General features: G+C 42.3%; 2 protein-coding genes across 2 annotated transcripts; both read left to right on the top strand.

Moving 5' to 3' along the window:
• Window positions 1-21,914: 21,914 nt before the first annotated feature.
• FGF6 (fibroblast growth factor 6) lies at window positions 21,915-30,278 on the top strand. Its single transcript, XM_061476418.1, has 3 exons — window positions 21,915-22,757; window positions 23,635-23,738; window positions 25,925-30,278. The coding sequence occupies exons 1-3, from the start codon at window positions 22,409-22,411 to the stop codon at window positions 26,099-26,101; spliced, it is 630 nt and encodes a 209-aa protein (XP_061332402.1). The 5' UTR covers window positions 21,915-22,408; the 3' UTR covers window positions 26,102-30,278.
• A 15,454-nt stretch (window positions 30,279-45,732) lies between these two features.
• Window positions 45,733-49,987, top strand: FGF23 (fibroblast growth factor 23). Its single transcript, XM_061476407.1, has 3 exons — window positions 45,733-46,541; window positions 48,157-48,260; window positions 48,762-49,987. The coding sequence occupies exons 1-3, from the start codon at window positions 46,331-46,333 to the stop codon at window positions 49,197-49,199; spliced, it is 753 nt and encodes a 250-aa protein (XP_061332391.1). The 5' UTR covers window positions 45,733-46,330; the 3' UTR covers window positions 49,200-49,987.
• The last annotated feature ends 4,930 nt before the right edge of the window (window positions 49,988-54,917 follow it).

The raw sequence follows: 54,917 nt of genomic DNA, 5'->3' as shown, positions 1-54,917 counted from the left end.
ACTCCTTAGAATAACTTTGACATAATTTGTCACCATTGTCTTTCCAGCATCAGTGACCACAAAATAGAATCTATTACAGCCTTATTTCACTGTTACAAAATGTAAGACATGAAACAAGTATTTAACCTGTAGTTTGTAAATCACAGAAGTGTTCTTTTGAAAAAATTCAAAATAATACACCTGTGACAATAATTAGATTTTTAAATTATTTCTTCCCTTTTTTAGTATGTTAACATTTTGCTTCGCATTGACAAGCTTGTTTCATCAACAACTTAATAGGAGCACTACTGTGTTCTAGACTCCTGTGCTGGGAGGCTGAAAGCAATCCTGCAGTGCAGAGGTTGGGCATCCAGAAAGCCCTGTCTGAAATTAAGTCAGGCTCACTGTTAAGCACCTAGGGTGTGAAGGTCCCAGGTAGCTTTCTGAAGTCCATAGTTCTGTTAGACAGGAAGCACAGGGATCCTCTCAGAGCTGGCTTTGAATCTGAAATCTCTTTCCATGTATTGCTGAAATTCCCTTGAAAACTGGAGATCCAGGAAGCCAACTAAAAAGCTAATTATTTTCTTGGGCCACAACACCCCCATGCAACGCTCCAGGCTTGGGGAAGAGTGGCTAGAACGTTGCTTGGTGGATAAAGGACCTGGGTGCTGATGGGCAGAGCCAGCTTGTGCCCAGGCAGCCAAGAAGGCTGATGGCATTCTGGCCTGTATCAGCGCCTGTGCGGCAGCAGGGCCAGTGCAGTGCATGCCCTGGTACTCGTCACTGGTGAGGCCACACTGAATCCTATGTTCAGTTCTGGGCCCCTCACTGCAAGAGAGACATTGAGGTGGTGGATTAGGTCCAAAGAAGGGCAATGAATCTGGTGAAGGGCCTGGAGCACAAGTGTGATGAGGAACAGCTGAGGGAACTGGGGTTGTTTTGTCTGGAGAAGAGAAGGCTCAGGGGAATCTTACCGCTCTCTACAACTGCCTGAAAGGAGGATGTAGTGAGGTGGGGGCAGTCTCTTCTACCAGGTTGCAAGTGATAGGACAAGAGGTAATGGCCTCAAGCTGTGCCAGGGAGGTTAGGTTGGATATTAGGAACAATTTCTTCACCAAAAGGGTCGTCAGGCATTGGAACAGGTTGCCCAGGGGAGTGGTGGAATCACCATCCCTGGAAGTGTTCAAAAACCATGTAGATGAGGCCCTCAGTGATATCATTTAGTGGTGGACTTGGCAGTCCTGGGGTGATGGTTGGACTTGATGGTCTTAAAGTTCTTTTCCAACCTAGCTGATTCTATGGTTCTGTGATTCTATTATATCTTCATTGCAACACCCCCCATTCCCCCCCTCCCCCCCAGTTCTCATTATAATTTAGTTTGATAAATGTGAAAATGGCAAAGGTCTGCTCTGGTGAAGCTGCATGACTTAAAATTCTCACAGAGGATCAAAGGAATATAAATCAGTTTATGGTGTTTATGAAGTCACTGTGTAATGAGCAAACTCTTAGTATTTTTATCGAGTCCTGCATGATGTACAGAAGCCATGTAAGTGACCCAGCAAACATCCATTGCTGGACTGTCACATGCTTTTTTTTTCTTCTGCCAGCAACTTCTAAAGAAGAATCATGCAAGTAATGTGGTCTAATTTGGTGTTCTAGAAAAGAAGGATGTAAATTAATCTAGAAGGAGCTTGATTAATCCCGCTAGAGCTCATTTTACATTGGTTGCCTTAAGCTAAAATCGAACTCTGGTATGAGAAAAGCAAGTTCTCTAACCACTATTCTGTTTGTGAAAGGTGTGGTAGCAGAAGTGTTCCTTTTTATAAGTTGTAAGACTTATCTGTGTTAGGGAAAAGGTCTGTGTTACATATTTGGTACTTTCAGTCCTTCAGTCAGTCCATCTACCAACAAGTAGCCTGTGGAACACCAGAAGTTCTTGAACAGATCATCTTGCTTATACAGGCTCTTTGTTGATAAATATTATGACCAGATTCTCTTACTTTGCCAAAACAAAGACTCCATGTCATTTAGTACCAGTTCTGTAAAACTGACACTGAGTTCTAAGAAAATAACTGAACTTTTTACTTTTCATTTTTTGAATCTGTATGTCTTCAGTGGATTACATACAAACTTTTCAGTGTAATAACCAATTGGTCTTTGATTCTAAAATGGACAAGCAAGCTCTAGTGGTGAGGTTTTGAGAAATCAGTGGTAGGAATGGTACTGGAAAACTATTAGTTCTACTTAAAATTGTACTGAAGCCTGACCCTTGTAAATGCTGAATTGGACAGCCAAAATGAATCTTTGTCTAAAGAGTTCTTGATACAACATCTTTTATTTCCATTTTTCTTATCTGTTCAGAAGGAAGTAGTGCTAAAAAACAGACTGTAGAGATGGGATGACCTAAAGTGTACTTTCTGTTTGATCTCTACCTGGCAACCATACAGAACAGTAGCATGCAGACTGCAATTTATGGGGTAAAGCCACGTGAGAAATCCTGTTTGGGTCATGAGAAGCTATTTGAGATTAAGAGGAAAATGACTCAAGAGGCATGAGGTTTTCTATTTGTATACGCAGTGTAGCATTCCTTGGAAGGATGACAATATTTAATGCCTTGAAAATGTTGCATAAAATTGTATAAATGGCTCTTGCCCCCAAGAGAGATGAGGAGCAAATAACATTGTTTAACTTCTTTAACCTTCTCATGGTGATCAGTATAAACTGCAGTTGCCCTTTACAGAGTCCAAACTGAGGTTATTACAAGAAAAAAAAACATTTTAGAGAGTCTGAATTTGTCAAGGCCATCAGTAAGTGACCTTCAATCTTCAGCTATAGGATCTGTGTCCATTTGCTTACATGGTGACTGATGACAAACAGGAGGGGAAGAATGCAGACAGCTGAAAACTAGGTTTACAGACCTTGTCCTGACCAGACTGCTTTTATCCTGTTGCAATTCCAGAAATTTCACTTTTAGTAGATGTCACTGCCTGGAGAAGAAAGAATTGCATCTGAGCTCTTTCCTTTGCAATAGCTCAGCCTGGATTCTAAGTTAATGAAGCACAGCTGAAAGATGTTATTTTATAATTTCCCACTGTATGAGATAAGTGAAGCTACGGAAGGTGATTATGAAGTGGGGATATAATTTAAAGGAGGAAATCATGAATAAGTTTGTGTTCTAACCCAGTTCTGTTATTTCTGTGAGCTTAAAAGTTTATCTTTTTTTCATCTGTACTTCATTTTCCCCTCATTAGAGCAAAGTTTTGTTTATGCTTGTGTAATATTTTGGGCATTAATCTTACATGCCACATTTACTCTTCTTTTTTGCCTGTACTATATCCAAAAGTACAGTACCATTCCCTGGTATTCACACCAGGTCAGAAGGATAGAGAGATGCTTATGCTCTATTTGTATCTTTGCCTTGTTGAGGTATCAGGTCAGTGCTGCATAAAAATAAATTTATTACTTCATACTTGTATACTGGATGTGGTAAAAGCCAGTAGTAACCACGGAATTGGGGACCACAGAATTAGAATAATGTAGTATTATGCACAAGTATAAACAACCTTATTTCTGGTTTTGTAAGTTGAAGGGCTTGACTTTATGCTATAATCACATTTAAACACTAAGTTGTAATCTTACCCCAACATTTAGAAGCGAGTGGAACAAAGCAACCAAGAGTGTTGCTACAGAGGAATAGAAGAATACAGCAGATGTGACCCACCCATCAGCTCAGACAGATATATTGGTGCACCCTGGTAAGGAAAAAGATACTGAGTGCGTTGCCTGTGTCCCACTGAATAAGTATGAGGAAGGGCTGCTCTCTGGAGGAGGAGAGAACCTCTACCAGCCTCCTGGGAGACAGTCCCTGTCACTAGGCCCATATCAAGGCTGGGAAAGTGGATAACCTGCAGAGGTAATGGCAATTTGTACAGTGACAGGCATCATACCTGAAATAGCTGGGCTGAGTGGACAAGAAATGGAGGGCACCCACAAATCCTATCTATTACTGGTATTAAGGAGAAAAGCATAAGGAAATGGAAGAGTGCAGTGTAAAACAGCCCAGAGAAACTTGTCAGTGAACAGCTAGCTCTTCTTTTGCTAAGTTTAATAATGCCTTTCAAGGAAAAACATTGTCTGCATTAACAGTCTTTAATGTGGCTGTGACAGAAGAGTTATAATACAAGGAAGTCAGCTGGAACGGCAACAGTTTAGACAAGGCCAAAGGACATGGCTAGGAAATAACTGATGTAATTTTGCAGATTGTGAAACATTCATTCGATGTTCAGTAGATTGTGGCAGAATGAACTGAGCAGGCCACAGAAAGACTTCAGAGGTGGTAGAAGATAGTGTAAAGTGAGGTGGCAAGCACAGCTTGGGGAAAATAGCTTTGGTAAGCAAAGCTTTTTGGGGGCTCTTTCTTCCCACATGAAGTTTTATTCATTGGAAAATGCACTATAGACTTAAGCATATGGTACATAGCTCTTGTCTCACTGACCAGTTTCTCTGCTTTCAGAACTGACATGGGACAGTGCTTTCAACCAGCCCTACTCAGGGCCAGGAAGAGGCAGAGACATTTTCTCAGGTGGAGTCACAGAACAAAACAATGTTGTTGTGTCATGTTTTTCACAGACATAAAAATATGAAGTATGTAGTAGCAAATATTCTATACAGCACATTAAAAAAAAAAAAAAACCAACAAAATCTAGCAGTGTTAAATCATGAAAGAATTCAGCACAAAGTGCTCTACCTGCATTTCTCAGAAGAGCCATGGTAGATACTGACATCTTTCAGGTGGCTGTTACGGTTCAGAATGTATTGTAAATTTTCAGTCACTGTGAATGCAGCAAAAGATACCCTGATAGAAAATCCACCAACCCTGTGCGGTCCAGGGCCTGCAGGGTGTGATGTTAGTTTTGATTGTCTTCCTAGTTTTAGTTGGCATTCATTTTTATTTAAGAGTCACCTTTTGATCTACATTTTGCTGGTGTAAATTCAAGTCTACTGAAGTTCACTTACTCCAAAATTACACAGATGTAACTGAGAGCATAATTTGGCCTCGAGTGCCCTTCCAAGGGTGCTAAGTTTGAAGACATATACAGCAACACTGGGTAAGTGACAACTGAAGGGGAATATGAAAACCATCTGTAAATATTTAAAGAGTGCAAAGATTGAAGAGGAGGCGGGTTTGTACTGCATGTTTTCCAAGAAGGTTTTCAACTTAACTAACATGGATAAAGGTAAGTGAAGAAAAATATGTAAGAATTAGAGAAGCAGTATTTCTAAATTTTAGAAATCCTATCATAATGTACAAAAATTTCTCTGAGAATGGAGAGATATCCACTGCGTAACTTACAAAATGACAGGAGGATACAACTATGCCTGTGTGTTATAAAGTACTCTTAAACTGCCTGGGAGATGTTAAGATAGGGCTTACCTTGGGAAGTGTCTGCCTTCCCAATTGCCCAGCTGAAACGGATTGATTTCTCTTTCCTGTTCCAGCTTTGGGAAGCACATGCATGACCATCTGGGTTCAGACAGACATGGTTTGTCCCTGGCTGACTTAATATGTTGACCGGTTTTAAATCTGCACACAGGAGCAGAGAGAAAAGCTCTCTGTTTCTTCAAGACGTACTTTCTGTGAAAGACAAAACCTTGGGGGAAGAAGTCCTTAAGTTGAATTAATTCAGGTTTGGATAAGGGGTATAAGATAGTCATATGCTACATGGCACTGCCAGTGTTTCCTAATGGGTTTTGGTTCATTGGTAACAGTGCCAAATACCAGAGCATCTTTGAGACCTAGTGGTTTCAATAAGAGTTCAAAGCCCTTGGCCCTGTGTAGTAAGAAACCCTGTCCATACAAATTTAGGAGTGTCTTGAACTGGGAAGTTACCAGAGTTGAGGCTGGTTTGATTGTGTCCCAAAAGTCTTATTTTAAGCTGCTTTAAGATGAACCATAACAGCTCCTGCCCGGCATAAATTATAATCCTCCAAACTGCTCTGTACTCACTCATGCAAGTCATTTATAGTCACTTTTCAACTTTGTTCCAAACAACCCTTTTAAATCCCAGCAGAAATAGCATCGCTCCACAAACAGGGGCCTGCTTCCTTCCGCCACTCCTTGTGTGCAGCATCCACGTTATCAGTCTTGCGTGTGCCTATTTCTGCAGCGGAAATCCAACCAGCACAAGGCAGCCAAGCCTCCTTTTTTGAGAAATGAATCTTTGCTTGCTCACCAATAAAAAGTGGAAATTGCAGTGGGCCCATGACAGGAGCTTGGCCTCAAGTTTGACCAGCTACACAAGAGGATGCGAGTGCTTCTGTTGAGTAGTTGTTTGGAAACCGCGGCCTGACCACCAGTTGTTATCTTGGATATGTTTTTAGCCATTTTGGAAAATTCTTCCTGCCCATGGAAGTGGTTCTTTCTTTCAAGCAGTACATAAATTATGGACAAGTCTTACAAGCTACATGCGAAATGGTACACACCACCCTTGTGTTGATAGCTAGTGCCTCTCAGCTCTTTTTATGGAGTCTTCCTGTTGAGAAATATGAACTCCAGATAAAAATACATCATTGGCATCTTTCTGAGATTTGCCTGATTTCTAAACCTACAGAATAATTCAGGGAACCTGCCTGACTGTGAGGGATATTGTGCTTTCCTTGGCGCAGATGTTTTTACTAGCACCAGTTCCTGCCATTTCAGTAGATGGAATTGGTTGTGCAGATTCACTGCTTCTTCAGTTCTGCCTTTGTTAATGGATGTGCTCTGCAGTCCTCAGGGAAGGCAGAGTTTTCCCATAACACGTTTTCTACTTGTGTTTCTGAATCACATGGTATCTGACAGTTCTCATGGAGCCCAACAGAGGTGACTGTAGAGGCAAAGCTAAGTGATGGATGCAGCATTCAACATCAGTAGCATAAAAACTCTGGACATCCAGTCCGTGGCACGCGGAGCATGGCAAAGCTTTACATTCCGGTTATCATAGCCTTAATGGGAATTAGCTGCTTCACTGTGAAGTACCCAATACCCAGCAAAGTCAAACTCTGCATGTTTCAAACTATATAGTCCTTTTAAATTGCCTGCCATTGCATCAAACAATTTTTTCTACTAAGTTGATTTAAAACTGGAAAGACTCAAATAGTTGAATGATATATAGCTGACAGTTGCACAGAAGATGGGCAGCAAACTTGAAGAATTTTTGTTGTTAGCACTGAAAAGAGACTTTATTGCTCTCTACAGCTACCTGAAAGGAGGTTGTAACATGGCTGGTGTCAGTTTCTTCTCCCAGGTAACAAGTGATAGGGCAAGAGGAAATGGCCTCAAGCTGCGCCAGGGGAGATTTGGACTGGATATTGGGAACAATTTCCTCACCAGAAGGGCTGTCAAGCATCAGAACAGGCTGCCCCGGGAAATGGTGGAGTCACCATAGAATCATAGAATCATGGAATAGTTAAGGCTGGAAAGGACCTTCAGATCATGTAGTTCCAAACCCCTGCCATGAGCAGGGGTGCTTCACACTAGACCATGTTGCCCAAGGCTCTGTCCAGCCTGACCTTGAACACTGCCAGGGGCCCTTGAAGGTCTTTAAAAGAAATGTAGGTGTAGCAGCTAGGGACATAGTTTAGTGGTGGACTTGGCTGTGGTAGTTTAACAGTTGGACTGAATGAACTTAGAAGTCTTTTCTAACCTAAATGATTCTGATTCTCTATTCTATGATTCTCTGTTCTATGATTCTATGAAGCTACAAACTGGGCTAGATAATGGTAGGATAAAATACGAAGCAGTAAACTGTAGTTTATCAGGAAAACTTTACTGACTGGGAACATTATCACGCTATAAGAAAGTTAAAATAACTTTAAATCACCTGGGCATTAGAAATCACCTGGACGATGGACAGGATGTTCTATCACGCAGAGATGGGAGCAGCTTTCCTCTGTGAAATGCAGAGGCCACCCCTCATTCCCATAGCTTTCTCTCCAGCCTTAGGTTCATGTCAACCCTGCCACAGGCACCCTGAGTGGAAAGGAAGCTTGCTTGTTGCTTTTGTGTTTGTTGGTTAGTTGTTTTTAACATTTAATTCACTATTTGTAGGACACAAAGTTCTGTGAGATCAGAGTCCTTTACGTACTTCATGATACTGAAGTCCTAACTCAAAGGCTACTGGAATTAGTGAAAATTAAAAAAAACAGTGACTCAAGAGCACTGGAGATCTCCAGATCAAATCCAGAGAGATTTGATCACTTTATTATTAAAGTGTGGCCAGACTTTCCTCACAACCTTGGCTTTTTATGCCTCTGTAGCCAAACACTCCAGCAACCATGGCTGTTCAGAACATTGTGGTCTGTAGTGGGGTAAGTAACATGCCCAAGCTCTGATAAGGCCTCAGAGGAAAATACTAGCACCCACAGGTCAATTGAAGCTAATTACTTATAACTGCAGTCCTGTACCATTAAGAGGATCTTCCAGCCAGACCAATGTCCTTCAACAGCTACATTCTCTTGCCTTGAAAAAACAGCAGGATGAGAACTGTAATGGCTCAGTTGTTCTTCCATGACTGTTATCTCTCTGAGTTTTCAGATTAAGTACAGTTCAGTTCATGAGCCTGTCTTAATTCTCACACACATAAAATACTACCTAGGAGAGCTGAGCAGGATTTTCCACTTCAAAAATATAGAAAAACATAGTGAAAACAAGAAAATTCTCTGCTGATCAAGTGAATAATGCAGGTAAAAACAAAAGACTTGTGTTCAAGAGGATGACTCCAACTGACACTAAAAGAAGGCTTTCAAGTAACTGTCAAGTATTTAATACGAGATGCGAGTGAGGAAACCAGAGGTGAATCTTTCCACACATTTCCTATAAAATCTCTGCCCATCTGTTTAAACTTCTTTGCTCTCTGAAGAGCAGCATCAAGGCTCTTTACACTGAAACTATGTAATTTGATAAGCTAAAGCCCAAAACCTTCATGTGGTGAATCTTTGCTGGATACCGTTATATTGGCTGACTTTATAGTCAGTCTTCTCCATTCAGTTGCGTGCCTAAACCAAATTCAGGGCTTTTTACAGCAAAGCAGTGTTAACTATTGGCTCTTCTGAACTTTGTGTGAGTTTTGCTACTGGCTGCAGTGGGCTCAAGATTTCACTTCCCAGTTTATTTCTAGCAGCATGTAATGGTTAAATAAGAAGATGAATGTGTTCAAAACTTCAAATGTTTGCAGCTCTTCTAAATGAAAGATAATCTGGCAGCCAGATGTAAAGGCTTAAAATCCTTACTGGGTCTCAAAGAACAAGACTCACTTCCTTGGTGTCACCAATGCTTCACAGCATCTTTAGCCCCTTTTATCCCCTTTCAGCTTCTTCATTTGAAAACCATTGGTTATGAAACTCACCCTTGCAGAACTGAGATACAGAGTACAAGAGGGCTGGATAAGTGTCATAATATGCATAAACCACCAGTGGGCAGATGGTTTTCTGGTAATAATATATACAGCTCCTCACCATTCAAATATACAAAGCCTCCTTGTTAGCAATGTATCAGTGTAGGTAGTGTGTATCTCAGGAAAAAGGAACAAATTAATAGACCCTTACATGTTTAATTCATATCAGTAATGTTACTCAGGTGCTTATGTTTTCAAAAGATCTGGTCCCTTGCAGTGAAAGAGAAAGCTCTGAACATTTAACTTGCAGTTAGAAAAAAAGAGAGAAAAAATCCATTGCAAAAGTCTATGCAGTAAATGGGATTAGATACCATCCAGTGTATTCAAAAGATCACCCTAGTCAGGAAATTATTCTTAGCTCTATAGTAATCATCATGTGTGAGGTTAGATGGCTATCTCTCTGTGTCTAGAAATATGGCATGAAGGTCAGCCATGGCTTGACTTTTCTAGAGCTGGCAAGAGTCCCACTTCAAGTGGGAGGTTAGACTAGATGACTTCCAGAGGTTTCTTCCAACGCACATTTCTATGACAGCATGATCTTACACCCATATTGCAATTAAAGGGGCCATGTTCATATTTAAAAAAATCTTTGGGGTGCGCAGACCTCATCCAGGGTATTCATAAACAAAGAGTTTAAAGGAAGGGACATTCAGTCCTGTTGATTCTTTATCTGTGTGCACCACACTTCAGACAACAGTTTTTATCTTACTTTTGCTTACAGTGGCAAATAATTTGCTGAAAGCGGATAACATTTCACAGTTCTCCTTCTCTCCACATTTATTTTACAGTCAATAGAGGTATTTCTTGATGAAGACGATCAGCCCCCTTGTCTGGGTATGAGACTCACCAGGCTCTCTCCATGTCCCTTTACAGGATGAGGTGGGTTGCTGCCTATAGGGGTGTGGGACTCATTGGGGCATGCAGGGGAAACAGCATTTTGGGATAGCACCAGACATATTATGGTATGTTTAGAGAAAGGACCAGAGGTGGGGAGGGAGGAATCAAAGTAGACTAGGGAGGATCAAGCATAGAAAAACAGAGGGATAAGAGGTTTCACATAACAGGTTGCTGGTCAGCACACTTGTCTAGCCTTGCCTTGCTCCTGGTCACGACAGTCTCTTCTTACTAAGCTCTTGTTCCTAACCATTGTTCCTGGGTGAGGGGCTCTCTGTTCTGGGTGCACGTGTGTGTATGGAGGTCTGAATGCTAGTCACTGGCAAGGGCCCCATGAGTCATAAAGGGTCAATGAGACTAAGAAGCCAGCAACTGGGGAGACTGGAGACCATGCCTATTGTGTCAGTGTGGGTGTCAGTGTGCGTACTTGCTAGTGAATATCACGCTGAACTACCCACAGGTAGGATAAGAGGCCTGTAAACTTGGTTTCCTGCTTCAAAGAGATTGACTGTAGTCTTATGTACTAGAAAAAAATACATACAAATGCAGGGCATCCCTGCCATGGCAGAAAAGAGCAGGTTGACTGTCGTTCGTCTTTGGTGCCTAACCTCAAAAAAGGGTTTGGGGCTACAAATACAGACCTCAGAGGAGGACCTGAATCCAGCGGCCTTTGCAGACACCCGTTAGTATTCTCTTATAGTCGCAGTAGATGGTGCTTCCATAGTCCGCTGGCTGTTGTCATTCAGGGTGACTAGTGTTCTCTGCTGCTAATTAGCCTGAGGGGGCTCTGGATTCAGCATGCAGTAAGCAAAGTGCTACAGTGCTGAGCATGTCTGTGGGAGCAAACACACCAGGACTGGGAAGGGAACTTTACCAAGGGAGGTTGGAAAACTGCTGGAGCTCTGAACCCTACTTGTTCTCTGGCTGCAGCTCTGCCCATGGAGAGGGTGACTGCCTGCAGCTGGTCACCCCAGCTGCCTTCCTCTCTGCTGAAGGGTGCCATAGGGTGAAACGCTCCCCTAGATGCTCCCTGAGCCTCTGCAGGCAAAATGAGGTGGGTCAGAAGAGCTCTTCTGCTGCCCTGTATAAACTGACCCACCATTGTTTGACTGAAAGGCAGCAGCAATGAGCAGCTGCTCATTTGATAATCTTTCAGCTGATGTCATGACACTGAGAAGAAAGTGCGATCAAGGCTAGAATATTAATTTGAGCAAGGCAGTGGAGAGATCACCCTAATTCCTATGAGAGGATTAAGAAAAAAACAAAAAAGAGAGAGTCTTTGGATCTCTCCTGACTTCCCATTCACCAGGGCTTTTCAGCTTCCACACCTAAAAAGGCACCAAGAATGTGACAGTGCAGGCTGTACACAGTACACACTAGATCGAGTCATTGTGTATTTTCTGCCTTTTTATGGGAAAAGATGCATCCATTTATGACTATTGAGAAGCATTTCCATGCACATAAAGGAAAGCTCTCTCCTGTCTGTCCAGACTCCAAGCCATGTCTTCATATTCGAGAAACCAAACTAAGGCAGCCTAAGCATGTTGGCTTTCAGATGGGGGATGCTCAGTGCTTTCTGAAACCCAGGCCCACATTTCTGAGGTTGAATGCATCTCATAAATAGGGGTACTTGGAATCACAGGCCATCTGGGAAAGCCTTGGTCTGTGCGCAATGTGATGACACTGTATAGGGGCACAGTCTGGCTGTTGCCCTGTGGTCTGCTCACACGGAGGGTGTTGCTTGCAGTCATGAATAGCTCTGTAAAGAACCATTCTACCCAGTAAGAACTGCCTGCTCGATCACCTACTTCTTGCATAAACCATCTTAATTTTTACAATGGAGTCATAATGGTCCAGACCTGCCAGACACTTAGTAAAACAAAACTAGAGCAAAGGTGGCAAACACAAAGCAACCAAAGAGAAGAAAGGATGCATCAAACTTGTGAGAGCAACAAGATTCAGCAGCAGATGAAGAGGCTTTAACTTCCTGTGTTTACGTCAAACAGACAGTAATAAAGTACAACAACCTAGGACCTATTAACATGCACTCCTGTGGCCAGTTCCTAAACTGGTTTCTTAAGGTGGATTTTATTGTGCCATGAGCACAATTAATTTTCACAACATTATTTTCATGATAGATTATTACACATTACATTACAGCATTCCCATGCCTCAGGCTTTTTGTAACACTAGGAGAAATGGTGGGCTGGAGAAGACAGCTGGGTTTGCACGTGGTATATGTCAGTTTACTTAAGCAGAACCATTTTACTACTGCTGGAGGAATGCAGCAAAAGGTCAGTGCTGAAACTCCACTAAAGTAAGTTGAGCACACATTCCAGCTGCGAACATATGCTCAATACTTGCTTGATCAAAAAGGAAATTTCAGAGCTCTGCTACATGCTTGCCTTGACCCTGCTCCATACCGCCTGTCTAGTGTGCATCAAACTATTCTTTAATCCTGCATAGAACACGCATTCTGGTTAAAGGATGCTTGGAATAGTTGCATATCATCATTAGCAGCGTAATCTTAAACTGGGCCTGTGCATATGGAAAAGTGCATGATAGTATGGAAAGGGATGTCAAGAGGAGAAGTGTCACATGAATGCATGAAATGTGTGGGTTTATTTCTTAGTCTGGTGCATCCGTCACAACCTGACCCTGTCCAAATGAGACTCATCTTTGCAGGGAAAAAATAAACTCAACATTGTTATTCTGCTCTTGCGTTTCCCTTGCCTGTGTCTTCTTCAAATGTTTAATCTTCTAGAGTCTGCCTGATCTGCTTAGTGTCAGGGGAAGAATTCCGTGCTATCAAAATGCACAGAGAAGCCACACCGACTTAATTGGGCTGTTAAAAATTGCAGGAGTGAAGCTGTTATAGCTACAAGAGCTTTCGGCTGATTTAGAACATGCCCTCATAACATCATTTGATAAAAATAAGACTCAGACTTTTTAATAGCACAAATTACTTAGGTCTCATATTTAACTACAGTCACTGTTAAAGCTATAACTGGTTTTTAGAATATTTTAGGAATCTGATCTTGATCTTCCATATGTTAAAAGCCATCACAATAAATGCCTTATACTGTGGTTCCTGACGAAGAAATAACAAGGTGGCTGCAGCCTTAAGGACAAAGTGTTTATTCTGTGCTCAGATTTGCTACTGTCACAGCAGAGTAAGTATCAAAAATTATAATTTCAAGGCAAAGAAGGAGGCAGTCATGAAACCTACATGATATCTGGAGAGAGGGCACTGATGTTCTAGTTACTTAACGCCAGCTTTTCAACAGCTCCCAGACTCCAGTGTGAAAAATGGCACTAGTATTGAGGAGCCCATGGTGCCCTGGGAACAGAGGATGTTTTGACACAGAGAGGTGGGTTCCTTTCTGAAAATGGGACTTGAAGGCTTTCAAAATATTACTCAATGGCCATTGTAATCAATGAGGTTAAAACTGATTTCACCTCGTCTTTGGGTTGTGCCTCAGGAGGAAGAAGCTTCAGTCAGTTTAACCGTATTGCACAGTCAGGGATTAGAAGCAAAACATCTAAAACAATACACAGATTAAAAGAGGGTGTTAAAAATATGAGGTTAAAGAATGAGCTCTTTTCTGGCAGAAACCCAACCACTTCTTTTCATACTGCTTTTTACTATGGGTACTCTGTGGGATAACCACATAGTACAAAATCATGTTGAATGACAATTTGGGAGTGGAAACAACATGATACATAAATGCAGTAGGCATTTCAGGAAGATTCCATCACTAGCACCAGGTTAGTTTATATTCACAGACTCATCAAGTTTGCACCTCACAGCAACAAACTGAAGGAAAAGCTGATACAGTGAGCATAGGGCTGACATCCATCTGGACCCTGAAAAGCCGGAGGAATGGGGTGATAGGACTTTTATGTAGCCTGGCATTAACAAATGCAAAGACATTACTCCCACCAATAGTACAGGCTGTGCCCTGACTGGTGTGGGAGCAGCTTTACTTTTAGACGAGGCTCGGAATCCTGGTGCAGAATGAGCCAAACCTAAACCAGTAGCTGTGGTGAGGAAGACCAAACACATACTGAGCTGCATTAGCAAGAACGCGACCAGGCAGTCAAGGGTTGACAGAAGTTATTATTTCCCGTACATCTGGTGTGCTATGTCCTGTTTAGGGCATCCCAGCACAAGAGAGGTCAACAGATTGGAGGAAGTCAGTGGAGAGCTGTAAGGATGCACAGGGAGCATGCTGAAGATGTTCAAAGAGAGGCTGAAGGTGCTCTCAGCGACTCACCAAGGTTCAAAGTGCTCCTAAGCTGTTTGTAGCATTTATTTTTTTTTTTTTTTGAAAGAAAGAATGTTTGTCTTGGAAAAATGCCTTTCAAACAAAGTCCTGAGTATCATCAGGGAAGTCATTCTGTCATCCTTCTGTGGAGAATTCACGGTATTTGAACACCACAAGTGTGTCATAAATGTATCCCTTCTTCAAGCACAGAAGATGCTAACAGGGGGCATCTCAGCTCTCTGCAAGAACTGTACAGGTCTAATAGAAAGAGCAGAGCCATATTATGGCTCAGTTCCACTTTTTAAATGCCATATTTTACCTTTTTCCATGTTCCTTTTTATAATTTCTTTATTAATCTTGTTATGCTACTGGGATACAGGCCATCTCATCTATTTCACCTCTTCTCTAATACTGATACCAAAAAGAGGTTCATATCTGTTTATTTTGCACCATCTGCCCCTTAATGCTCTGATATTAAAACACTTCTACTTTGTGCCCATCTTTACTGCTGTAAGTCAGGCCAGTTCAACAATCTGCAGCAGCTTGTGCCTAATTTTAAGTGTGTGAAAACTCCCAGATTCCATAGGAGCCAACAACCACATACTCCAAAAGTACGACTTGCTAAAAGTTAGGTACTGGGTGATCCCAGCCACCTGCCAAGTATCTTTGGTCCTTGATGGTGTAAGCCACAATACTTACTAGCTACCTATTCTCCATAGGTTTTTTTAGTGTTTGCTCTGTAGTTTTCTGTTTTCTCCTGTATGGCCCTCAGATCTGGTGTGCTCCTCACAATTCCCCAGGTAAATTTACACATGAGCCTGAATACCACATCGCCACCTTTATGTTTCAAAAAGATGTGGTTTTGATATTCTTCTTCCTTTTTCTCCATTTCCTAGACAGACTTCTCCCCTTAATCTTTCTTTGCAGAGCTGAGTCTTATCAGTTATGTTACTTAAACAGCTCACCTGTCTTGCATTCCTGGTCCCTTGCAAGGTCTATACAAATCCGGACCTCCTTGATAAGCTATGGCATAGCTTGAGCCCCTCTGCTGTATTACTTGTCCTGCTATTGAGGAGTGAAAAATTATCCTATTCTCTTTCCCCTGTTCAGAAAAGGAGCTATAGGAACAAAAGCTGAATTGCTGTATTTGGTATGAAAACTTATCCTGTTTTCTTTAGCCTGCAAATCTGACCAGAATGTAAGATCACTTCTGAAATGGCTCAATTTCTTCACTTAACCAATGAACTTTCCCTTTGGATGAATATCTGGTGGCTGAACATTTAGCCACCCATCTAGATAACTTTCTGATAATGCATTTTGTAACTTTACTAGACCTTTGGTGATGAGAACAGGATACAGTTTTATGTGCACATTTTCAAAGAGAGAATATCTACTGTTACTCCTATAGACCCAGTTTAACCACTCACCCTTGTGTTGCTGGGAATATGCAAATGCTCCAGGACAAAACAAAGGAACATGGTCTTTGAAACACCCTGAAAACATCCAGGGTACTGCAGCCAGGATACTGAGGCACTTGCCCATTGCAAACATGTATGAAGATTTTGTGGGGCTTCGGATTATGGATTTGAGATTGTTTTTTCAGACTCTAATTGGGAAACATGTCAGTGCCATTGGGAGAGAGGTTTCCAAACTGACACTGTCACTGAAGATGCTGCTGGGTCCAACACCAGCTCACACACTTTTACCTACAGTCTGTTTGCTGCTCCGTTCCCACACAGGCTGCTGGGTGCCAGGGAAGTGATTCATCTCCAGAGTAAAAGACTTCTCTTTAGGTGTCTTCATGTGCTTTATCTCCCGTGGAACACAGACCTTGTCAGTGAAGGCAGTGTAGCCTCTGGAATGGTTCAGCTTATCCTGAAGAAGACACCTTCTGGGTGGTGAGCTGTGTGAGTTATGGGCTCCTTGACTGTATGAAGTAGATCACACTGACTGTACTACATGCTGAGCCCCTCAGTACACACGGACCCACACACAGGGGCCTGAACACAAAGCAATTCCCCCCCCCCCCCCCCCCCCACTCCAAGTGGCCTAAGGACTTTTTTCCTAGGACCAGGCTCTCCTCTTGTGAGACCCCTTCTTCTCACTCTCCAGTAATTCATTCAGACTTCCACTGTGGAAAGCAACACAACAACAAGGGTTACACACCTGTCTGCCTTGTGCCATTTTGGATGCTTCAGATGCTGTGAGTGCAGCAAAAACATGAAGTAGTGTTGTGTTTCCTCACCTCTACCCGTCCATCATCTTCCTATCTTCTCTTCCTTCGCCAGTACAGCAGGGGCAATTGGAAGAGGGTGAGGGCAAAGGACAGGAGGAGATGTGAAAGATAGGATCCTTTCCATGAAAGTTGAACAACAAATCACAATTGCTATTGAAGATGGATTACAAGCTACAGATCTTCAAGTGTTGCCCACCTTGTAGGAGCAAAGCTTGACAAAAGCAAGAAAGAGTTCAGATGACTGCACAAAAGGTCCAGGATTCAGAACTTTCCCCTGAAATATGAGGAGGAATCCAGACCAACAGATGAAGAATTAGCATGCAAGAGAAAGTCTTCAACTGAGGTAACTGTACACAACACAAAGAAGACAGAGTTATCTGGCAAATGGCATAAATTGCCTTCAAATTTCTATTCTGGATTACAGCATATCATCTGAATAGTTTCCGTGGTCAGGAATCATCCACCTGGGCTCTTGGACAAAATGTCATCACCACCACTACAACAAAACCAAGTTACTTTTGCTTTCCTGTTAATAATGTTACCTAAGTGGGACATTTAGCAGTCCCTGTTCCTGTAATGTCCCTGTTCCTGATGTAATGAGAAAACCATACGTGTAACAAACTGAAACCAAATTAAACATGTCCCATGTCGTTCCACCCTTCTAATAAATAACACCAAGCAGATCCCTGGGGGGGCTGGCGGCTGTCACTCCTTTTCAGCTCAGCATTTTGCCCTTGGGCTGCCTGTCCTTGGGGAGCGGGAACAGCTGAGGAGGTGATGAGAGAAGCAGTGTGGGCTGGCGTGCAGAACACCAGGATGGGAACCCACACGTTCACCGGGGAGTCACCACTCTGTCTTATAACAGCCATTTCAACCTCAGTAAGATATGGAGAGGCAGATGCTGCCATCTCAGAACTGTTTTTATGCACCTCCAGAGAGCTCCAAATCTTCAAGTCTCCTTCAGCCTGCACTGACGAGAGCTCCACAGGAGAGTCAACACAATCACCAGCAGCTTTGGCTGTTCCCCCTCCGCCTCCTCGCCAACTGCTTCTGCAGGCCGTCGGTGACTTTCACCCACACCCTAGAATAGAAGTTGAGACAATTTCCTTTCATGGAGGGCTTCCTGCCTTTGGGTTTCTATGCCAAGCTTTACACAAGCAAAAGCCTAGGGACAGATCTTGTGCAGAAAACAGTGATGATAAAAGATGCAAGTTCTGCTCTGATGTATCATGGCACATGGAGAACAACTCTGCCGCAAGAAGGAATTTGTGGTTGTGTCATAAAGAGCAAGATTTGCCCATAAACCAGTCTGTGTGCAAGCACAGCAAAGCTACTCTGTGTACCTATGAACTAGCTTCTGCGGTTCAGATGGAATGAAAATGGTGGGTATGTTTGACTGTATCCGTGCTTGACATACCCTCTTCGCAATATGAATTTAGCAAAAATAAGCAGCAAATCAAGATTCTTTTTCCAAGTAAGCTCGCAATCTAGTCCTAAATCCTCCATGGTTTCCTTCAGGAGTGGATCCTTTTTCCCTCTTCCCCCCACAAAATAACAGGAAGCTGTTCTGTCATTTGTGCCTGCTTGTAGGAAATCAGCAAGTGAAAACTCAGGGAGAGCCCTGGCTGAGAAATGGGAGGATAACTGTTTCTACATTGTTTAACTTACTTTCTGACCCAAGTACTCACTTGCACCAAAACGCATGTGTCCCAGTGGCCTAGCCAGGATTGCTCTGTGTCTGACTTGAAGGGCAAGGTAGATCCTCTGGTAAGTCTTCACTGTGTATCTGCTCCTTTTGACTGGTGATGACAGACTGGGTTTGAGCAGGTCTTTTATCTGCTTTAGGAGTCAGCACTTGTAATGAGGTGATACTTTTGTTGCAGTAGCTTTGCTTACTTCAGCCTCCAAGGGCCTCAGGCAAGGCTGCTGTCTGTTGTCTTGTTTATTCATTTTGGGTATCTGTATGGCTAACATACACATCTCTGCATACTGGCCAACAAAATCCCTTAGCTGAATGATGGTCTGATGGGACTCCATGGTCATACTTGGTCAAACAGGGTTTCACGCATGTTATCTAGAGCCTGCAATACTTCCCCTGCCCCAACAGCCAGATTTGTCACCTGGAGATCTCCCTTCTCCTCTGTTCCACCAGCAGCCTGTGTCTTCAGCACAGGCGAGGTGAATAATTTTAGTCTGTCCTTATGTGTTTGAGTGAGGGATTGCTCTTTTCAGGCCTTAGAATAGTGAGAGATTTTTAGAGATTTGAAAATGGAACTTGGGATCCTAAGTCATCATTCATTTTTGAAAGACGTGCTCTGCATCCATATCATGTTACTGCTCAGCTGCATGGCTTTTCCTAGACTATCTGAAAGTGGATCTCTACTGCTGTGTTCCAAAGGGGGGTTATTTTAATATTGTACTAAAATACTGACAATGAATACTTGTTACTTTGATTAGGCAGTAAGCACTGTCATCCTGGGTCTTGAGATTTTGAGTAAGCGGAGGTTGATTGCCAAAGTAGATTTTTACCATTTTGGAGTTCACTGGATTTATTTTACTGGCAATGCTATTGGTGTCTCCCATGACACCTTCCAAATTTTACTGGGTGCATGAAGTCAAGACAACATGCGATCTCAAAATCAAAACATAACTGGAACCAGTTACTTCATGGGCCGAGAAGACAAGTTTAACCACAATGAGACATCTTTTAGAAGAGACACGGCTTGCCTAATTGAATCAGAAGCTCCAGGATCTACATGGCAGTTCATCTTGAGACCACTTTGCTAATACACAGAAACTCAGCAATCTGCCAGACACAGATCAGACTACAGAATGGTTCAAGACTCATTTCAGCTCCACTGAAGAATAGCTGAGCATTACAAGACTACAGCATGCACTTCATCTCCCATCTGTACACCATTTGTTCTTAGACCAGATACCAGGACTCTTGGTCTTATGAGGGCCAGATGTCCCAATGAAATCACGATTTTTAGCTGTTTGTTTTGGTTTCTGGATCAAGCCAGATAAGTTCCGATTTTTGCAAGCAAGCTGTTTGGCCACCTTTTCCATACAAGTATGCTGTCATCTCTACTTGATCACGTGAAACCACAGGTGAGAGGCTGTCCCCAGCTACCCTGGGCCAGCTACTTTGGTCCACCACAGCTCTCAGCAGTCGCTTTCCAGATGCGCTGACAAAGCCAAAGCCAAAGCGGTGCATCCCATAGACTTGGCAGAATTTGTCCCATGTATTTTATGCGGTCATCTAGTATTCATCCTAGGACCAAGGGTACCAGGATGCAACAGGGTGCATCCCACCAAGGGTTCCTTTGACATGGGCCACTTGTTGGGAATCTGCAGTACCAGATGTGCCAGCACAGGTTAGAGAAGCTCTTTTAGCCCATACCTTGGCTTTGCTGTGAGGAGCCTGAAAGATGAGACACAAAGATAGTGTACATAATTGGCTTTGATCAAAAGCCAGTGATAGAAAGACAGCTCTGCACTTTTGTCTCTCAACCCAAATGTTATTTTGCCTGCTGATTGGCAGCTGTATTCTAATTTCCCTCTTGGGACACTGATTATAAGCATACTCCAAAATTACACTTGAAACAACCTGGGGAAAACTAAAAATCTTTGGAAAAAAATATTAGAATGCATATTTTACAGACAGTGATGGCTGTGACATCAGGCAATAGTTTTAGGAGTCACATGCATTGGGAATGGGCAGGTCTTCAGAATGTAGCATAAGACAGCTTAGGAAATCATCCTTGTAACAGTGACCCTGGGCTTGGTTTCAACCTGACCCTGGCCTCTCACAAGGACTGCACCTACGCTGAGGCGGGGGTGTGTAGAATACTAGCATTATTCCATGCTAAAAATTATCGATGCGCTTTGCATAGCTGATAAATCATGAAATTAAATAGAAGGCAGGAGAGGAAAGGGCCTGAAGATTCTCATTGCAAGCAAAAAACAGACGATATTCCTAGTGCTGCTTCAACAAATGCAGAGAGGCTTTGAAACAACACCTGGTGCAAGCCAGGGTCTAGTCCAGTGGTTCCCGATCTCTTTATAGCTGAGCTTCTCCCAGGAGAATAATCAGTATTTCCTATGTCACTGAATCTAACTGCTCACCTGCCTCAGGGCTGCCATCTCCCCCTGTTTGCTCAGGGTGCTCCTGCTTGAGAGCCTGCGGTTTCCAAGGCCTCGTATTACACCCCTGTTAATGTGAAACTGGCTGTCATTCCGGGTGCGCTCAGTTCAATCACACTTCCAGGTACTCTCCTTATTAAGATGCAGGGTTCTCAAATGACATAGACAACGCAAGTGCTGTGCTGTGAAAAGCTTACAGGGATATTGGAAAAACTTATTTGCGTAAATCTCAGACTTTTTTCTCCCATTAAATTCTTAATGAGTCCTGTGAAAATAATGAAGTTGGAAGCCTAATCTGTCCAGCTCCGAAGAAGCTGAGACAGCAAAATGAGGGGAAACAAGAGCAAATGTAAGGAGAGTAAAATTAAGACTCTCATAAACTACTACATAAAAAGAGTATTTGGGCTTAAGGAAAAGAGACAGTGAAACAGTGGGAGGTGTGGCCCATTTCCCTTTTTCTTCTTCTTTAACGCATTACCTTGACTTGGAAACACAAATACAGTTGCAGCTATGCAAGAGGCACACACCCTCCCAAAAGAAATGTGATCATTTGGAAGGCACCTCAGTGAAAAACATGAACACATCCATGTCCCCAGCTATGTGTAACTCAAATCAGTGCTCCAGCCTGTGCACCCTGCTCAGCAGAATCGCTGCTGCAAGCAGCAGAAATGTGCTTGCATTAAGAACAGTGGGAGGAAGCACCTCTTTTTAACATAACTTACCTCTCTGTTAGCCAGCCAGGAGCACTCCTTTTAGAGGTACAGACCAGATTTTAGCACGTGGGCCACTACAGTGAAAAGGGCCTTGGATTTGCTGGGTATGCATAAACAAAGTAAGCAATGGCCACTTCGAGCCAATTCTCCCCAGATATTGAGCTGCCCTGATGTACACCCAGTGACCGTGCCACCAAGGAAGTGACTGCAAAGTTTTCATTGCTCACTGATGAGGTCCGTGACTGTTTTTACACCTTCTTCTCTAAATAAGGAAGCCGCCTGTTTGGCCTCCGACAGCCCAACCAATTTGACCCCTTTGCTTTCACCAGCCAATGAAACCCCACTCCTGCCTCCGGTCTTGGGTGACAGCATTCGTCAAACCTCAGCCAGCCCGGGAGGACGGCAGGTTAGTGTTACAGCCATGGCAGGCTTACCTCTGGCAAGCTGTTGATGTCAGAGTGATGATGCGGGGAGGGACAGACTCTGCACTATAAAGATGGGTCAATCAAATATAACTGAGGCTGCCCACGGGAGAGCAGGATCTACAAAACATGGTCCCTACCAGTTCGAGTCCTGCCGGCCTGCCTCTGCTTCCAACTCAACTGCGATCGGGCTTTAGTTTCATGTCAGCAATCTCTATTTGCTTTCCAAAAATAAGCCTCTGCCACCATGCTGAAGGGAGAAAACCAAGAAGGGCGGTATTTTTAGGGCCATTAATTCTGACCACGTGCCCAGGAGATGAACCGGATGGCCACTGCACAAAGACTTCTCATCACTATGTCCTGCGAAGCCAGCATTCACCGGTCGTTGCCTGCTTTCGTTCTCCTGGGTTTTCTAACTGGGATTGCTTCAACACATCCAGTTGTAAGCAGAACTAATGGCACATTGCTGGAAAGAGGATGGCAATCTCTGTTGTCCAGGTCCATTGCTGGGATGTCAGGGGAGAAGTCAGATGGCAACTGGGAGAGTGACTATTTGCTAGGAATCAAGAGGCAGCGGAGGCTTTACTGCAACGTGGGCATCGGGTTTCACCTTCAAATCCTCCCAGATGGAAGGATAAGCGGAGTTCACAATGAAAACCAATACAGTGAGTTGCATCCAGAAATGAAATAGAATAGATGTCACTTAATTGCTGTGAACTCTAGTAATTACCCTTCACAGAATGCAAATGTTATTACTTGATATTATTAATCTGTGCTGCATCTGTTGCCTTTTAAAAGTCTCTGGGATCAATAAACATTAGGACCCTCCAGGCTGAAACATATCACAAATGCTTAGACAAATTTGGGTACATTTTATTTTTACTCTGCTTTACTGCCCAGATGAGAAAAGACAAACCAGGTTGAAAACAGTCTCTCTGCTGCATTTCCTCACTCCTCCCTTCTCATTTGCCTTTTGAATGTGAGAGGCTGTCACGGAGCTCAGAGTGCCAAAGTGTGGTTTCTGAATCCTAGATGACTAGTACTTCTGGGACACCAGGGGCTTGCTGTTCCTGGTTTGCTTGTTCTTATGAGGGCTCCTCTGCTACCATAAGATTAAAGAAAAGCATTATCCCTATGGATTTGAAGTTTCTGTAGACAGCAGTTGCTAAAATCCTTTGCAGCTAAGATAGCACAGGAGACTTCAAAATACAAGAAATGCTTCTCTGAATCTTAGTAGCTAACACTTTGTAATTATAGCATATTAGCTACAAATGATTAGCTTACTGGAAGACCTAAGAGTTTGACAGATCAAGATAGTTTCATGGAGCAAAAGAATTATGCAGAATGTGACTGCAATTCCAAACTAATTATTTTAAAATCCTGCAGCATGTAGTAAAAAACCTAGAAGCTTCTCTGTGTATTTCTAGGGAGATAATTCTAATAAGTGAATATAGAGTTCATTAGGGTTTTTAAATAAGTAAATTACAGCTAAGTTGCCTTTGATTAGCTCTAAATTCTATGATAACTTTTCTTATTTTTTAGGTCTCTTTGAAATATCCACTGTAGAGAGAGGTGTTGTTAGCCTGTTTGGTGTGAAAAGTGCTCTCTTCATCGCAATGAACAACAAAGGGAAGTTGTATGGAACGGTGAGTACAAGTGCAGATAGTTTTCTGAGGCTTAAACAAGGCTGCAAAGGTTTTTTTGGGCTTTTTTTCCTTGTGGAAATCTCTGATTACAAGCAGAGAAAATAGCCTTTAAATTAGAGGGAACCTGCCCAACCTGGTGTCATCAGTGTTATTCAGTCCAACTGGCAGCATGGCTATCAGAGGCCTGTTTTAAAGCTTTCCAATAAGATTGTAGAGGGAGCACACTAGGAAAGTGAATGTATTCTGCAAATAGTATGCATTAATTAGATTGCTCAGCACTGCAAGACTGACCTTTGTTGATTCCCTTTGTCTATAAAGCAAAAGGGTGTGCTCTGCAAAACCACCCCTGAGATCAACTGTGCATGTCCATGAGTGTGTGTGTGTGTATGTGATTGCATGTGTGTGTGTGTGTGCGCATACAGGCTTGTGTAGGAGAGGCACAATCAGAGCCATCTATACTAGCTACCGTTAGTAAAATCATGTCCACATGCTTCCCCCTACCAAAACCAAGCACATAATGAAGAATAAATAGTAAGTCTACCCTACAAAGTCGACACATGCACTTGCGGTTATTTTAGTGACCAGTTTTGTGAGATCAATCCAAAAGGGTGAGAAAACAATAATAGCTCTTAACAGTGGTATGCAGGTCATACTGAAATACCATCACCATCACCCTCATCTAGAAAGTGCTAGCTGTGATATCTAAATGCAATTTAATCTCTGAGGCATGAGCAAGGCATCTCCAATCTCAACATTCAGCAGAAAAAATACTTGTTAGGAAGCAGGTTTGCAAGAGGCTGGGTTTGGGCAATAGGCAAAAGCAGTCCATCTCCAAATAATGAATAGCACTGACTGCATTCATCTCTTTTGCCAAGAAACAACAAAGCCATTTCCTTTGAAACAGCTGTACTTTCAACAAAGCATTTCACTTGCTTAATAAAACACCAAATGTTGCAAAGGACGCATAGCTATTCTTAACCTGACTGATTCCTTCTCACACAGATAATGACAATGGGGCATTTTAAGGTTCCACTTTAGGAATATTATTTTAATCATGTCTGATTTCAGGCACCTAAAAAGAGCCACAAGTCCAACCGCTTTGCTTGGCTAGGTCTTCCTAAAGAAATGCATGGTCTGTCTTCAGAGCTCCCTTTGATATTTCCCCCTAGTTTCAATCCAGTCTTCTTTATTTTCCTGGCAGTGTTCAAGGCCAGGTTGGACAGCCTTGGATGACACAGACTAGGGTGAGATGTCCCTGCCCATGGCAGGGCGTTTGGAACTAGATGATCTTAAAGTCCTTTCCAATCCAAACCATTCTGTGACTCTGTGATTTTCAAAGATATTTTTAAAAGCTTTAAGAGATGAGCATTTTCCCTCGCAGAATGCAATGCCCTAAGTTAAACTCTTACAAGCTTTGAATGGTGTTTTTAAGAAGTCCAAATAGAGCAGCACTGGTGGTGTCTCGTGTGCCAAACGTTTAATGTCAGATGATTATTCTGCTTTCTCTTTAAATTTCCTTGGTGCTCTGTGTATGTCTCCTGCTAGTCCTTGCACCTCCTCTGTCAGATAACTCCCTCTCTTTGGATTTATGAGATGTGACATGAAGAAAAATAAAACTGTTTTCCCGGTTTAGAACCTGCCACGTATCTTACTAGCAGCTAAATATAATAACACTAATGATTTAAAGAAAAGATTTAGTGCAGATCTGAGGTCTTACTCAAATGTCTTATTCAAGCAAATAGTAATATTCAAGCAAAAAGTTCTCCCTGGATGAGAATTGAAGGTTTTGACACCTAGCATGTCATTCTTTTATAGATTAAAGGACCCGTTGCAGGGGAGAGATATGAAATAAAGCCGCATCATTTGGACAAAAGAATATGATGCTGGCAGAAACTATTGTTTTTATTGCTTACAAATAAAATGAAGAATTCTATGATTTATGATGAATTAACTTGATCTATCACAGGAAGTGCACAGTCCATTATCTGGACAGGTGGCATCTGGGTTCATCTGACACCAAATTAGCACTGAGGAGGGAGATTTATTGTTGGATGCAGTCGCTGCGGCACCACCTGTTGCACACTGCAACAGGCTCTTCTGTACTAGCGCTAGTAAGAGAAATTACTTGAGTCTTCTTGAGATATTTACTGTACCTGCTTTGTTCTTCCCCACCTCCTATTCTTTAGGCTGTTTTCCAAGATGAGTGCAAATTCAAAGAAACCTTGCTGCCTAATAACTACAACTCATATGAATCAGATGCTTACTGTGGTGCCTACATAGCTCTCAGCAAACATGGGAGAGTGAAGAGAGGAAACAAGGTTTCTCCTGCTATGACAGTGACCCACTTTTTACCAAGAATATGAACATGGGCAAAGCTGAAGATTAAATCCCAGGAAAAACTGTTTCATTTTGCACATGGGAATAATCTCCCAGGTAAAGTATTTATACTGTTCATTGAAAAAAAAAAATATATCTATGTGTATATTTGGATAAAAATATTTGTACTAGATTCATCACATCGTAGCATATGTAATACAATGCTACTTCTCTTCTACTCTGTGCAAATTTTACATGGCTGTGTGCCTCCTTTGGTGCTGAACAGAGAAAAATGCAAGCTGAATTGCAAAGGAAGTATTCAGAAGACAAAGTGGCTGTAGGTAATCATCTGATTGATCATAGATTATCTACTAAATAATACTAATTACCTCAGAAAATAACCTTTCATAGTGAGCTGTTTACATATCATGGGCCAAATCATCAAAGGACTTTGCTTCATCAGAGCTTCAAGCAGTTCACTCCATCTGAATATCTGCCTGCACCTCCCCTTCTACACACTGTGTCCTGTCTTCTAAAGTCCTCAATCTATTATATTGATCATTAGGATGCCAATTCCACGCCCGTTTCTGCACAAGCAAACTGCCTACTCCCATAGTCCCTCTGTGAAGGGATTCTCCATGGTCTTCTCACATGGACTTGTTGGCAAAATGAAGATCTGCAATCAATTTCCCTTAGGAAGGGCCACAGGATAAATGACAGATGGGCCTCAAATGCAAAATATATTTGAAGCTGGGGATTTTGAATGACATTTTGTGAGCCTATTTTCGATTCACCTCAAATACAAAAGTGTACATCTTTACTATAAATACATATGTATACATATAGACATGGGATGTGTGTGTACCTGTGTAATTACATACTTTTAATGAACCAAACATCCCAACCTCTAGATGCTCAGGTGCCTTTATATGCATACGCACATAAAAGAACATAAATATTTAAGGGCACTGTATTCCATTTAGGCTGAACCTTGTCAATCTCTGAGAATTAGAGCTGGTCTGCAGGATCCATTTTATAAAATGTATGAAATTCATGAAAGCTTCCAGCAGAGGGTTATTTTAGAAAACTTCTGTGCTTTGAATTTTCTTGTATTTACTGCTTTAAGTGTATTTGATTCTTCTCTGTCATATCTCACTGAAGTATGAATAACAGAGGAAGAAGGAGGCTATAAAAGTATGTCTTCCTGTGTTGCGGTAAAGGAATTTGTGCTGTAATTCCAATTTCTGTCACTTGCAAAGCATCCTTTTCAAAGACAACACAGCAAGGTGTATGAAATATTCTCCAAAGCTCTCCTAGAAGCCATACAAACGGTGCATGACATTGCCTTACTACTCTGACAACCTTTTTCCAGATCACCAACGAAGCTACATTCTCTGTGCCTTTGAAGGAGTATTTTAAGAGGTCCTAAGTCAATAGTCACTATAAATGTCAGTTACCAGAAGCCTTGGAATTCCTGCACTGATGGCGTGCTCCTAAATTTGAAACTAGATTCAATGCAATGTCAGAGCATGAGCATTTTCAGCATAGATGGACCATGTTGCTGTAGAAGTGAACATCTGAGTGCAAGATAATCTCCCACGTCCAGCCAAAATGTGGCTATGTCCAGCCTTGACATGCCATTCTATTTGCAGGAGGTGTCTATTCATGATGAATTTGAGCCTTCTGACATGCATGACAAACACTGTCAAGGCTAGGTCCTCAGCTGGAGTAAACCAACCTAGTAAGACTACAGTTTATAGTTGCAGAAGATTATGCCCAAAGAGCACACCTACAAGAATGCATCTACAGCCACGCTTTCTGAAAAGTTATCAAAACAATTGTTTTGTGAAGAGGATACAGTTTTCCAGCTCCTTTTGTGTAATTTATACTTGAATTTGTTTTGCTCAAGTGTAAGTGGTGATCACAGTGTAAACGATGAGAAAAGAAGAATGGAATACTGTTTACAGTACATGAACGGGACACTTTGGATATGGTGAAGGAAAGGAGTTACTCTTCATTTTCTGGTCTTGCCGTAAGCAGAGAGAAACCAAGTTGGCACACTTTGTTCATCCACAATGTGTGCAGCAGTTTGTTTTGGAAAGATGTGCATTTTTAAGAGAAAAGGCAGAATGGTTTGAGTAGGGAGAAAGAGTGAGAGAAAAGTTTGGAGGATATCAGACACCAACCTAGAGTCTCCAGATGTACAGATTGGAAGACTACAGCTGTGCTCAAATACATTAGTTGGTAACCTGTATCCTTGTGTTATATTCCTAATTGTCTTTGAAATTAAGTTTGAAGAAGGACTGAAAAGTACATGGATGTAGAAGAAATCATAGTTTAAATGCTGACACACAAGTTTGTTTCTGATTACAGCTTAAACCAGTGCCCTTAGGATAGGATGAAGTCTGTTCCCTCTTAAACCAGTGCAGTCAAGATTAATTTATTGTTGCCAGTACTGACAAATAATGGGATAGCTGGCATAAAAGGTGAGAATTAGACTCACTGGTTCCATTTTGCACACACTGGTCAACAGCAAGAACAAACTGTAGACCATGTCACAGGAAGTCTGTTTGGACACAGCCTGTTGGGAAGAACTTGTTCTTAAGAATTGCAGACCCTCACGGATGCAGTTTTGGTGGGCATTTGGAAAGCCCCACCAGTCACTCTGCTGAGTTACTCATAACACCACTTTCCTTTTCCTTATTGCTTATCAGTGCCAGCCAGACCAACACTGAAGTCAACACTGAAATCGAAACAGATCTTCCAGTGCTAGGAATCTGACTAATATGAGAGTGAATCATGTCATTATCAGAAGTGACAATGAAAGATGCCATTGCCAGGAGTGATAGCTGTGTCAGTAAATCCCTCCAGCACAAATAGCACAGTATGGGAGTGTTCTGGAGTTTTAGACTAGTTGGGTACGGTACTTTGACAGAGGTGAATGCATAGCTACTTTCAGGAGAGTGTTAAGGCACATATGGACACATTAATGGGGATGTGCAAGCAGTCTAGTAGCAGCTCACAGTAGCAGAATGCACTGTGGCAGTGTTCAAGAAGTGATGCAACTTGCCAGGGAAATGGCCTGATCCTGTTCTGCCTCAATCTTGAGTAGCTAAATTCCACTTCCTCCTTCTCAGGCCATTATCGCCTGCATGGGAGTAGAAGGATTTAGGAAGACTGCCAAATATTTTACACACCTCAGGATAAATTTGTTGAGCTGGCACAGAAGAAAAAAAAAAACCTAAACAAACTATTTGTAAGCTGTATGTACATGATACAGGGGCTATGGAGACAATATGGGCATAGCCTGGCAAACTCTCAAGCAAAGCTTTCTTTGAAAGAATAGCTCAATGGATATGTAAAAGAAAACTCATGAAAGTAAAGGAGCTTCTCAAATCAGAGCCAAATTAGGAACCTGCTATTGACAGTTCTTGGGTGGTCCCTTTCAGAGCATATATAATCTCAGTGTGCATTAATGCAGAGTTATGATATGGAATACAAGCTTTGAAAGCATTGCTGTTGAATGCCCCACACCAGCCTATCTCACCCATATTTTGCACATGGGTTTCTGCGTTGAGTTGATGATACCTGTTTTCAAGTTTTCTTCTTCTTAGGCAAATCCCATAATAATTTAAGACCTAATCCACCTCCATTAGAAAACAGTCTTGGCTGGCACTGAATTAAATAATGTAATTTTCCCAAAACATGCAGAGATGCAGACACACACAGTGGGAAAGCAGAGTAATTTTTGTATACCTCACTAACTATTTCAATTCCAAGATTTTATTTTGCACAGTAAAATGGTGCCAAAGTTCTCACAGTATTTTTTTCACTAAATATACCTCATATTCTGATCAATATGGACTCGCAATTGAGACTGTAAATTTGCAAGAAACACAAAACTGTCCAATCGTTTGTGAAATTACTTCTATTTTTATATGTATGTGCTGCGCACAATAGTTCAATGTGTTCGTAAAATAAACTTTTATACATTGTTGGTAGTGTTTTGACTCCAAATCCCTCTTAACATTTGTTTTTCTCCTTGCTTCAGAGTTGCTGTGGTAAATCCCACACAGAAACACACACAGTTTTTGTTCATCCCTAGAACTAGAGGATGTATTGGTACACTCAGAATTGTGGTAGACTTTTGTGTTCTTCAGACTCCTTGCCTAGGAAGTCATAAGGGAGTTGTGCTTGTTGTAGCAATCTGGGAGTTTCACAGAGGAGAAGGAAAATAAAAATGCAATCTGATTAAAGACAATCTGTTGTAGTCACCTGTCTAAATTCCAGTGATTTTACCTGGGAATGTTCTAGTGCATCTCTCCTGTTGATAGTGCTCTTCAGTGTGGAGCTGCCCTTACATATCCCTTACTTCATTAAATAAGAAAGGCCTTTTTTTGATAAATGGCTTTTCTTGTTGCAGCTTGGGAAAGCAGCTTCTTGCAGCCATCTCTGACAGTTTTTGCCTCACTATGGCTCAAAGTTGGGTATTTTGGTAACATTGCTACATTTCAGTGATTTGGTAAGTTTTGCCCTCCGTTTCTCCATTCACAAGTTGTCATTTAATCAGTCCTTCAGTTAGTTAAATGATTACGAACCTCTCCCAGAGGAGACAGATTAAGGTATTAGAAACCAATAGCTGGGAATCTGCTACATGTTTTTTGGTTCAAGTACGCTGTTTAATCCATACCAGCATGATATCACAGAGCGCACAAGTCTCCAAAGCTCTGATTGCTGGTGGCCCTTCTCAGGAGCAAAATAACATCAGCACCACTAAACTGGCTAAAAACCATTCTCTGCATTTGTGTTTTGCCTTTCTATGCTACCGCTTTGCTTACATGTTGTCAGAAATTCTTGCATGTCATTGCTCTCTGCATGTGCCACATTTCACCAAAGAGAGGACTACGTTTTGCTGGTGGGTTAAGCAATGCTTCTGTCTGCTATAGAAGTACCATGTTTACAGCTCTGAAGGCTGATTGCTGTAGGTGGAAGTGGGAGTAGGAGAAGATACACAGCTCACATGCAGAGACTGGAAAGGACAGGACAAACTGGCAGCTGATGTAAACCAACCTACCCCCAGCAAAAGAGAAACATCAGTGTTCCCATATGGATTCATCTGCAGGGGCTGGGAAAAGGCTACAGGTGTCCAGCTCACAGGACACCCCCTCAGACACAGGATAGTCTCTTCTCCCTGCATCACAGTTTGAAAGAGGATGCTGCAGACACACCTAGGCAAGTGCCCAGGTGCCCCGTGAGGCACAGAAAGTGCCCATGCTCCATTCCCACCCAGTGCTTTCAGCTTAGAGAATGAAAAGTCTTCAAGGAATTCGGAGGACAAGGGATAGTAAATAAGACCATTGCTTGGTTTCTATAATTTCCTGCTTCCTCCCAGGTAATTTGAAACTTACTGATGTACCTGTTCCTACAGGTACACGTGTGTCACAGTAACCTTCTCCTTCTCTTTGATTTTGGTTTCTGCTCCAGCAACTCTCCACTGCTCAGCCTGGACAAGCTGTGGGATGCTTATCAGGGAGAGAGAAACCTTAATACACAGGAGCAAAAACAATTTAAACAAAAATAATAGTCAAATGGCTTTAAAGGGCACCTCTGATAACTTACCGTGCCAATCCCATTCTGGTCTCTTCATTCCTCTCAAGTCTTTTTGTCTGACCTGTCACTGACAACATAACTGCTCTTATGAAAAGTCTCTCCTTGCACCCGGAGCAGAGCAGGAGTATCCCAGCATGTCCCTTCCCTCCCCCTTCCCCCAAATCGTGCTGCCCTCTGTGTTCCCTGGCCTGAAGCCATTGGCAGAGAGCCAGAATCCATTCACTTACTCAGGCTCTCTGGTGACCCACCATCTATATGAGGCAGCAGGTGCTGTTTTGATTAGCACGATGAGCCTGGGTTGTCAACAGCTCCTGATAGACATGCCAGCCCTGAGCTGGCCAGAGGTGACACTGTGAGGAGGAGCACAGGTGAAAGCAGACAGCACTCCATCTTCCTGAAGCCAGCAAAGGCTGCTCAGCAAGGGTAGCGAGGTGAGAATAAAGCAAAGGGCTAAAGAGGTATTGGGAACAGCCTGGTCATGGTACCAGAGACTGCTGGAGAGCTTGAACCCAAACTCTAGCTCGGTGAAGGGGAGGTTACATCAGGTAGAATCCCCCCTATCCAGCCCCTGTGATAGCCTCATGATTCATTAAGCTCTGGATGAAACTCTGTATAGCAATTCAAAAAGGGTCAATCACCACAACAAACAGATGTCTTAGAGGGGTCACCAGCACAGCTTGTGCCTTGATGGAAGGCAATCTAAGAGCTGGTGGCATCTTCCTATCCAGCCTTGACAGGAGCCACATCTGTCCTGTGCACTGAGCAGAAACTGTCCTTCCTACTGGAACTCACCCCTACCAACACAAATGGCTGCAGAAATCACCTGAAGGATTCGTTCCCCTGAACAGAAAGGAATGAAAGGGCACAGGTAGAAAGAGTCTGACCTCCTGAGGCTGATGACTGCAGTTTTTTATTGGCTGTTATTATTATTGCCCTCTGGTGGCTATTTTGTTATTTCGCAGCTACATGTCGGAGCCCAAGTGTGGATTCTGTACCACGGGCCTGGGCACAAGGGGGAAAGGAGACGATCACCTCATGGCTGCGATTGGATATAGGCTTCAGGTCCCTCGGTTGCAGCCTTATATAGGAAAGTGACAACTGCAACTGGGAAGCCACAGAACGCAGTATTTGGGATACAGGTATTTTCTTGACGAGCAGCTTTGCATAACAGTAGGCAGGTAAATTGATGATGAAAACTACTTTGCTTTTGCCCCTAATTTTCCAACCCGAAGATGTGCCCAGTTTTTTGCAAACACAGAGGCTGAGCCTAGGCATCAAAGGCAGTGCTACACATAATACCTTAAAGGACATAGACACGGATATGTTTTGAGAGGGTCCAGAGGAGGGCCACAAAAATGATCAGTGGGCTGGAGCACTCCTCCTGTGAAGAACGGCTGAGAGAGTTGTGGTTGTTCAGCCTGGAGAAGAGAAGGCACCAGGGAGACCTTATTGTGCCCTTTCAGTACTTAAAGGGCTTATAAGAAAGAAGGGGACAGGCTTTTTAGTAGGGTCTGTTGTGACAGGACAAAGGATGATGGTTTTAAATAAAAGAGGGGAGATTCAGACTAGATAAAGGTAAGAACTTTTTTACAGTGAGGGCAATGGAACAAGTTGCTGTGAGAGGCAGAAGATGTCCCAACCCTGGAAACTTTCAATTTCAGGCTTGATGGGGCTCTGAGCAACCTGATGTAGTTGAAGATGTCTCTGCTCATTGCTGGGGGAGGTTGGACTAGATGACCTTGATGGACCATTCCAGGCCAAAATATGATTCTGCGGTTCTATGACATAAAATGACAGGGCTCATTGAATCCCCCTGCTATTGCTCATACCTGCGGCAGGAAATCCTAGTTAGCAGCATGGAGCACCCTGAGTGGGAAAGCAGAAAGCAGCACCTTTTCCAAATTATACTGAAGACAGCAACTTTAAAACATGTTAAGAAATCCCTCCCCCCCCCTTACCTCACCCAGCGCATTGTTACAGATGGTGCTGTGGGACCGTTTGCAAGCGATCACAGATAATAACAGTCTCCACCGCTCAGCAGAGGTGCTCTTTGCAGAATCAGGAGCCCCGGGGAAGATGCTGGTGCTCTGGCTGACAGGGGGCAGTGTGTCACCTGCAGAAATGACTGCTCGGGGGGAGGTGGAAAGAAACACAGCAGGGAAAAACCACAGGAGGGTCATCCTCACTGGGAAAAACGCATATGAAGAAATTCACCAGGCAGAGATTTAACTCACCTGGAAAATCCAGAGCATCTTATAAAGCTATGGACACCTCTCCATCAGTTACTGCACTAGCACAGCTTTTCTAGAAAAGTGGCAGGTGTGACGCTAGTTTGACATAAAGATGCAGTCAGAGCTTTCTTTCCTCAAAGGAAGAAAACCCTAGGCTTTCAATTCAGTAAAAAACCCCAACACTTTCAGAAGTGTTGTTTACGTGTGTAACTGCAGCTCACATGCTAGAATATGCACACAGCTATGTCAGAAAAGTGACATCTGAAAGCATTCAGCATTTTTCACCCTTTTCTTTTTTAGATCAGTCCCTGGGGCTGGTCAGCCCCTGAGCCCTAAGTCATTCTGTCATATGCCTTCCCACTTTGCTATTCTGGCTCTGCACCCCATAAAATCCCACTAGTGCCCCATAGCATGTAGTCACTCAGGAGCAAGTACCTCCTGATCCCAGACCAGTGTATGTGCCTGGCTGGACAGAGAGGCTGCTGCTAGGGCCCTGTGGACACTAATTGGCCTTGATGGCCCCTACCGGCCTCACCTGGTCTGAAATACATGGATTGAGATACATCATCATAACCCTGGAGATGAGCAACACAGTTGTCTGGGAATTGGCAGCATTAGCGTGGATTTTCAATATTCCATACAAACTTTCTGATTCTGGAGTTGGAGGAGAAAGACGCCTCTGGGACAAAGTTCACAACGGGGCTCTGTAGTTGCCGAGGAAGCAGGGAACAGTTTACACGATGCTCGACTAGCATTTGGGAGTCCCAAAACTCAGTTCCCAGCTCTGCCACAGGGCTCGTACTTAACCCTGGATTGTGAACTGAAATTCACTGCACTGCCTCCCGTATGCAGGCAGGGGACGCTGCAAAAGTGATAAAGTGGGAAACTAAATCAGCCGTACAGGCTGGACTGGGGCAACTCTGGTAAGGAGGGAGCACACAAATACTTCAGCAATGTATTTTCCACGTGCTAATAATAATCACTCTCCTCTTCTGTATGCTGTCCTTCATGTAGAATAACTGCAGCCAGATCTGCCCCCTCATGTTCCCCAGGCTGAGCAAACGCTGCTCCAACAGCCTTTCCTTGTACATCATGTGCTTCAGTCTGCACACACCTTAGTCCCCCTTCTCTAGACTTGCTCCAGCTTAACATCTCTCTTGCAATGTGTACAAAGGGTTCAAAACTAGACACATTGTCAGATGTGACCTCAGAAAAGGGAAACAAACACTTCCTTCAATCTGTTGGCTATGCTTTTGCTAATGCAACCCAATATGCCATTGTTTTTTTATTGGTTGCATTGATAGTGTTCCTTATACTGGAGTCTCAGAGGGCAAGGAGCGGCAAAGGCAGAGAGTCTATAAACCGGGGATTCCCCCTCCAGCCTCTCGAGGGAACTGCCAGACATTCATTTAAGACAGTTTTGTGTAAGAGCATGACAATGGGGTGAGGCTGTTGTCTGGATTTCATTAAGTGATTTGCAAACAAATTAAAATGTTGTGAAACAGTCTGGTCCCTATGGAGCTTAGCAATGCTCAGTTCCATTCTCACTGTTGCTAAGGAAAGCAGAGGATATTTAGCATCTTTGACAGACATTTACAGGGCATGATCTAAAGGTGTCTCAGTGACATCAGAGTGCTGGTCAGTATCAGCTGTGTAACTTAAGATATGCTCATAAAAGGAAATAACCCCAAATTGTTTTTGCATTCTGGTTTGGGGGTTTTACTTTTGGCATTTACTGAGGCCACCCTGCTCTGCGTCAGTTTAAGCAGTAGAGGACAGATTTAGGTCCCAGGTACTTAACTACAGATGACTTTGTTCCTTGGAAAAATGACCCTACCGCAAGCTCTTGTGCCTCACATTTGGAATTACAAATGACTCAGCAGAAACCAGGAGGACATTTGATTTCCTTGTCAGAATGCAAGATTGAAGGAGGAGGTAAGAATCTCTTCCAGCAGTTGGGTAACAGGGGGAGACTGAGGCTAAGACAAGCAGTGTGTGAATATCTCTATGTTTAATATACATAATGCAAACTGGAATTACAGTTAAGTGCAGTGACCGATCCTGGCTGATGAAATAGCTGTCACTGCAAAAAGGTCCTAAAACCAAACAACCAAGTATGCAGCCACAAGCGGAGATGTCTTTTTTCTCCCCAGCCAAGCTCTGCATCCAGCTCAACCCAAAAGCATGTTTGTTTTGGAAGCTGTAGTCTGCTGAAAAGTGTTTGGCTAAAATCCAAGGGGCCAACAAGTCCAGATGAGCTGAACAAGCTGTGTCCTTGGATCATGAGATGTGAACGTATTATTCAATCCTGGATTGCATGCATGCATGCATGTTGCTGTTGGTTATTTTTTGTTACAGGGTGGGGACCAAAATGCCTTGACTGGGACTAAATTTCTGTCCCCTAAATTAACTGTTTACGATTCACAATTTTATTGTGCGCTTATGATTTCATGGGCCAGAGCTTGCAGCCCTAGAATAGCTCCTCAAAGAGCAACACAACCGTACCAACTTATGTCAAATGAACAATCACCAGCGACAGTGTACAAACCAACAGAGTCATTTGCAATTATCTTTGTTTCAGGGCTGTCTGTAGAAGAATAACTATTTTTTTCTTAAGTATTTGTGATGAGAACTGAGTTGTTCCAGGTGATCAGAGCCTGTTTCTTTTTCCTGGGGTTACTCTGTCTGTGACCTGGGCCCAGGATTCACTGGGCCAACACAAATCTTCCAGTTTATTGAAGAGGCTGCCAAAACATAAGGAAGGTAGCTATGATAGCTTGCATAGGTGTCATTCAGTGAGATCATCATCGGTTTTCAACAGCACTTTAACTGCCTCAGTTATCCACGAAGGCGCAAACAGCTTGTATTTGCCACAAGGTCAAAACACAAGCAGTTACTGCAAAATAGTTGACGCATGACAAATCCTTACCATACCTTGACTCTTGGCAGTGCTTCCATGAAGCTGGGCCTTCAGATCTCAGGCTGAATTGATGGGAACAAGCAGCTTATTTGACTCTAACTTCATGATCTTGCCTAGCTTGATCCACAGTCCCTTAGTGAAAATACTTGAAGTACTTAGCCACGTAGCTAGCCCTACGCAAAAGCACTAAATTCCAGTGCTAGACTAACAGCAATCTTGGGAAACAGGAAACTTTACATAAAACAGTTTTACCAAAATAAAACAGTCTCTCAGCCTACTTTTAGTCACCTTCCAGTATACTACAACAGGAGATAGATGCATGAGCTGATTTTCTTGTGGAGGCCTGATTCTCAGTATTCCTAATGACCTGGAAGCAAGCACAACAGGAGGAAGAATACATCTTGAGCTTACCTGTAGACATCATGTTGCAGATTTTCGAGGGAAAGTTGCAGCTTTCAAAAGAAGACAAGGATAATCTCAAATAGGATTTATTTTCTACACCTCTGTAACAATCAACATGCAGGAGTACAGGCCACTTGGGTGACTGGGAAATTTCTTATGCGGGAAATTTCTTATGCCTGTTTGTGTTCTGCACAACCTCACAGTATGCTGAGCTGTTCATCAGCTGCCATGAAGGTGTTAACTTGAATTAATTTCCACTCTTTCCCCAGAAGTGGAGCCTGAGGGGTGAATGAATCATGGAGGGGTCTTGAAGTGACACCAGTGTTAAAGAGCCATGTACGGGCTAGGCAGCCTCCGGCATGTAAAAAGGTCAATTAGGGCTATGGAAATGTTAAAAGGATTATTTTTTTTATTATTATTAAAAAAAAAGTGTTAAGTTGCATTTTCAAGTTTTAAAGAAAATGTCAGCCAGCAAATCTTTGTTTTTGGAAAACTGAGCAGTTGGATGAGAGTCCAAAGCTTCCATAAAGATGACAAAACCAGCCTACTTGTCTTCTTTGAAAGAGAATGCGTTTCCCAACCAGCCCTAGCATGACACCAGCTTGTGCCAGCTGTGAAACAGCCAAAGATCAGTAGGGCCCAGGTGCAGGATCAGTGTCCCAGCAGCTGATGAACCTGTGCATGCGGGGTCCAGTGTGTCACTCAAGTTCCTCCTTGCCAGCAGCATGACAGGCCAAGGAAGCATCATGAAGAGCTATTGTGTCTGTAATACTCAGAAACAGTGTAGCTGCAAATCTACCTGAAAATCCATTCTGTGATGGAAAACATGAACTGGGGGCAGAGTCCAAGACGTATCTTTGCCAGATTTCCATTCAGCCTAATAAACTCTTCCCTATACACTCCAGGTGCCTCTTCACAGAAACACCTCGCAACCAGACCCCAGCTTCTGACCAAAGCTGAGCTAACCCAGTTTTAGGTGAAAAAATGAAGTCACTGTTACTTATCTTGCCCTACCATTTACAAAGTTTGAGCTCCGTGTTGCTTTAGCGTCCAGAATCACATGTTAAGTCTTGCAGTAGCTTAGGAAATCTTTGTACTTTCCTTGCATTAGAAGTACTGGGTATAAGAGTAATGCTTGTTTCAGACATCGGCTTCTTCATTCACTGTTTAGGTTTTCGCGTTAAAAAATTGCTCTTAAAACTGAGAGAGCAAACGTTTCTTGAATCAAGTTTTAGTCTCAAAGATCTTATTTAAAAGTAATTCTCAGAGCTAAAGAGCAACATGCACTTGTACTGAAGTAATTCTAACCATATCAGTCACATGCTGTTATTACTGTCCCACAGAAAAAGGGCTCTTGGCTGATGATGAGGTTGTCTGCATATTTTGTCTTCTGACAGTTTCACTGCATTCCCCCCTCCCTCTTCACATTTTCCATTCTTCATTTCTTTAACCTAAGCCTTTTTGTCTCTTCTTCCAGGACAGAATCAAGTGAAACATGTGAACTCAAGATACAGGAGTAAGTTTACATCTAAGTTAGAACAAAGTTTATTATCTATTCTCCTCTCTAGCAGGAAACCGTCCTATCAATTTATTGCAAACTGTCAATGGCACTCATTAGCATAGAATCAGAGAAAGATTTAGGTGGGAAGGGGGCCCTGGGGGCTTCTAGTCTGAGCTGAGCTAACAGCAGCACCAACTCCAGAGCTAGATGAGCTCACTCAGGACCTTGCTCTGAATATTTCCAAGGCTACGGGCTACAGCTGCTCTGGGCATATGCTTGATCACTCCCAGGAGAAGAACTTGTAACTTCTCTCCAACCAAAATTGCCTTTGTTGCAACTTGTGACCATTGTGTATTTTACCCTAAATTACTAATGCTTACTTTTGGTCTTAATAAATTTTAACATATGGGTTTTGTACAGAAAGTGTACATTACAAAGGACTGTTTGAAACAAAAGACTGTTTGAAACAAAGCACTATCCACAGAGCTGGAGATGCCTGGGAACCAATTCACTCACTTTTTTACTTTTTTCATTTTTCTAACTAAGGCAAAAGGTATGTTGTGACTTCTGCTCCTGTTTTATTACTTTGAATTCCTCCTTTTTTCAGTGCCCTTCGTTAACCTAACATCACACTGTTCGGTTTGCAAACGTGCAGAAATACTTTATAGTTGCATTTCAAATGTGTTTGTTAGAATCTTGTGTAATATCAGTGTATCTTTAATATCTTGTAAGGCTGTTCTTTGTTTCTTTACATCTGAAACCAAACTGATGCTACAGAGGCCCATTTTAAATCTATCATCTCTTCTTCAGAAAAGAATTCAGAACTTGCCTATCCGCTAAAACTCAGGTGCAAAGCTGTGGATGTGAGACTAGACTGGCTAGACATTATCTTCACTTCTGTCTAGATCAAATACCATTCCTGAAAAGTTGAAAACTTAAGAGTTCTGGATAGTGTTCTGAATTTTTCCTCCCCAAAACAGATTGGGAAACATAAAATAAGAAAACTATCGTGAAAGGAGAAGTGCCTTTTAAAACCTTTTGCTTCTGCTTATAAGGCTTCCACCTCCATCCCTACTAACCCCTGTGTAAGGGCATGCATTTCTCAAGAGTAAAATCACATTGCAGCTGAAAAACCAAACACCCTCAAAGGTTGCAAGTAGTTTGCCATGCTAGCAAACTACATTTTACAACATTGGACTCCAAACTGAGTGCTGCCAACTGCTACATGGTTTTATGAGAAAAGGAGTTCACACATCTATAAAAGTATCTGTAAAACTGAGTTCTCTACTTTGTGTGTGTTGATGTGCAGGAGAAAAAAATTTCCTTTACCAGTTCAATACCAACACTATTTCAACAGCATTTGGCTTTGAGGGTTTGGATTCAGTATAGTGGCCATAAGCAAACACCAAAGATTACAAAAGCATCAAGACATTTAAGTTCCCCTCAACCCTGAACACCCAAACGTTTCAATTCCAAGTCTGAAAAACAGCGCAGGAAAAGAAAACTTCCCCAAAGGCACATTTCTGTTTATACTTGCATTATGGGATATAGGAAACAATGGAGATGTGTTCAGGGAAGAAAGAAGGTTCTTGTAATGAAACAAGGTATGGACAAGTGCTGCAGGTTCTTACTGTTACGCATGTGGATTTTATTTTACAGAGGGTGGACTGAAGCAAATCAAGGTCTTCAGTATGGGACCTGAGCAGCAAGAACAACAACCAAAGGATGCTCAGAGAAAGCATGCAGAGACCTCCATGTGAGAGCTCAGATTGAGCTGAGCTGTCTAGTTTTGAGGAGAAAAAAAACCTGAGAGATGATACAAGTATGTGTGTAGGGCCAGAATTAACTTAAAACTCTTTCATTCTTATGGCACCTTAGATGCAATTGTGAGCTGCACACCGAGAGGTAGAATTATGTGTTTTAAAATATATATACATATTTTAAGTCAGATTTAGATTATCAGGAGAACTTGATACCACAAGACACTGAGAAAGGCCATTTAGTTCAACCACCTGCATCACTCTAACAGATTACCTCAGAGTTTGCTCCTATACAAAAAAGCAGCAGCTACCACAGCCAAATGTGAAAAGATGTCTCTGTGCACTCTTCCTCCATTTTTTGGTGTACTCACTCACTCCCATCTTGACCACTTATCACCCATTTAATCGTATGCTGGGACCCACCCTCAGATCCCCACCGACATTCCTCATTTGGGCAAGGACATTCTCTCATGTACCTACTACCAAGCACATTAGATAATCTATGGCATTGGTTGCGTCCAGATGCTGACCTAAGCTGCAGGAGAAGCATGTCTCCATTGGAAAGGGGCTTCCCATTCACAGAGAAATGGGTCCCACATCCTGGGACACTCCATTTCAATAAACTGAAAGCAGCTCTTTGGAAATGGAGGGTATCAGCAGCTCTAGTCTACAATACCTAAGAAAATTCAGACCCTTTAAAATGACAGAAACACTCTGTTCAGAAAACACAACCTTTTACGGACTCGTTCTGCTTTGACTGGGAGCTTTGCCAAGGATTTCAGCTGGAGGAGGAATGAGGCCCTTCATTTCAGTTAGCTAGAACAAAACAACACAAACAGCATCACAAATGCCCATCTGGGACGTTTACAGGCAAGGAAGTCTGTTTTCTTATCTACCTCCTCCTCAGAATACAGTGAAACACTGGGGCCCTTTTTGCCTTTGTTGAATTAAATTTTGACAGCACACAGAAGTAAAAAGCTGCCCCCCTTTTTGGTCCTGTGAACCACAGCTGGAAGGTTACGCCAGTCTTCTGCCTGACTGGAAATAAAAGTGTCAAGAATAAAGGATGGGCACTTCTTAGGAAGACCATACATCCCCCATCCTGTGGAAAAAGGCATCAAGGAAGCTACTCTAGCAATATCACTGCCTGAGCTGTCTGCACAAGTGACTTAGCACTTCTGAAATTAGGAATGTCTACTACATAGAGAAAGGTTGAGGGGGGGAAATAGAAGACCGAAAACAATATATTTGGCAAGCACATTGCAGAAACTTCTAGTACATACTGCTGTCCCAGACCCAGTGGGCTGTGCTTAACTCATTTGTTTCACGTAGGTGAACCTAGCCAGGATGTTTTCTTTAGTCGTGGGCAGTGTGACAAGAATGGGACATCCAAATAAGGTCACTCAGGATGTGTTTAACAACACCGGGTAAAGTCTGTGGCAAAGGCTCCTGCACACACAGACACAGAGAGCATCCACTGTATGTACCGTTGGCTTAGTGCGTCATTATTCCTAGAATAAATTCTGGAGAGCCACTCCACCCTTGTATTTGCAACGCAAATATACAAAAGATGTGATTGTCCCAGAGCCAGTTATTACGGTGACTTTAAGGAAGGGGAGGCAGAGAGAAGGGCCCCTGATTTCCCTGCCTTTTTTGAAGAGACGCAGTGCAAGGGAAATTGTTTAAAGCAGAGGTGGTTTCAAATCTGTCAACCCAAACTCCCTTGTGATCTTCGAAACAGCAGAGAGCAAAAGGCTTCCTGAGGCCATCCCAGACACCCAGAGAGCACAGGGTTCTGCAAAAGGACAAGCCACACACCTGTTTAAATAGAAGTCAATATGCTTTATTAAGCAACAGTCCTACAGGTGCTCCTACATGATGAAAGCTTGTCCAGCACCGAGAGGGAACGTGCGTTTTCACTCACAGGCAGTAACAGGGAAGGCAACCCCATTGTACTGAGCAGGAAGCTCCCTTTTTTAGCCTGAAAATTTTGGATGGTGCATAAACCATTTTCAAGGGGTCTGTAAAAAGTGACTGAGAGCAAATCACTTGTAGTGACTTGAATTTGTTGTAAAAAACTTGCCTTTCACTTGCAAGTCCTCTGCAGTTGATTGCAGTGATAAGCAATAAAAGAAAGGAGTTACTTTGCTAGCAGTGGGACAAGGAATGACATAAGTTAGTGAGATCAGGGTTTTACGGATTTGAGGCTATAGTTTTGATCCAAAAATGACTTAATGCTGAAACTTAAAGCAGTCAAAATGAGGGAAAGTCAGATCCCAGGGTGCCTCCATGACCCTCACTCAGTTCCTTCTGTGTACAGCTTTGGGTATAATTTGCAGTTAAATGATAATATTTAAATAAATTACAAATCTTTCCACTGATTTGCTTTGCTTCATTCAGCACAGGTGTTTATGTTCATTTACAGATGTTCAGCGGTCTGGGCCCCATTTGCTGTGTGTCCTGGGCTAGCACTCCTACCAACGAGGAACAAATATCACAGGCATTACAGCTGAGGCATGCAGCCCAGTTCAGCACCCAGACTAACTGCCTTAACCAGGCCTGTGGTGTCCCTGAAGCAAGGAGCATGGAAGCAGCAGGAACAGGCCTGGGATGAAGGCATGGCAGAGAGAGGGAGGAGAGTGAGACCCACTAAAGGGCAGAACATCAATAGTTTCTTCAAATTTCAGCCTGTGAGTTTCTCATCCATCTTTTCCTTTCAACCTTGCTCCAAAGTGAAAATTCCCTCGCTTTATCTCAGTGGTTCCTGACATCCCCCATGGGGGGTAACTCCAGGCTGTCTCCCAGCTGCAGGATGCTTCCAAGGAAAGCCCTGTGGCACTTGACACTGGTTGTATAACATCACTGAGATGGGACGTGGACAATGTGACCATCTTGACCATAGAATCATCCGTGTTCAGTCCTAAAGCATAGGTCAGACCTACTCTTTCCCACCAGCATGTCTCATGCTCCACATGTACTCACATGGCTGTTTTCACAGCACCCACTTTCCCTCCTATCTGCTTAAAAGTGTAGGCTCCTCATGGAAAGGACTAAGCTGTTTTCCTATTTGAACAAAACTGAGCACTACCTGAATATCCATTTGGACTAAGTTAGCAGTTAAAGATGAACAGCAGTTCTGAGTTCACCGAGATGTTTTTGCTCTTCAAATTCAGTTCTGGTTTTCTTTCTTTCTTCTAAATCAAGTAATATCTGTAAGCCTGCAGCTGATTACTTACTGAGAACTGAGAAAAGCTGCCTTGATTCATCAAACGTCTCAGAACAATATAAGAAATCTAAAAAAAGCAATACCGACATACGTGGTAAGGGTGCAGAAATGTTATTGCTGTTGTAACAGCATAACAATACATGAGAAGAAAGGCTGTTCTCACTAACAGACGCAGCTGAAGAAGTCAACAAGCTTTCATACACCCGGTCACTTCAGTAACAGAATGGGTAGGAGAAGGTAAGTGGCATACCAACAGAAGGAATAAGTGGAGCAGCCTGGAATAAAAAAGAAACGGACTGTTAAAAAGAACAACGTGTAGTGGTCATCCATAGATTTAAAACAAAGGCCTATGAAAAGGCAAAATTTGCCTTATGACCTTCACAGAGACTTAAATACATTCACTTTAGCCCAGCAGCTTAAACAGAACTCTGAGGAGTATGGAGTTAAGCTGACCCGATTGGAAAATTTTGAATATGTCAAACAATTTAACCACGTGAAAGCAGTCTTTGCTTCTTTGACACACAAAACACCGGAACAGCTCCTCACAACTGGCATGTGCTAAAATGGGGTTTCAATAAATTTTCTAACATCTGAGATCTGTTTCTCTGCAGCTATGACAGCGGAGAGAGATCAGCTCAGTGAACAACGGCAAGCACAGAAAAATGTCATGATGGATATGAAATATCAAAGCAGAGAAACCGTGTTCACAAAAGAATCACAAAAAAACCCCAAGAGGACACACTACGCTCTCACAGAAGGACATGAGTGCCTCTCACATGAGTGACTCTCACAGAAACTTTTGCAACAGCTTCTGAGGTATACATATGCACATTTCCATGGTACTCTAGTGGAAAGGAACAAAAGAAAAACAAAATAAACAAACAATAAACCAACCAAACCCCCCAGACATTTGTTTTAATACCAGAGTGAGAAATATTGGTGGATAATTTCAACAATAAAAAGACATGTCACTTTAAACAGAAAAAAGCAACCCTGCTTTCTTTCCAAGGTATCCTTTAAATTGAAGCATGTCAGACATTATACCCAGTAAAACATCTGTAGCCTAGCTTGTCTTTCAGTGAAGACAGCTTTGTCACTCTACTTAGTGAAAGATATGACCCTTATACACTTTGGCTAAACAATGCTATCATTTACACAGTGTATATACACTGATGCAAGTCTCTGGCTTTACACAGGTATGACAGAAGAATTTGGCAGTGTTTTGCTAATTTTAAGCAATAAAAGCAAACCAAATCAGCTTATTCAGTTGGTTTCACTTGTATCAATCCATCAATCCATGTTTGGTGGTGGCAGCATTGCTCCACAGCTTGTTAATGAAGCTAAGAATTCTTTGTACTCTGTCCAACAAGAGATGGTAACTGAACCTAAGACTGCTACAATTAAAATCCTCAGTTTTCCTTAAAAAAAAATTTATTGTCCAGTACTCTTTTCAGTTTTGTATTAATTTTTGAAAGAAAACTTAACACAGTCTCGTTTTATAACCTGTTCTTCCTATCACTCTTTACACAGTGTTGCATTAGTACAGCATTTTCAGACAATAAATGGAAGTATTTTTTTTTAGATCAGAAAATCTGTTTGTAAAGATGCAGAACATTGGCAGGACAACTGGAAAGCAGGTATTGTGTCCTGGAGCATTTTTTTAACATCACTGCCCACTTATTACTTTTCCCCTTGTAGTCCTTCCAAGCTTGCTTGCTGTACCTGAGTACTAAAAACGTGCCAGTATGAGTGATTCAGGTTTGATTCAGATCTTAGATCTACTGGTCACACTAACCCCTATGACTCCATGAAAGACTGCCAGCCAGATGTGCAATGCAGGAACAAACATGCAGTTTTATATGTTTTACACGTAATTTTCAGTGGTTTGGCCGGTTTTAAATTATTTAAGTGACTCAAAATGAATCAGGAGAAATAAAAGGGACAATTTATTTGAAGTGGGTCGTGCTCATATCAAGTTTCCTTTGCTTAAATGGAGTGACATAAGTATCAGCACCACAGGCTTACTGCTAAACTTACACCATAATGAAGGAGGAATCAGGCCCAGAGCAAACTAATATCAGATTTTGGTACATTTGCAAAATATTGTATCAGTATTTGCTGTTTCCAGTAGTAAATCAGATCTAGTTTGGAAACCGAGGGTGCAGGTGGCAATCTGAATAAACACGTCTGGAAAAAAAAGGGATTGTTCAGGTTTGGAGGGTCATTCCCTTCAGTAAAAGTAAACTGCAGTGGATTGCTCTTCCTGGACCGAACAGTAGGGGCGTGGGAAGCTTTCAGATGTCACAGGGTTGTCGATAACATTTGAACATATGATTAGCTTTCGTGAGCTGTCTTTAGAAACCTTACATTTCTTCCCCCCCGCACCTTAGCCAGAGATCCTTCCCTTGAGGTTTCGGGCCACTTAAAATGTTGCTTTGACAAAAATCAAGGATGTGGAGAAGTTTTTCCTGTGTGATGTCACTTTGCTGCCCTTTATAAGACTCTGCAGAAAAGAAGGGAACTTATCTGAGGGTTCACTCTCCAAACACAGGTGACCAGGAGCAAGCAAGAAGCACAGACTCACATCAAGTTGCAGATACCGACCAACTGCAAGGAAGGGTGAGCCATGCCACAGAGCAGTGCTTACTACCTGCTGCTGGTACTCTGTAGCCTGAAGGCTACCCTCGCCTTTCCCAACTCCTCTCCACTGCTGAATCCCAGCTGGGGGAATGAAGATCGCCTGATGCACCTCTACACAGATACAGAGAGGAACAGCTTCCATCTCCAAATCAATGCTGATGGCTATGTTGATGGTGCTCCTCACCAAACTATTTACAGTAAGTGGCTTACTATGGAACCTCAGTCTTCAGGGGACTAGGGGAGGGAGACCAAGGCTTTTGCTACTTCACTACCTATAGAAAATCCCCTTCTCTTGTTAGGCAGGCAGAAGAGGAGTATACCTATGGGAGGGAAAAAAATATTCCCTCTTGTAACTAAAAGGTTCTTAAATTGCCTTATCATAATTAATTTTCATGGAAAACTGAGATATTTTTCTTCCTTTGCAGAAAAACCTGGCCCAAACACTATGGGTGATAGAAAAATTAGGGTGTTTTTTAAGGTGTATAGTTCTTTCATAGCATTTCAGAAGTACTTCTCTTTTAGTGGCACTCAAATCACAGGTAGGTAGGAATCATAAAGTCATGTTCAGTATTATTGCTGCACAGTCTTCTTCATAAACTCAATTAAAAACATAAGCATATGTAATGATGTTTTCACAGAAGTGTATAAGGCGCAAAGGATATTTTCTAAGTTATCATATAATCAAGGCGAAAAAAGGATCATGGTCTGCTATTTTTTGTTTTGTGTTTTTTGGGGCTTTTTTAGGAATCACTAATGAAAGTAATTATTTTTAGGAATTACTAATGAAAGTAATGAACACTGGCAAGAAAGCTTGCACTGCCTTCCTGTATCTTTAAAGGTGTCATAAAACTCCTTTTAGGTTTATGGGTCAAGAACAAGAGTGATGTTTTAGAGAACAGAGAGGAAAACATGTTTCTCCCATATCTGCCATGAAGCAAACACACCAGCATCGGGAAGGGTGGGGCAAGAAGGGTAAAAAAATCAGGCAACAAAAGGGGTCTTTAAAGAGAGGGTCACTGAATCTCTGCTGGGTCACCACAGTACCACTGAGATAAATGAGAAGTGAAAAGTTCTGCACAAGGGCTGCAACAACCCCCTGCAGCTGCACAGGCTGGATGTGTACAGCCCTCCTGGATAGGACCTGAGGATTACAGCAGGCACTGAGTCAAACACTTGCATTGAGAGGAAGGCAAACCATCTACTGTGATCAGCAGATCAAGGGAAGTTATTCCCACGTTACTCAGCACCGGTGAAACTGCTCTTGGAGCTCTACAGCAGCCCCAGTTCAAGGTGGATGTGGAGAAACTGGAGCTGCTCTGACAGAGGGTTTTCAGGATGGTCAGGGGCCTTGAGCATGATCTGTCAGGAAAGGCTGGGGGAGATGGGTTTGTTTAGTATAGCAAAAAGGAGGCTAAAGATGACCTAATAACACAGGGCCGTCACAAAGGTGAGAGAGACAAACTCCCCTTGGTAGTGGCCAATGACAGAACTAAAGGCAATGTCCCCATCCTGTGGTTTGGGACTTCAGAGAGGATGCTAAGGGAAATAAAAAGTTGTCTTTGGGAGTTAGTACAGCACTCAACAGGGCACCCAGGGGGGTGGTGGTGTCTCCATCCTGGGAGCATTCCAAAACTCAGACAGACAAAGCCAACAGCTGACCTGATCTCGAGTGGGCAAATAGTCCCAGGTTTCACGGGGAGGTTTGTTCAGACCCCCAGAGGACACTTCCAGCCACAGCATCTGTGGATCTGTAAAGCAACGGTGCAATGTCAAACTGGGTCATGGACTCGACATCTTTGTTTCAATAAACAGGTGCCCTAATGATCAAGTCCGAGGGTGCTGGCTCAGTGATAATCACAGGTGTGAAGAGTGGACGCTACCTGTGTATGGACATGAGAGGAAACATTTTTGGTTCGGTGAGTGACCTTTACTAAGACAAACCTGAAAGGCAGGTGCAGTCTGCAAGCATGGTGCCTACTTCCTCAGCTACAGCTACAGTAGGGATGCAGATTTAAGTCAGCTGAGAACCTGTCACTTAGGTTAAACTTCCCCCTGTTCTTTGTCTGTATTGAGTTGTGGAGCTGACAAAAATCACCTGAGTTCCTGCTTGCGTAAATGAGGAAAGAACAAGATCCAGTGATGGATCAATCTGAATTCCTGCTGTAGCATAGAGCCATGGGGTGGGAGTAGCTCAAACAGTGCTGAATTTCTTGGAAAGAAAACACTGTTATTGTTATAATACCTTTGCTGAAAGCATGGGCAAGCATCTCAGATCTACATCTGACTAAGCCTGAGTTACAGGGCTGGCAGATCAGAAAAAAATTTGCTTCAAGAACTTGCCTCTTTTTTCCATCTTTAGTTGGAACCTGGCATTCACTAATCCCTCTGCTTACACCTGTCTTTCTTTTTCCCCTAAGCATTACTTCAGTCAAGACGACTGTGTGTTCAACCACAAGACGCTGGAAAATGGATATGATGTGTACCAATCTCCCAAACACAACTTCCTGGTTAGCTTAGGCAGAGTTAAACAAGCTTTTCTCCCTGGTGTGAATCCACCACCGTACTCCCAGTTTTTATCCAGGAGAAATGAAATCCCTCTGTTTCGATTCAACACACCTGAACCCCACAGAAACACTAGAAGCGCAGATATCGACCCAATGGATCCTCATCAGATCCTGGTCCCACAGAGAAAGATCTCTCTGTTTGGATCTCAGCTGCAGCAGCAAACAGACTTTTCCCATGTGCCCAAAGAACCCATGAGAATCAACCAGAACGACGTGGTCAACCCAGATGACCCTCATGCTATGATGGATGCCAGGAGGTACGCAAGTCCTCGCTTCTATATTACAAAATAACTGTGGTCCCACTGCTTGCAAACTGAAGACACGGGCAAATATAATAGGCAAAAGGAACTGTCTGGCATATTCAGTTTGAATGTTGAAATGGCTACTGGAAATCCTGGGAAGAAATCCTTAATTTTAAATTTTGTACCTATAAATGACAGTTTCTGGAAAAACGAGTTGGTCATTTTCCAGATGGGGATGTGCTTTACTGGAAAGAAGATAAATTTTTTAAAAGAAGAATACAAACCAAACATTTTAGGGTCTGAATCACCACCGTAAGCAAGCATCAGCAAAAACGCTAATTCACCTGAATGAAACAAGAAACCAATGTTACGTTTCTGATGTAACTGGGAAAAGCCCTGGAGCATCTGAGATGCCAACAAAGACAGGGAATCCCTTACTAGCACCATCCCTGGCTGTGCAAGCACAGCAGACAAACTGTTATATTATTATATAAAAATTACTATTTATGTTTTTCACTGCTAAATTGGCTCTTCAGTCTCTTTTTATGCCCATATGAGTAAAAAAGTGACCACTCTGCTGTCATAGGAGCAGCACACATGGAAAACTGGAGTAACTGACAGGAAAACAGGACAGGATCAAATGGCCTGGTGTAGAAAGAGTAATTTCTGACACTTACTGAATCCAAGCTGAGGTCTGAGAAAAAGAGTCTTACTGTCTCTCTAGTGCTTCTCTATCATACTTCTATATTGACTGAGTTCTACCATCATAATATGGAAACATAATGTAGAAACATTAGTTTTGCATATTTCCAAGCCAGAGAGAAGTTCCAGGATCACTACAAAACCTAATTGATGTAAGGTCTTAGGAACACAGGACAAGTCAAATGATGAGGATTAGACCAAGGGCTCTGACTCGTATTTTGATGTTTTCTCCCCTCTGAACTCATTATAGTTTTGATTGGTCTCAAAAGGAAAGGAGTGATTCTAATGAATTTAGGAGAATTTCGGGGCAGGCAGATAGCTGCATACTTTCTTGCTTACCCAAATTAAAGCAAGACTTTTTACCTTGCTGTCTACACAGTGGAGAGGTATGATTTCTTTTATATATTCTAGTTTATTAATTCAACTTGATTCCTGTACCATTCTTCTTGGCTTTTGCTCCTTGAGAACTCTGGACTGCAATTACACAAGCAAAGTTTTCATTTTGCTTAAACTGCCATAAGTAAGTCCACAGAGCTCTCCAGGATCCAAGTCAACAGACCTACAGCAACTTGAATTGTGAAAAGTTCTTTCTTGATCTATACCAAACTTCGATGAGAAATGTTGGTGGGGTTAAATCTCTGTACCAACTCTATAGTCTATATATTCTCTCTATATTCTGTACATTAGAACAAAGGAAGAAGGGTTGCTTACTCCATGAGGAGTTGGGGGATTTAGTCCCTAAGCTAAGAGTGAATTCACAGTGGATTTTGCATCAAAAAACATATTTGCAACTATAGAGAACTGTATAGAAATGCTGAAAGAATCAAAGGAGATGCTGGCAATCACCAGCTATAAGAAAGCCTTATTTATATTGCAATATTTATTTATTTATTTGAGTGGGCCTTAAGCCCCACAAAATATTTATAAATATTTATAAAAATGTATTATAGAGATTATTTCCTTTTATAAATGTACCAATAAACTTTTCCTTCTCTCCAAATGATGGATTCTGCAACTTCTGTTTAAGCTCCCCATTCCAGAAGGACTCGAGTGAATAAATGCCATTAGCAGTGTCTGAGATTTTTTTGTCTCACTATCCCCTGTGTTTTTCAGCCTCATAGGATGCATCTTCTGGGGTGTTTCATTCACCACAACTATGAAAGGTCTGTGAAAGGTGATAAGGAAAAACTGTTAGTAGGTGTAGACTGACCATGAAGGGATTGTCATCTCTACTGGGAAACAACTTCTGCGACCCAGAAGCAGTGGGAAACCACTGATCTAGCAGCTAAGTCCACTAGGAAATATTTGTCATCCTGGCTTCAAGATCTTAGGATAAAAGATGCTTGGTAAATTACCATTACTGCTCACTTATTGCTGCTCATACAAACCATTGTAACTCCATTCCTAGGGCTATGCTAAGGCTCTGTTTTGCAGCAAAACAACTCCATCAGTGTTTCACCCCTCCTTCTTTTGCCAGGGTGGGGTTTTGGAATTACACAGCTTGATGCTTTGATATACCCTTATATCTTCCCTTCCGAGACAGTGCTCTTTCCGCCCAGAGCTGATGAAGGTGCAAGGACAAGGGGCAGAGGAGACTGAGCTGGCCCTTTCAAGACCTCCCAGCTATTTTTTTTCTATTGCTAGATTTTATTTCACTGCAGACTATGTAATTTTACAAAGTGCTCTTCAGTAATAATCCTGTAATCCTGTTTGAGAACAGTCCCAGACAGTAGAGCTTGCCTAAAGTACTGAACAATGTAACAGCTTAACATCTGCTCATGCAACCACTGTTTCTGCTCTCCTGCCTGCTGTGCAGGCCTTTGCTACGATATTTTCATCACCCACCATTCTGTCTTCCCCTGCCCTTGTCTTCAACCCTTAGCTTGATTTAACAGGGATTCTCCCTCTTTTTACATTATTATCTGATTCTGTGTTTTTTAGAAAATCACAGACATTCAAAGAAATTCCATGGCTAGGAAAGAAAGAGCTTCATACAGAGGATTTATGCTGGAGCAGAAAAACAACATTTCTGCACCCTTTTCAGCCAAGCCCCTGTGTATTTCACAAGGACGAATGAAGTTTTGAGTGACGTATGCTTGTGAAAGGAGCATGAAAAAAAGAGTAGGGTGCCAGTCAGATACAGGTCTCGAACGCTACCTAGAGATGAAGATTATGAGATGTATTTGGCTACTCAAAGAAATAAGAGACTCCTTCATTTTTTTGACCTGGAGTAGTTGTGCTAACATAGGAAGACAGCACCTATGAAGGGCCACACCTGGTTCAGGCTCCTGTTTCTGACAGTAACCAGAACCAGGCATCTGAAAGGATAGTTCCAATAATGATAACGTAGCGCCTGCTTTTTTCCAAGCCTTGTCACACTGTTTTAGATCCTGGAGCATGACGATTCACACATCTTAGAACATCCTTGCGCTTCCCTTTAACCTTTATTCCTTTAATTCTGTAAATCTTCATTAAGCTACCACACATCCCAGTCTACTTTGTGTTCTGTTAAGTGATATTATCTGGATAATATCTAACAGAAATTGAGTATTTTGCTTAGTAACCTAGTTGAGGGCTATGTGGTTTTGCTGAAGCACACTGTGGACAGCAGCTTGAATTAGACCACAAACCCATTCCAGTACTCTGAGCAAATCCTCATCCCCAACAATTCTTCCCTGCATTCAAACAACATCTGGTGTATAAGCCAGGAGTCTATTTGCTGAGGCTAAGGCACAATCCTAGATGCAGCCTAGATGTTTTCAGAAGAGAGAAGGACCGATTTTAAGACTCAAGTAGTAAGATTGGCAAATTAGCTAAATTTAACTTCCATTTCTATGATTGCTTGGGTGTTTCACTGATTTTGAAGTCCTTCTGTAAAGTAGGTCTCCCCTTCTTCAACCCTAAATGAAATTCATGTGCCCAAGAGTGAGCTTCATTCCTGTCTGTAAGCTTTCAGGGTAAGCAACATAGGAAGTCACAGAGTTTAAAACCAGCAACTTCCCAAGTGGAATATTGCCTACTTGTTCCCCCAAACTTAATCATGCATTAAGCACCAGCTCCCGGATCTGCTGGTAACAGGAAGTCTTTTACAAAATGCTGTTGGTGTTTTATCTGAATAACTCAGAGGTTTTGATTTATTTAACCCAGGTTGTTGTTTCCCATTTTCAAGGTAGAACTACATTTCCCAGCTCCTCCAGCAAGAATTACAGGTGAGATCTCATCAGTGCCTGCACAATGGCAATGACTGTACAATGATTCCTTACCTTGATGAAAGGCACCTTTCAGAATCTAAATTCAACATCACCAACTCCCCACTGTCAGTCAGAGGTTAGTATTACCCCAGGTTTTTCTCCTCCATTGTTTTCAGCAATTATCTTCCAGTTTGTAGAGGATATTCTTGTCACTGGTACCAAAGTGCTGTGGTGGGTGGTTTCATGCCATGTCTTTAATTTCACACCTCCAATTCATCATTTCCTCCTCTGCATGATATTCTGACTTAGTTGTTGATGATGATTCCTCACTAATATTTCCACATTCCTATATTTTTATTCAAAGTCATAAGAAAAAATGCCCCATGAGGAACTTAAGTAGCAACTTTGCTCCAGCTCAGTGCTTGACCTCGGACGTTACTACTTACTCATATGCCCATAAATTGCCTGCATACCTACTTCACCTTTTTTTTTCTCTAGTAACATTTATCTTTTCCAGTTGAGCTGATGGTTTCCATCGTGGCATGGTGTCAAGTGCTCAATTAAAATTCACCTAAATAATTTTCCATCATTTTTGCGTTGCTAAACATAAGTTCTTCCATTAAAGGACTATCAGTTTAGTCTAGTGTGAACTACTTATGGCAAAAATTCATTTAATTATAGTCAAGGTTTCATTTACCTCTCTTGTCTGTAATTACATTCTCCTTCAGCATTAATTCTAATGCCTTGAATGTTATTAAGGTGAAACTAACAGTTCTGTAAGATTACTTTGTCCTCTGTTCTCAAATAAAAAATATTTTATTTCCTATTCTCTAGTCACACAGTTCCACACCCAACTTGACAGATCTATTTAAAATACTTGCTTACGGATGTGTAATTTTAGATGTGCTTTCAGAATTCTGGGATAAAGATTAGTCATTTCCCCTGACAGAAGCATATTAAATTCTTTAATTCTTGGCTTTAAATGTGGTATTTTGCCTTTCCTCATTCCCATCATCCATCTTCTTTCACCCTTGTGTTCAATACTGCCGTAAATGAAGTAATTCATTTGGGGGATATAATTTAAGACTATTCAATCTCTCTTCCATCTACACACTGCAACATTTCTGATACTCCTTTTGTTGTTTTCTATTTTGATATACACATATCTCAAGATGGTTTTGCTACTGGCTTTAATTTATTTTGCAAATTCTCATTATTTCATATCTAGCTTCTTTCTACTCCTTATAGTTTCTTTCCCAGAACCAGTAACTCATTCGGAAATGACTCTTGATCTAATCAGGCCTAGAGACCCTCCCTGCCATTTTTGCCTGTTTGTGATATAACTAGGCAATTTTTACACCTCTAATTTAAACAAGCAAAGCTTTCCCCCTTTCTTCCATATTAAGTCCATTTAAGGCTCTTAGGTATAGTTGACCTTGCTAATTTTGTGACTCTTCAGTACAGCTGACCTTATGAAACTAATTTTGTGATTCTTGCCCTTCTGAAATAAAACCTTTTTAAATTCAATTTTCAATAGCTAGCTCTTCCAAAAATATGCTCATGACCTACCACAGTCAAGTCTAGTGCATCACCACTGCTTCACTTCACCTATGGCTTGATCAACCAACTGGGCATTAAGAGGGAGAGAAAAGATCACATCTAGTTATGCTCCAAAAGGGGTTCTGCCTGGACCTCAAGTGCATTCCTTTAATGCCCAGTAATTGCCTAGTCCCGATTTGTGTTTTTACCCTGGTACCCTCCTATGCCCATAGTCTCAGGGACCTCTGCTATTGCTCTCTGATTGTGCTCTCAGGGGCCCCACTGCCATCTTCTGGTGTTCAGGTAGGACATCCGTAGACTCATCCAGGGCTCCC

The sequence above is a fragment of the Pezoporus flaviventris genome, unplaced genomic scaffold, assembly GCF_033815535.1.
Source record: "Pezoporus flaviventris isolate CSIRO_AGI_PZ_B2104156 unplaced genomic scaffold, CSIRO_AGI_Pfla_v1 ptg000096l, whole genome shotgun sequence".
NCBI classification, from domain to species: Eukaryota; Metazoa; Chordata; class Aves; order Psittaciformes; family Psittacidae; genus Pezoporus; species Pezoporus flaviventris.
The sequence above is the reverse complement of the archived record's forward strand: the minus strand, read 5'-3'. Positions and strand labels throughout refer to the sequence as shown.

Bases quoted from the DNA above. Each gene is read 5' to 3' on its own strand.
- FGF6 (XM_061476418.1), top strand. From the start codon at position 22,409: ATGAACCGGATGGCCACTGCACAAAGACTTCTCATCACTATGTCCTGC. The intron at 22,758-23,634 runs GTGAGTTGCATC...CTTATTTTTTAG, and splicing joins TCACAATGAAAACCAATACA to GTCTCTTTGAAATATCCACT. The intron at 23,739-25,924 runs GTGAGTACAAGT...CCTATTCTTTAG, and splicing joins AAGGGAAGTTGTATGGAACG to GCTGTTTTCCAAGATGAGTG.
- FGF23 (XM_061476407.1), top strand. From the start codon at position 46,331: ATGCCACAGAGCAGTGCTTACTACCTGCTGCTGGTACTCTGTAGCCTG. The intron at 46,542-48,156 runs GTAAGTGGCTTA...TTCAATAAACAG, and splicing joins TCCTCACCAAACTATTTACA to GTGCCCTAATGATCAAGTCC. The intron at 48,261-48,761 runs GTGAGTGACCTT...TTTTCCCCTAAG, and splicing joins GAGGAAACATTTTTGGTTCG to CATTACTTCAGTCAAGACGA.